Source organism: Scyliorhinus torazame, chromosome 12, assembly GCF_047496885.1.
Source record: "Scyliorhinus torazame isolate Kashiwa2021f chromosome 12, sScyTor2.1, whole genome shotgun sequence".
Classification (NCBI taxonomy): Eukaryota; Metazoa; Chordata; class Chondrichthyes; order Carcharhiniformes; family Scyliorhinidae; genus Scyliorhinus; species Scyliorhinus torazame.
This window is the reverse complement of record NC_092718.1, coordinates 163,128,219-163,200,307: the sequence shown is the minus strand read 5'-3', so window position 1 is coordinate 163,200,307 and position 72,089 is coordinate 163,128,219.

Genomic DNA, 72,089 nt, shown 5'->3' with positions numbered 1-72,089 from the left:
ACGAGGCGCTCCACAAGAAATGGCAGGAGCGGTTCGAGGAGATGGAGAATCGGTTGAGGAGGAAGAATCTGCGTATTCTGGGGCTCCCGGGGGGGCCGGACGTGGGGGCCTATGTGGTCACCATGTTGAACTCGCTGATGGGAGCGGGGTCCTTCCAGGGGCCCCTGGAACTGGAAGGGGCCCATAGAGTGTTGGCATGGAGGCCCAAGGCTAACGAGCCTCCGCGGGCGGTACTGGTGCGGTTCCATCGGTTCGTCGATCGGGAGTGTGCGCTCAGGTGGGCCAAGAAGGAGAGGAGCAGCAGGTGGGAGAACGCGGAGGTTAGGATATATCAGGACTGGAGTGCGGAAGTGGCGAAGAGGAGGGCCGGGTACAATCGAACGAAGGCGATGCTGCACAGGAAGGGGGTGAAGTTTGGCATGTTGCAGCCGGTGCGACTGTGGGTTACCTACAAGGACCGGCACCATTATTTTGAGTCTCCGGAGGAGGCATGGGCCTTTGTTCAGGCCCAGAAGCTGGACACAGACTGAGGGTCGGGATGGGCGATTGGGGACTGCGGTGGATATGTTATGCCTATTTTTGGTTCGGTGGGGGGGGGGGCCTTTGCATTGTTTTGGGTTTCTTTTTCTCTGTGTTTTTCTCTTTCAGGTTGGGGATGATGGATGGGGCGGGTTGGGCACTGTTTTGGTTGGTGGCGGGGCCTGGTAGGTGGAGAGTTTTTTTCCCGCGCCAAAGACTGGGGGGTCGGGGCCGAGGCGGGGAAGCGAGGATTGTTTCCCGTGCTTAGAACGGAGGGGGAAGGGGGAGAGCCTGTGGATGGGGAGCGGGAGAGGAGGGTGTGCCACACAATGGGAGGAGTCGAAGGGGAGGCGGGGGTGGCTGGGGTCAGCAGGAGTCAGCTGACTTGCGGAAGTGCAATGGGGGAGTAAACCAGCTAGGATGGGTCCTAGCCGGGGAGGGGGGGGGAAATCAAGTTGCTGCTGCTAAGGTCAAGGAGGAGCTGGAGCGAGTGGGGGGGGGGGGGGGGAGTCGAGACGGGGGTATGCCGCTGTGGGAAACGGGCCGGGTGTGGGGTGCGGGCGCGTAGCTGGCCGAGGAGGAGTCATGGGTAGTCGGCGGGGGAGGGGGGCGGGTAGCCCCCTGATCCAGCTGATAACCTGGAATGTAAGGGGACTGAATGGGCCGGTTAAGCGGGCCCGGGTGTTCGCGCACCTGAAGGGGCTCAAGGCGGATGTGGTTATGCTCCAGGAGACACACCTGAAGGTGGCAGACCAGGTAAGACTGAGGAAAGGGTGAGTAGGTCAGGTGTTTCACTCGGGGCTCGATGACAAAAATCAATGGGTGGCGACCTTGGTGGGAAAGAAGGTGTCATTCGAGGCGTCGAACATTGTGGCAGATGATGGCGGTAGGTACATAATGGTAAGTGGTAAGTTGCAGGGAGAGAGGGTGGTACTGGTCAATGTGTATGTTCCGAACTGGGACGATGCGGGTTTTATGCGGCGTATGTTGGGTCGGATCCCAGACTTGGAAGTGGGGGGCCTGATAATGGGGGGAGACTTTAACGCGGTGTTGGATCCGGCACTGGATCGCTCCAGGTCTAGGACGGGTAGGAAGCCGGCGGCAGCAAGAGTGTTGAGGGGATTTATGGACCAAATGGGAGGGGTGGACCTTTGGAGATTTGCAAGGCCGGGGGCCAGGGAATTTTCATTCTTCTCACATGTCCATAAGGCTTATTCTCGAATCGACTTTTTCATTTTGAGTAGGGCGCTGATAGCGAGAGTAGAGGATACCGTGTATTTGGCAATAGCCATTTCGGACCACGCCCCGCATTGGGTGGACTTGGAGATGGGGGAGGAGAGGGACCTGCACCCGCTGTGGCGCTTGGAGGTGGGGCTGTTGGCGGACGAGGAGGTGAGTGAGCCGGTCCAAGGAAGTATAGAGAGGTACTTGGAGACCAACGACAACGGGGAGGTCCGAGTGGGGATGGTATGGGAGGCACTGAAGGCGGTGGTGAGGGGAGAGCTGATCTCCATTAGGCCCCACAAGGAGCGGAGGGAGCGGGGTAGAGTGAGAGGCTGGTGGGGGAGATGGTGAGAGTAGACAGGAGGTATGTGGAAGAGCCTGAGGAAAGATTGTTGAGGAAGAGGCGCAGCCTCCAGGCCGAATTCGACCTGGTGACCACCAGGAAGGCGGAGGTGCAGTGGAGGAAGGCCCAGGGGGCGGTCAACGAGTATGGGGAAAAGGCAAGCCGGATGCTGGCGCATCAGCTTCGGAAGCGGGACGCAGCGAGGGAGATCGGGGGAGTTAAGGACAGGGGAGGGAGTGTGGTGCGGAGTGGGGTTGGCATCAATGGGGTCTTTAGGGACTTCTATGAGGAATTGTACCGATCCGAGCCCCCTGGAAGAAGGGAGGGATGGGCCGTTTCCTGGACCAATTGAGGTTTCCAAAGGTGGAGGAGGGACTGGTGGCGGGACTGGGGGCACCGATTGGGCTGGAGGAGCTGATCAAAGGGATAGGAAGCATGCAGGCGGGGAAGGCACTGGGGCCAGACGGTTTCCCGGTCGAGTTCTACAAAAAATATATGGACCTGTTGGGCCCGCTGTTAGTTAGGACCTTTAATGAGGCAAGGGAGGGGGGGGCTTTACCCCCGACGATGTCCCGGGCACTGATCTCCTTGATCCTGAAGCAGGACAAGGATCCCCTGCAATGTGAGTCTTACAGACTAATTTCCTTGCTAAATGTAGATGCCAAGGTGCTGGCGAAGGTCTTAGCCACAAGGATTGAGGATTGTGTGCCACAGATCATCCATGAAGACCAGACGGGGTTTGTGAAGGGGAGACAGTTGAACGCGAATGTGCAGAGGCTTTTGAACGTTATCATGATGCCGGCGAGGGAGGGGGAGGCGGAGATAGTGGTGGCAATGGACGCTGAGAAAGCCTTCGATAGGGTAGAGTGGGGGTACCTGTGGGAGGTGCTGAAGAGGTTTGGGTTTGGGGAGGGGTTTGTCAGGTGGGTTAGGCTGTTGTCTGAGGTCCCGATGGCGAGTGTGGCCACAAATAGGAGGAGGTCCGAGTACTTTTGGTTGCACCGAGGGGCGAGACAGGGGTGTCCCCTGTCCCCCCTGCTCTTTGCACTGGCGATTGAACCCCTGGCTACGGCACTGAGAGAGTCGAGGAACTGGAGGGGGTTGGTGCGGGGTGGGGAGGAGCATAGGGTGTCGCTTTATGCGGACGACCTGCTGCTTTATGTGGCGGACCCGGTGGGAGGAATGCGAGAGGTAATAAGGATCCTTAGGGAATTCGGGGACTTTTCGGGGTACAAGCTCAATATGGGGAAGAGCGAGCTGTTCGTAGTCCCCTGGTACCGCTAGGGGACCAGGAGAGGGGGATTGGCGAGCTCCCACTAAAAAGGGCGGAGAGGAGCTTCAGATATTTGGGGGTCCAGGTGGCCAGGAGCTGGGGGGGCCCTGCATAGGCTTAACTTTACAAGGCTGGTGGAGCAAATGGAGGAGGAGTTCAAGAGGTGGGACGCGTTGCCGCTGTCCTTGGCGGGTAGGGTGCAGTCAATCAAAATGACTGTGCTCCCAAGGATTTTGTTCCTGTTCCAGTGCCTCCCTGTGTTTATCCCGAAGGCTTTTTTCAGGCAGGTTAACAGGAGTATAATGGGGTTTGTGTGGGCGCGAGGGACTCCGAGAGTGAGAAGGGTGTTCCTGGAGCAGAGTAGAGGCGCTGCCCAACCTCTGTGGGTACTACTGGGCCGCCAAGCGACAATGGTGCGCAAGTGGGTGATGGAGGGGGAGGGGGCTGCATGGAAGAGGCTGGAGATGGCGTGCTGTGTGGGTACGAGTCTGGGGGCACTGGCAACGGTGCCGCTGCCGCTCCCTCCAAGGAGGTATACCACAAGCCCGGTGGTGGTGGCGGCCCTCAAAATTTGGGGGCAGTGGAGGCGGCATAGGGGGGAAGTTAGGGCCTCGGCGTGGACCCCATTATGGGGGAACCACCGATTCCCCCCAGGAAGAACAGGTGGAGGGTTTTCGGGGTGGCACAGGGCAGGGATGTGAAAGTTGGGGGACCTGTTTGTGGACGGGACATTCGCGAGCTTGGGTGAGCTGGAGGAGAATTACGGGCTCCCCCGGGGAACACCTTCAGGTACTTACAGTAAGGGCGTTTGCCCGACGGCAGGTGATGGAATTCCCGCGGCTACTGCCACACACAGTACAGGACAGGGTGCTCTCGGGGGGGGTGGATGGGAGTGGGGAAGGTCTCGGAAACTTACCAGGTGATGCAGGAGGAGGAGGAGACCTCGGTGATGGAGTTGAAAGGTAAGTGGGAGGAGGAGTTGGGAGAGGAGATCGAAGAGGGGACGTGGGCAGATGCCCTAGGAGGGTGAATTCTTCCTCTTCGTGCTCGAGGCTCAGCCTCATATAGTTTAAGGTGCTGTACAGGGCACACATGACCGGGACAAGGATGAGCCGGTTCTTTGGGGGTGAGGACAGATGTGTTAGGTGCTCAGGGAGCCCAGCAAATCACACCCATATATTCTGGGCATGCCCAGCACTGGAGGAATTTTGGAAGGGCGTAGCGAGGACGGTGTCGAGGGTGGTAGGATCCAGGGTCAGACCGGGTTGGGGGCTCGCAATATTTGGGGTGGCAGAGGAGCCGGGAGTGCAGGAGGCGAAAGAGGCCGGAATTCTGGCCTTTGCGTCCCTGGTAGCCCGGCGAAGGATCCTCCTTCAGTGGAAAGGTGCGAGGCCCCCAAGCGTGGAATCCTGGATCAGATTCATTAAATTGGAGAAGGTGAAATTCGTCGGTACAAGGGTTCTTTAGGCGGTGGCAACCGTTCTTAGACTTTCTGGCAGAACAATAGACATTGGTCAATGGCAACAGCAGCTCTGGGTGGGGGGTTTACTTTATTTTTGTTTATGTTATGTTTATGTTATTTACACTGGAGGGTTTGCGAGGGTGTATACACCTGCTGTGTTAAGTCGGGGTGTTAATGTTAATTTATTATTTATGTACAGGGGGGAGGGGTTTGGGGGGTTGCTTTTTTAGATTGTGTTTTGTACTTAGCCCTGTTGGGTTCTTTTTTCTTTTTCATTTTGTTATTGATATTTTATGAAAACCTTTAATAAAAATTATTTAAATTTTTTTTTAAAAAATGAAGCAATCAGTCGAGTCGTCCTCTGTGATCATCGGAGCAGATGACACCCGTGGAGGCTCGGGGGTCTGTGGCTCCGGGAGCGTGGCTTTGAGCTCCATGGCAGCTTCGTCACCCCTAGTCGGTGCTGGTGGGAAACACGGCTGACCTGGGAAGGGTGCGCCTGCAAGGGGCGGCGGTGGGTGGGGGGGCCTAGACGGGGGCGGCGGAAGGACCGATCCTCCTGTAAGGTGCTGCGGTGGAGGGGAGGGTGGGACTGGTGGCTGGAATGTGCGTGGGGTTCCGACGGGCGTCAGGTCCCGTAGGGAGACCGTGTCTTGTCGGCCGTCGGGGTACGCCATGTAGGCGTACTGGGGGTTAGCATGGAGCAGGTGGACCCTCTCGACCAACGGGTCCGACTTGTGCGCCTGCACGTGTTTTCGGAGCAGGATGGGTCCGGGATCTGCCAGCCAGGTTGGGAGCGAGGTCGCAGAGGAGGACTTCCTGGGGAAGACAAGGAGACGTTCGTGAGGTGTCTGATTGGTGGTCGTACAAAGCAGTGACCGGATGGAGTGGAGGGCATCCGGGAGGACTGCTTGCCAGCGGGATACTGGGAGGTTCCTGGACCGTAGGGCCAGTAGGACGGTCTTCCAGCTGAGCAGGAATTGACGCAGTTCGTTGCTCATAAAGGAGGACCCCCTATCACTGTGTATGTAAGTGGGGAACCCGAACAGTGCAAAGATGCTATGTTGGGCCTAGATGACGGTGGTTGCGGTCATGTCGGGGCAGGGGATGACAAATAGCAACCGGGAGTACTCGTCAGTCACGTTCAGGAAGTACGTGCTGTGGTCAGTGGAGGGGAGGGGCCTTTGAAGTCCATGCTGAGGCGTTCAAAGGGACGGGAAGCCTTTATCAGGTGCGATTTCTCTGGCCGGTAGAAGTGCGGTTTGCAATCCGCGCAGATTTGGCAGTCCCTGGTGGCTGTCCTGACATTCTCGATGGACTAGGGCAGGTTGCGGGTCTTGATGAAGTGGAAAAATTGAGTGACCCCCGGGTGGCAGAAGCTCTCTTGGAGGGCTCAGAGGCGGTCCACTTGTGCGGTGGCACATGTGCCGCGGGACAGGCCGTCAGGAGGCTCGTTTAGCTTCCCGGGATGATACAAGATCTCGTAGTTGTAGGTGGAGTGTTCGATCCTCCACCGCAAGATCTTATCGTTCTTTATCTTGTCCCGCTGTGCATTATCAAACATGAAAGCCACCGACCATTGGTCAGTGAGGAGAGTGAATCTCCTGCCGGCCAGTTAATGCCTCCAATGTTGCACAGCTTCTACTATGGCCTGGGCCTCCTTTTCGACGGAGGATTGGCGGATTTCGGAAGCATGGAAGGTACGGGAGAAGAAGGCCACGGGTCTGCCCGCTTGGTTGAGGGTGGCCGCCAGATCTACATCGGACGCATCGCTCTCGACCTGGAAGGGGAGGGACTCGTCAATGGCGTGCATCGTGGCCTTTGCAATGTCTGCTTTGATGTGGCTGAAGGCCTGGCGGGCCTCTATCGACAGGGGAAAAACTGTGGATTGGATCAGGGGACGGGCCTTGTCCGCGTAGTTGGGGACCCACTGAGTGTAGTAGCTAAAAAACCCTAGGCAGAGTTTCAGGGCCTTGGAGCAGTGAGGGAGGGGGAACTCCATAAGGGGGCGCATGCTTTCTGGGTCGGGGCCTATAACTGCATTTCGCACTACGTAGCCGAGGATGGCTAGACGTTCGTTGCTAAACACGCATTTATCCTTGTTGTATGTAAGGTAAAGGATTTTAGCGGTCTGGAGAAATTTTTGGAGGTTGGTGTCGTGGTCCTGCTGGTCTTGGCCGCAGATGGTGACATTATCGAGATACGGGAATGTTGCCCGTAAACCGTACCAGTCAACCACTCGGTCCATCTCGCGCTGGAAGGCCGAGAGCCCGTTGGTGACACCGAAGGGAACCCTTAAGAAGTGATAGAACCGCCCATCTGCCTCGAAGGCAGTGTATTTGCGGTCACTAGTACGGATGGGGAGCTGGTGGTAAGCGGACTTGATATCCACCGTGGAGAAGACCTTATAATGCGCAATCCTGATTACCAGGTCGGATAAGCGGGGGAGAGGGTACGCATCCAGCTGCATAAACCTGTTGATGGTCTGACTGTTGTCGATGGCCATCCTATGCTTCTCCCCGGTCTTTAGCACCACTACTTGAGCTCTCCAGGGGCTGTTACTGGCTTCAATGACCCCTTCCCTCAGTAGCCTTTGGACCTCTGACCTAATAAAGATCCGGTCTTGGGCACTGTAGCGTCTGCTCCTGGTGGCGACGGGTTTGCAATCCGGGGTGAGGTTCACAAACAGGGAAGGCGGGTCGACCTTAAGGGTCGCGAGGTCGCAGACAGTAGGAGGGGGTATAGGGCCGACGAATTAGAAGGTCAGACTTTGAAGGTTACACTGGAAGTCTAAACCCAGGAGTGTAGCCGCGCAGAGGTGGGGAAGGACGTAGAGACGGAAGTTTTTGAACTCCCTTCCCTGGACTGTGAGGTTTGCAACACAAAACACCTTTATCTCCACTGAGTGTGAACCGGAGGCCAGGAAGATTTTTTGATTAACAGGGTGGATGAGGAGAGAACAGCGCCTTACCGTGTCGGGGTGTATCAAGCCCTCCGTGCTCCCAGAGTCGATTAGGCAGGATGTCTCGTGCCCGTTGATGAATACGGTCGTCGTAGCGGTTGAGAGCGCTCGAGGCTGAGACTGATCCAGAGTCACCGAGGCTAGTCGCAGCAGTTGAGAGTTCTGTTCGGGCAGTGTGTGGTCAGCCGAGCTGGGGTCCTGGGGGTTCATCCAAGATGGCGTTTCCCATTGGTCGCACATGGCTGGGGGTGCACAAAATGGCGGCGCCCATCCCTCCAACGTGGCGTCCGCAGAACAAGATGGCGGCGCCCGGGGTTCGCACGTGACCCTGGGATATGGAGGTGGCTGCGACTGCTGGCTGCATGGCGCCCGTAGAGAAGTTTGTGGTTGCGGTCCGCATTCGCCACTGGAGACCGCGGCAACCGCCCAAGCCTGGCATACCCCCACAAAATGGCCCTTTTTGCGCATCCCTTGCAGGTGGATGCGCGGGCCGGGCAGCGATGGCAGGGGTGCTTGGCCTGCCCACAAAAGTAGCAGCGGGGCTCCTCGGGGTTGCCAGGCCGCCTTGCAGCGCAGGCCTGTGGGCGAATGAAGGAAATCTCGGGGTCGGCCGCGGAGGGGTTACACGCTGCCCAGGGGGCTGTCGCGCGGTCAGGAACGTAAGCGCGGGCGTTCCTGGAGGCCACATCCAGGGAACCAGCAAGGGTCCGTGCCTCCCTGAGACCAAAGGTGTCCTTTTCTAACAGGCGCTGGCGGATTTGTGACGATAGCATACCTGCTACGAAAGCGTCCCGGACTAAGAGTTCCGTGTGTTCGCTCGCCGAAGCTTGCAGGCAGCCGCAGCTTCTGCCCAACACCAGGAGTGCACAGTAGAATTCCCCCAGCGATTCCCCAGGGGTTTGTCGCCTTGTTGCAAGCAGGTGCCGGGTGTAGACCTGGTTTACCGGGCGAATATAGTGACCTTTTAGTAGCTCTATTGCTGCATCGAAGTCTTCTGCCTACTCAATAAGGGTGTAAATCTCCGGGCTCACCCTTGAGTGCAGGACGTGCAGTTTCTGCTCTCCCGTGGGTGCGTTTTCGGCCGTCTCGGGATACCCTTTAAAGCACGCCAGCCAGTGCCTAAAGATTGCCGCTGAGTTCGCCGCATGGGGGCTAAGTTGCAGACACTCCGGCTTGATTCGGAGCTCCATCCTTTCTTCCTAAAAACTAGCTTATTAAATTGATGCCCGATCAATGACCACTAAAGCGAGGTTGTAGTCCAACTGAAGGCTTTAATAAGCTAGATGTTTCCCCCAGCAGCTCAGGTACAGAATGAGGGCTGCTGGGGCGGCACGGGTTCTTATACCCCGCCTATCAGGGCGGAGCTATCATACACTCTAACCAATAGAAAGCATACAGTTTCCACCAATGGTGCTTTAGCCTATCAGGTACCGTGATACCTATAATACCACACAGATCGGTGCACCATTTTGTCCGGCAGATCCGAACTGCACCCCCCCACCCCTTTCAGGACCTCACCTTCCCAACCGTAGGGAGGCCCCTAGGAGCGCCCCTCATCCCCTCTACTTAGCAAAGCCCTCCCAACCCGACCCCTGGCTTTGTCAACATGGCAATTGGACACCCTGGCATTGTAAGGGCGAGACCTATATTGTGCCGGACGGAGTGACTCGCATGAGATTTCCTGCTGGCGCGGAGCCCGATTTGGGGTTCGCGTGAGATTCACCCGTTGCACCCGGATCTGCGGCAGGCGCAATGGCGTCGCTGAATTGCGTCCAGTGTTCATATTCTTGTTAAAAATGTACTTTTATGTGAAAATATTGGATATAGATCTAAACCTTGCTGTTTGAGAAGATTTATTATTGTCATATTATTAGTATTTACTCCAATGTGCGCATCAAAATCAACCAAAACTAATCAGACCAACCAGTTATTTCCCAGAACTTGCTAATAGTCTGAGGTCTAATTTGCATCCCATAATTTAACATTGGGTGTCACATGTTTTACTGAAAGAAATAAATGGGCCTGGATTCCCCGATTCCAAGCCCAGTGTTTTTTGGTGGCACACCTTTCGCTGGTCGCTGGATTCTCCTTTCCTGCTGCTGTCAATGGGATTTCACATCAAAGCCACCCCATGCTACCAGGAAACCCTTGGGGGGGGGGGTGCGCTGCCAGCGGGATCAGGGGGCAGGATTCTCTGATCCTGGGGCTAAGTGTTGACGCCATCGTAAACGCACAAGTGTTTTACGACAGTGTCATCTGGCCCCTAGGATCAGCGATCCTGCGCCACACAAGGGTCCAGCACAGCACTGGAGAGCCTCACGCTGCTCCAGCTGCCAATCCGGGCAGCAGCACGGGCACCGCGAGTTCGCGCATGCACGTGGGTTGCCTTCTACGAGCCAGCCCCGACGCAACATGGCGGAGAGCTACAGGGGCCCGGCGCGGAGGAACATAGGCCCCCATCGGATAAACCCGCCCGTCGATCGATAGGCCCCGATCGCGGGCCAGGCCACCATGGAGGCACCCACCGGGGTCGGACCCCCCTCCCCCCCACCAGGCTGCCCCCCGCTGCATGAACGCCGAGGTACCGCCGGGTAGGACCACATGAGAAGTACGTCGGCGGGACTCGGCCTAACTCGGCGGGCACTGGGCAATTCCGAGGGGGCCACGTTGAGCGGCCCCCGACTGGCCCTATGCCGACCTCACCGGCACCAATGGCGCCGATTCTCCAGTCGCCGGAGAATCAGCGGACCAGCGTCGGAGCAGCGTCGTGTGACTCCCTGGTGCGGAGTTGGAGAATCCCGCCCGGGATTCCAAAGGCCAGAGAATTCCGGCCATTGTCTCTGTTTCCCAACACTGGTGGTTTATACAGAGTTGATGTCCGATATCACAATACATAAGTGAGCCGATTCTTTTTACAAGAAAGTGATATTTGAGCAAATTCAAGACACCTTAACGTTTACGTCACCAGCTCTCAAAGGAGGAACCCATCAGCCACAGGTTTTCTAGCTCCAATGACCGTCCCCCCAGTCATAATCTTTGTTTGGCCCCTTGTTCCGCACTGTAACCAATCACTGTTTGTCGATGTACCATTTGTCAAATTACTCTGACAATTATTCTTTTTTTGTCTAATATGTACGTACTGTGTATGTTCCCTTGGCTGCAGAAAAACACTTTTCACTGTACTTTGGTACATGTGACTATAAATCAAATCAAATCAAGTAATCAATTATTCCAAAACCCCAGATCCAACAGATGTGCTTCCAAATTCCATCCTATTTAAAAGCTTCAAAGACCCAAAAATGTGAGTGTAGTCAAACCCTAGGTACTTATGAGCCCTAATCCTATTTCCCCCCCATAAAAGTGGTCCTGAATCCCTCCCCCTGCTTCATGTCCTCCAAGGGACCAGTTCCCCCAGTTTCTCCGAACCTTCTGATCCCAGAACTTCCAGGGTCTTGTCCTCTTAAAGTTCTCCCTCCATCCACTGCCTGTCATTCAACAACTGTTTCTAACTTCTAGCCGATCAGCAGGCCCCGATTGTGGGCCAGGCCACCGTGGAGCCCATCCCCCAGGGTCGTTTCCCCCCCCACTAGGCTGCCCCCCGCTGCATGAACGCCGAGGTACCACCAACCACACGAGAAGGACATCGGTGATACTCGGCCTAACTCGCCCACCTTGTGTAATTATAGAACATTACAAAAGATTGATCACACTGGGAAAGGAACGGGTGAGAAATCCATGTCAAGACACTGGGAGACCTGAATGAGAAAGCGTGTGAAAGCCAGGCAGAGAAAGTGAAAACACGGTGGAACAGACAGTAAAAAAATGGATAAAAAGGGAATGATAGGGAGCAAGAGCTAAAGTTTTGCTTTTCATTCAGACACAGGTGATCAATAAACATGATTAAAATCAAGATTTACAGAGTTGTTTAATGAAATGTTAAGTATTCCATTGGCACCCTGAGCTCGAAGGCCCTTAGTTAGTCTGCAGTTAAGCCTTGTGCGTCCGTTAAACTGAAACTTTAATGCCTTCAAATTGCCACGTCTTCAGAGAAATACAATTCAATTTCTGCAATCAAACATCTCTTGAAAAGGGCATGCGAGCTCGATACCTCTATAATGGAAAAAGACTCGATCAATCAAATGCCACAACCCCCTTAGGCTGGAGGTTCAAAAAATTTAAACAAGGAAAATGGAAAGAGAGTGAGGCGTGCAATAAATGGTCTCCACAGCAGCTATTCAGGTAAGGGGCGAGGTACGTAACTGCAGAAATCCCTTAAATAATTAATGAAGCATCAGGGAAGAGTAACAAGAAGGGATCCCAGTCAAAGCAGCTACACACCTGAACTGGCAATCTGAATATTCCACTTTTGGTGACTTGTGGCAATCCTATATCCTTACTAGCTTTTGTGTAAAGTATATTTGCTGGCAGGATTGAATCAGAGGCAAATTTTTCCCTCAAATATTTTATTCTTGGGATAAAGAATGCCAAGGCATTGTCAAAATATGAAAATGGAATCTGATTCATGCAGTTTTCTTCCCACCTCTGGAATCTGAGTTTTTTTTATTCGTTCATGGGAAGTAGGTGTCACTGGCTAGTCCAGCATTTGTTGTCCATCCCTAACTGTCCTTGAGAAGATGACAGCGAGCTGCCTTCTTGAACCGCAACAGTCCAGCTACTGTGCTGTTAGTGTGGGAGGTCCAGGATCCATCGACAGTGAAGGAATAGTGATATAGTTCAAATTCAGGATGGTGTGTGACTTGGACGGTAACTTGCAAGTGATTGTATGCCCCAAACACTGTCTCCATGTCCTTCTAGGTGGTAGAGCACATGGGTTCGGAAGGTGCTGTCAAAGGAGCCTTGTTGAGTTGCTGCAGTGCATCTTGTAGGTGGCACACACTGCTGCTAGTGCCGGTGGTAGAGGGAATGAATGTTTAAGGTTTAAGGTGGAGGGTGGGGTGCCAATGAAATGGATTATTTTGTTCTGGGTGGAGCCACATTTCATGTGTGTTGTTGTAGATGCACGCATCTAGACAAATGGATTGTATTTCTTCCTAATAGAGAGGTGATGGGGAGTCAGAAATTTCGTTACTTGCTGCAGTATTCCGAGCTTTTGACCTACTTTTGTGGTCATAGTATTTATGCAAATGGTACAGGTACATTCACCCAGAATGTTGATGTCGGAAGGTTTTGGGTGGGATTCTCCGGCCCCACAGCCGCATACTTGTCGGCGGTGCGCCTTTCGCTGGCGGCAGGATTCTCTACTCCCGCCACTTGCCAATGGGATTTCCCATGCCACCACGAAATCCATGGCCGGGGGTGTGCTGCCAGCGGGAAATGAGAATCCCAATGGCCTTTATTTCTTTATTCTTTCATGAGATGTGGTTGTCGTCGGTAAGGCCAGCATTTGTTGTCCATCCCTAATTTCCCTTTAACAGAGTCGTTTGGCAGGTCACTGCTTCAGAGAGAAGGTAAGAGTCAACCTCATTGCTATGGGTCTGAAGTCACATGTCGGCCAGACCAGGTAAGGACAGCAGATTTCCTTCTTTAAAGAATATTAGATAACCAGATGAGCGTTGTGACAGGATAGGATGTTTTGCCCACTACTATGACTCTGCTATAGTCCCTGTTATGTTGTTATCATGATAGAAAGGCACAATCGTCCATAAGGGGTTGGATAAACTCGTTGTGGGTTCATTTATTGAGACTAGGCACATGTGAACATATATACATCGATGTTGTAATGATGCATGCTCACAAACATCTTTAGAAACACAAAAGGAATTTATTAATAAGAAAATCTGTACAGAGGCCAGCAGCCCTCCAGCTGCCACCAAGCCTCCCATCCGGTTGCCCTGACCCTACATGTCTTCTACATGTCCTCTGCCTAAGTCCGCACCCCTCAGTCCCAATTGATCCCCCAGCCAGGTGACCCTCTTCTGCTGTGTTACCCTTAAAGGGACAATCACCAAAAATCACCACATCCCTCCCCTCTTTAACTCCTTTATATAATCTTCAATAACTAAGTTACTCAGTCCTAAATTCTAACTGAACATTCTGAAAGTCGTCATAGTTTCAGAGGACCATTGGCTGCTGTTGCCTTCATGAATAACCAAAGCCGATATCGGAATTGAACCCATGCGATCACCGTCACTGCGCATCACAAATAGGCATCCAGCCAACTGAGATAACTGACCCCAGTGCTAACTGAACATTGACAATTATAAATCAAGTCTTTGATGGATTCTTCTGTTTCTTGTAGAGCGGCGTACTTCTGAGATTCTTCCACCAGATCGACATTAACAGGAACTGCAATAATGGGTACCTCTTATGGCATAGGCAGTTGATTGCTACTTGTTTCCAAGGAGACATCAGGGGCGGGATTCTCCGACCCTCCGCCGGGTCGGAGAATCCCCGGGGGGCGGAGCGTGTCCCGCCCATCCGCCGGCTGCCGTATTCTCCGCCGCGGTTTTTGGGCGGGGCGGGGTTCACGCCACGCCGATCGGGGGCCATTGGCAGCGGTCCCCCCGGCAATTCTCCGGGCCCCGATGGGCCGAGCAGCCGTCCGTTTTTGGCCAGTCCCACCGACGTGGGTTAGGCATGGTCCCACATGCGGGACCTGGCAGATAAGTCGGCTAGGGCGGTCCCCGGGGGGAAGTGGGGGGATCCGAGCCTGGGGGAGGCCCCCATGGTGGCCTGTCCCGCGATCGTGGCCCACCGATCTGCGGGCAGGCCTGTGCCATGGGGGCACTCTATCCTTCCGCGCCGGCCCCTGTAGGGCTCCGCCTTGGCCGCCGCGGAGATAGCCCCCTGCGCATGCGCCAGACTACGCTGGCCGATCTGCGCATGCGCAGAACCACGCCGGTGGCTCCACACATGCGTGAGATCACTCCGGCCCTTCGGCGCATGTGCGGACTCGCGCAGTCCCTTCGGCGCCAGTTGAAGCAGCGCCAACCCCTTCGGCGTCCACCTAATCCCGGAAGTGCAGAGAATTCCGCACTTTCAGGGTCTGTTGACGCCGGAGTGGTTGGCGCCAGTTCTCCCGCCAGCGCCAGCTTCAGTTACGTCTATAACAGGTCGATCAGGTACTTTGGTGCTTACAGGTTTGAAAACATTTCTTGATGGCAACATCGACTGATGGGGCATTTCTCTGCTCCTCAAGTAGTCCACATGTTTAGGAATGACCCATCTCTCCACGATGACTACTTGGTATCACAGAGGTCTGGTCTCAGAGACAATAATTCCAGGGATCTAGCTTGGTCCACTATAGTTTCATATCATGACACTATGTCATAGTATGTACTTGATATATGTTTTTTTTTTCATGTTGCAATGGTGATGCCTCATTGATGAGATCTTGAGGCGTGTGTTTCCAAACATAAACACTTTTATTGGTAGGCTTTAACTATGTACAGTTCCACATATGGTCTTGCAGGGAGTTCTTCACAAAGCCTTGCTGCTCACTGAGTTCTCTCCTAGATTGTTCTCTGACCATGTGACTACATACATCACACAGTGGGTGGTGCTATTTCCAGTCACAAGTTAACCCTTGTTCTGTCGAGCAACTGATACATGTAGGTGCATATCATCACAATGCAACACCATCTTATGTCTTCATAGTTCTTTTACAATCTTGTCTGTCACGTGTGATACTCTGTTCTGGTCCTTAGATCATAAAGTTCTCTTTCCAACATTTCACTTCAGCATTTTTTTCATTGACCATTTTATTATATTGGTTCTTGTGTATTTCCATTTGGGTGACCATTTCAGCAATCTTGTTCTCGCACGTAATCTCAATTTCTTTCTCTGTCTGAATTGCTGTCAATTCCAATGCTTTTTTTTAACTTTTTCAGTTAATTTCCCATTGCCAAACTCCCTTCTTCAAGTTATTTGCTTTTTCATATAGTTCAGCTTATTCTACATTGTCCCATTAAGTTCTCCTTCTAAACTTGATCTTGTAAATTTTTGCAACTTATTTTTCAAGTTTCTTGTCAGTCATTTCATCTTTTTATTTAAATGTCTTCTCTCGAGCTTCAATTCATTTTTCTGATTCCTCTTTATGTTTAATAGTTCCTAGTTTCATTTGAAGTCTTTAATTTCTGTGTTTCTTCCAAGGACAATCTCCATCACGTTCTCACTGGACATAAGCATTTCACAAATGGAACCTTCATTTCTATTTGTCTTAACTTCAGCTTGTCACTGTTGCACAGGGCTGTCTCCAAAGAAGTGTTGATTTGTTTCCATTCCGTGATTCTCTCATTGCCCTTTACTTGGTCAATTATTTTGGCACGATCTATCGGCCTCGTCTCGCTCGACTCGGGACGTGGCGAGGCTGGTAAATCTCGCGAGAGGATCGAGTTAGACCTCGCGAGGTGTTTCGATCTGGATCCTACCCATTGAGGTCGGGATACAGATTTGCATATTCAAGCGAGCAGTTAGTCCCACTTGAATGTGTCTACGCCGGATATACCCAGCACCCGGGATCAAACGGCCTCGCCTCGGAGACACTGAGCGGGCACCGTTTAGCACTGGTTTTGACAAATGTGGACCAGGCATACCGGCACTTTGGGGGGGGGCAGGCAATTGGGGGCCCCTGGGTGGTCGGGCTCTGGGAAGGGTGGTACCCTGGCACCCTAATGCCACCCAGGTGCCATGGCACTGCCAGCCTGGCACCCTTGCAGTGCCATCCAGGCACCCTGGCAATGCTTGGGTGGCACGGTGCCCAGGTGGCATCTTGCCCATGCTGGATATCTGGCCCCGATGTGCCCTGCGCTTATGAAATGGGTTGCGGGAGTCGATGACCCCCTGATTGTTGAGTTGTGCCATAGTGGAGTCCAGAGGCTGCAGTGGGGTTCTAGAGATCAGGGCACCATTTACAAATTCCTGCACTGGTAAGTGGAGGTCGTTAGTGCAGGAAATGGGACTAAGCGTGGCCTCGGCCGTGCATTCCTCACTGAGGCCCAGAAATGAAGCAGAGTCCCATTTAAGAGTGGGGTCATTCTCAGTGCTGCAAGCAACGGGAATCACCTGGCTAATTGCGCCCATCACAGGACTTTGTTTCATTTCCGTTAAATCGCACCCATTGTTTTTTGTTGATCTCCTTCTGGGGTCTTTCTGTGCCCTCCTCCAGCGGTCTTTCAGTGCCTTCATTCAGGGGTCTTTCATTTCCGTCTCTCTGGGGTCTTTCCTTACCTCGGAGGTCTTCCATCGCCTCTCCTTTGAGGTCTTCATTGCCAATTCTGAGGTTTTCCTTGCTTATGGACCTTTTTGAGAGTTGACCTCCATCTGAGTGTTCTCCAATTTCCCTGTCCATTACTGCTTCTTGTGGTTGCTACTTTAAGTGCTTTGCCACTTTAAATGCATTCCCGCTGTCAGGGTATTGCAACTTTAAGATTGTGAAGTAATTACTGTGAAGTAATCTTTTTCCCTCACAAGTGGTAGTTGCTCGGATACAGTTGGCTTCCCTTTGTCGGTGTCTTTTGCAACAAAAGCATCAATGCAGGTACAGAGTGTCTCGCTCGGCCTGTTTCTATTGTTTTGACTCTTAAAGCTGCAGCACTGTTTCCAAGTGCTCCTTTTTTAATAATAATAATAACCTTTTACTGTCACAAGTATGAAGTTACTGTGAAAAGCCCCTAGTCGCCACGTTCCGGCACCTGTTCGGGTAAACTGGTACGGGAATTGAACACGCGGCTGCTGGCCTTGTTCTACATCACAAACCAGCTGTCTAGCCCACTGAGCTAAACCAAGGAGCAGCCCACTGAGCTAAACCAAGGAGCAGAATACAAAACTTGGTAGCAGCTCTTTGTCTCTCTTTAACCCAAGTTCCATTTTCCTTCAACTCAAAGTTCAATTCTTGCTTCTGAGGGTTATTTTCTCCTTTATTTTAATATACATTTCTAAACCTTTTACTGTACTGCTTCTGTTTGCTCTGCTTCTGTCCCTCACGGATCACCTCGCCTTGAAGTGTACAATGTGAGTGGGGGTACCCTTCTGCATTTCGCTCACCCTGCTTGTGGACTCTGACCCAGGGATCTTCCTGTGTTCTCTCTGTCGTCCACGCAGCTTGGAACCGTCCACCGTTTCTGATTCTACATTACTCAGGGTCTGGAAATACCTCAACATCTCAAATGGGTATATTCACCCAAATACGGGCATTCGGGTGCCTATTGCTTTTTTTTTGTCAGACTTTGATTGAGCAGGATACTCACAGATGCCAGGCCAGAGGCTGTGTTATCATCGTCCATGTTATCCTCATCGCCAAATGAAGCCAGTAGAGCCCTCCTACGCCATCCCCCCCATCCTCCCCACCCCTCCCCCAGCTGCCATTGAGCAGCCCAATCTGCTTTCCCAGTCCCGACACGTCTTCAACGTGGCTTCTGCTGAAGAAATGGCTCCACCCTCTGGGGTGATTACCCATTGTCAGTCCCAATTGATCCCCAGCCAGGTGACCCTCTTCTGCTGTGTTGCCCTTCAGGGGACAATCATCACAGGTGTTCTGCTGAAAACAAAAGCAGAAGTTTGAAACCCATAGAGGGAAGGTGAATCAGTTTAAATTCTTCATATAGATCTTGATGAGAAGAGATTGACTCAAGGGACAGTGATTGATAAGCTTATTGATAAGCTCTGCAGGTTCCAGAAGGAGGTGAAACGTTTTGTGTTGAAAGAAGTGACCGAGAGACAAAGAGATCGGTTGGACCACCCACCATCCCTGAACTTTGACTATCCACAATAATTTATTGCTCACCCAAAGTATTTTCATTTCCCCTCCCCTCCACCCACCATGCCACTCGCCCCAATGCCGATTTTGATGCTGTCAAATTCTATACAATTCATTGTAAACCAAACAGATTTAACAAGTAATACATAAGCAAATACTGGGGACACTGGAAATCTAAGATAAAAACCAAATAAAAATCTGGCATGTAGTCAGCAGATCTGGCAGCATCTGTGGAGAGGGAAACAGAAGTCAGTTGCTTCAGGGCCAAGTGACCTTTCACCATGACAGATTTACAGGCTCACTGGCAGTCACTTCTAAATCTGGAAAAGTAGATTAGATTTTTCACCATAGATGTTGGATATTTTATGCCGGAGGTGACTGTTTTTCAGTCAGATTTAACGTTTGCTTTCTGACATTTGAGGAAGTTTGTCTAAATCATTAATTTGAGCTTTTCTCATAACCTCTATGGCCTAGCTTTTGTGTAAAAACGCCTCTGGCAAATCACAGCAATAACTTGGCTGTGTGCACCTATATGCCTGTGTGCAGTGGTACACTTGTGCGTTTCTGTATTTGTTCCATGTTATGAGTGTCTGTGGATCTATGTACACCTGCGCTGCATGCGCCATGTTTAGTAATCTGTGAGTGTTAAATCAGAATGAATTACAAATCTAATTTATTGACTCAGGCCTGTAACCCTCAGGACTTAGTCTCTTATGCCTTCTTGTACCAATCAAACCTTCGTTGTTACCCAGGAGTATCAAGAGATGCCCACGTTTAAGTCAAAGTGAATGGCTTAAAATTTCAATTCTTTTGCTTATTTCTCAATGTCCTTCGGCTCCAATAGTTTTCCTGAAGTCTTTTTCTTATCTCTTTTGCCCTGGCTTATCCCGGTCATTAACTAAACGTTATTGGCCGGGATTCTCTGATCCCGCACCGGGTCGGAGAATTTCCGGGGGGCGCGAGAATCGCGCCACGCCGCTCCAACGCTGGGCCGGCGATTTCCGACAACTGGAGAATCGGCGGCAATCGCACCGGTGCAGTCGCCGCCGCACAGGTCGGAGACCATTGACAGCGACCCCCGCAGCGATTTTCCACGCTCGATGGGCTGAGTGCACGCCAAGTTCCGCCGAGTCCCGCCGCCGTGAGTTACGTCAGGTCCCACCCGCGGGACCTCGGAGTTCTGGCTGCGGGGGCCGTCCTGGTGGGAGGGCGGGAAGATCCGACTCCGGTGGGGGGCTCCACGGTGGCCAGGCCCGCGATCGGGGAATGCCGATCGGCGGGCAGGCTAATTCTGGGGGGTCCTATGTTCCTCCGCGCAGGGCCCCTGTAGGGCTCCGCCAGATTGCTCGGGGGCCTGCACGGAGACGGCAACCCACGCACATGCACGGACCCACGCCAGCCATGGCGCGCATGCGCGGACCCGTGCCGCCTCTGGCGCGCCGGCTTTTGAGCGCATAGGACTCCGGCGCCATACTAACACCCAAAGAAGGGTGAATGCCTGCGCCTGAAGGCCAGTTGTCGCCGGTGTCGCTCGCGCCGGTTTTAGAGGCCGGCGTCAACACTTGGCTGGGATTTAGGAGAATCCCGGCAATTATCTCCCTCCACAACGCTCAGGATTCCCAACATACCTGTTGAATTCAAAGCGTAGACTCTGGGTAGAAAACCATTGGATCAAGTTGGGTGAGTGGGGACTCGGGTGGAGTATAAACACCAACGTCGACTGTTCGGCCAAATGGAGAGATAAACCTTTTTTGGTCAAATAGTTGGTGAGACCTCTCTTATTTTTCCCACAACGCCCTGGTGCCACTAAAATACTGGACGCCTAAGCAATGGCTGTTGTGAAATTTGCAATTTGGCAGATATGGTAGTCAACACACATCGACAAGGAGGGCTTGATCTGCTTTTGTGGCTTGAAGTGCTGGTGGAAAAGAATCCACAAATCCCATGAAAGCTTAATATTGGTTTGTAATGACCATTCAGTGCTTGAAGGTCAAAACTTTTGCAAAATACTTTATTTCAAGGGGATGCTATTGAGGTCAAAGGGCTTCACATCGAAGAACGTTAGTCACTAGTGTAGGACTTGACCTCTGGCTCTTACAAGACCCGACAGCTTTTTAATATTTTTACTTAACAAGTAAGGCACCTAAGAGGTCCCCAGAGCTGTTCTGGGAGGTGGTTGCATAGTGATAACGTCACTAGACTAGTAATCCAGTTGACTGGGCTGGGGAAATGGGTTCACATCCCACCTTGGCAGCTGGTAGAGATTAAATTCAATTAATAAATTTAAACTTAGTCTCAGTAATGGTGACCATGAAACTATTAATTAATCCATAGAGTCCTTACATTGCAGAAGGAGGCCATTTGGCACATCATATCTGCGCCGACCCTCCGAAAGAGCATTCTACCTGAACCCACTCCCCTAACTCCGCAGCCCTGTGCATTGATTATGGCCAATCCACATCTTTGGACTATGGGAGGAAACTGGAGAAGCGGAAGAAACTCACACAGACATGGAGAGAAAGTGCAAACTCCACACAGACAGTCACCTGAGGCCGGGATCGAACCTGCAACCCTGGCGCTGTGAGGCAGCAGTGCTAACCACTCTGCCATCGATTGTAAAAACTCATCTGGTTCACTAATGCCCTTTCGGGAAATAAATCTGTCACCCTTATTCAGTCTGGCCCTAATGTGACACCAGAGTCATAGCAATGTGGTTGACTCTTAAATGCCAAGAAAGCCACTCAGCTCAAGAGCAATTAGGGATGGGCAATAAAGGTTGGCCCTTGCCAGCGACACCCACATCCCATGTAAGAATAAAGAAACTTATCTGGTATTCAGTGTACTGAGATACACAAGTTACCAACACGAGCAGTGGACCAGAGGACCCAGTTATGAAATTAACCCATATTGGCCTATCAAATTAGCCCACCCCATGCCTGGGTTTGAAATTAACCCATCTCAGGGACTGGTTATGGTGTCAGCCGAGATATGAAATCACCTTTCCCCAAAGTCTGAGTATGAAACTAACCTGTCTCAGGGCCTAGATATAAAATTACCTGTCTCAGCAATGATCATGAGATGAAGTTAATTGACTGTGATGATAGGTAGTCTATCATCTGAATATGATATGAGTAGTTCATCATTACTGTAAATTCTATGATATATGATCTGCATGTGTATGATAAATTATATGTCTTGCTGTTGTATTTTTACCATCCGACCAGCAGGTGGGGCGGTTTTTGGAGTCCCAGGGCCCAGGATGCTCCATGTGTTCCTGCAGAAGGTGTTTGTAAGGAGTTGATAGCAGTCATAGATTAGAGCAGCTCTGTTGCATCTTAGTGTTAGTTAGTGTTGGACATTTATTTCCAACTGTATTCATCTTAGACATTTTGTTATTTGTTAATGTAGTGTTTGTAATAAATAGCTTTGTTTATAAAACAAAAACTAATGTTCTTTGTTCACATCAGCCCAATCAAAGAACATTACATTGACCAATTATTTTATTTATGGAATAGACTCCTGTTTAAAGTAATCAATCATCAGATGATCTGGAGGTAAAGCCACCACCATTCCTTGGGGATGTTGGCCTCAGCCGGTGGCTGGTGAGGAGGGGAGAGGCACCATCAATGCGCAGCAACCCTTGACACTAGCACCTGGAGAACGCCCCCCACCCCACCATTCATCTTGCATATTTTGGTGGGCGGCGTCATGATTCCTGTGAACCTTTGTGCCATTATTCTCACGGTTTAGGAAAAGTGGAAGCCAATTTGTGTACAGATGGGGCTCACAGACACCATTGTGCCAATGACCAGGTAACCTGGGCTCAATTCTCCAATCCCCGCGCCAAAGTGGCATTTAGCAACGGGGCGGAGAATCCCCGATGATGACAGCACCGGGGGCGGCGCCGCTTTTGCAATGCTCCACCCCCTGAAAAGCAGTATTCTTCAGGAGTACGCTGTCCCCGACCGACCGAGTTCCCCACAGCGTGGGACACGTGTGGTCTCATCCGTCGGGAATTCAGCATGGCGCCACAGTCGGGGGAGTGCCGATCCGCGGGCAGGGGGGGCATTATTCGGGGCTTGGGGCACTGTGGGGGGGGTGGTCCGTGGCGTGCGAGCCGGCCGAAGGGGGGGACTGTTTTTGCAGGCTGGATCCGTGGGCTGCGTTCGCCATGAAGCATGCCGCAGCCACTGCAGGCTGCCGCTGTGCGCATGCGTGGACACGGATCCGGCAATGCTCCGGGCCGTATCGGCAGCTAGAGCTGGGAGCTGAACGCTGCCTGGCTGCTAGCCCCCCCCGCCTCACCCCTCTCCTCCCCCCCTCCCCCCCCCCCCCACCCCCTCACCGGAGCAGGAAATCGGTGGCCATTTTACGCCAATTTTCGTGGCGTAAAACACCACCGTTTTCACGCCTGCATGGGGACTTAGTCTCCCAAACAGAGAATCCAGCCCCCTGTCTTTTACACTTGGGTGATTGTTAAATATTGGTCAGGACAGCGAGAAAACCTCCTGATTGCTCTGAAATAGTGAAATTGGAGCTTTTACATCCTGTTGGGAGAGCAGATCAAGCCTCGGTTTAACATCCCACCTGAAAGACAACACCTCAGACAAGGCGGCACACTCCCTTCTTATAGTTTTGAATGGAGGATCTGACACCCCAGCAGTTCACCCTGGCAAGTTTGACATCAAAATGGAAAATATTGCAAATTACCAGCCAATCAATCACCTGACACCTGAAAGAAAAACAAGGAGAAGAGTCGATTTCTACCCACCCTCGCTTTTGCTATCTCCTCCCTACACTCATGGCTACATTTAATCTGTCTAATCTGACCAGTAAATTAAAAAATTATTAAGTGCTATGAATGACTCTCAGTCTAGAATCGAGTTCATACATTACCTCAAAGGCAAATAGTCAATGAAATAAAATGGATAAAAGGAATTCACATTCAAATCAATACCCGCCCAGCTAAATGCTAAAACTATAAAAGAGATATTAATGTTTATGCATGACCTTTCATGGTGTCGTTTCACTTTAGGATAAATATGGTTGCACGTATTGCAAAATGTTATGCCTCTGTCAGTGATATTTATTTTGAATAGCATCTTATATCATTCAAAAACTTCAATTAAAATGTGATTGAAATGCAGGTGGCAGAATTCAGACGTTTTTCTCTCTGTTCCTCTTGTTCTGCCCCTGTGTGAATGACGGAGTGAATTTGAATTTGCATCGCAGAGATGCAGATTACACAAAGACCCTGCCAATTGTCAAGTCTCAATGAGCCAGACAGCACAAGAGATTATCCAGTGAAGCCAGGTTCTACAGATGGGGACACGCAGACACGGGGAGAACGTGCAGACTCCGCACAGGCAGTGACCCAAGCCGGCAATCGAACCCGGGACCGTGGCGCTGTGAAGCTATAGTGCTAGCCACTGTGCTACCATGCTGCCCTAATAGCAACATCTGCCATCCGTGTGTACAAATATGGAAATCCAAAAGTTGCTGTCACTGATTCCTTGCACATCCCCAAGGTGCATCCATTGAGTCTTCCCAGGTGCAAAGGACTCGGTTATTTAATGGGAAAGAAACAGAGTCCCATTTTGAGCCCGTTTAGCGGGATTTTTGGTGCCAACAACGGCACACATTTCTTTTTGGCCTCGGGGAGGAATCTCCCACATCGAGGCCGCACTTATCTTCATCTCATCAGCGCAGGAAGAGATTTTTAAATGCCGCCCTGGTCTCTCAACCCTCCTCGGACTGAGGCTGTATAAGGCTCTGGTCAGACCCCATTTGGAGTATTGTGAGCAGTTTTGGGCCCCGTACCTAAGTAAGGATGTGCTGGCCTTGGAAAGGGTCCAGAGGAGGTTCACAAGAATGATCCCTGGAATGAAGAGCATGTTATATGAGGAATGGTTGAGGACTCTGGGTCTGTACTCGTTGGAGTTTAGAAGGATGAGGGGGGGTCTTATTGAAACTTACAGGATACTGCGAGACCTGGATAGAGTGGATGTGGAGAGGATGTTTCCACTTGTAGGAAAAACTAGAACCAGAGGACACAATCTCAGACTAAAGGGACGATTCTTTAAAACAGAGATGAAGAGGAATGTTTTCAGGCAGAGGGTGGAGAATCTGTGGAACTCTTTTCAGGAGCCTGTGGAGGCCAAATTACTGAGTTCTTTAAGACAGAGATAGATAGGTTCTTGATTAATCAGGGGATCAGGGGTTATGGGGAGTAGGCAGGAGAATGTGGATGAGAAAGATATCAGCCATGATTGAATGGTGGAGCAAACTTGATGGGCCTAGTGGCCTAATTCTGCTCCTATATAGAACATAGAACATAGAACTGTACAGCACAGTACAGGCCCTTCAGCCCACAATGTTGTGCCGAACTAGTCTGAAACTAAGATCAAATCAACCTACTCCCAATCATTCCTGTGCACTCCATATGCCTATCCAATAACCGCTTGAAAGTTCCTAAAGTGTCCGACTCCACTACCATAGCTGGGAGTGCGTTCCACGCCTCAACCACTCTCTGAGTAAAGAACCTACCTCTGACATCCCTCCTATATCTTCCACCATGAACCTTATAGTTATGCCCCCTTGTAACAGCTACATCCACCCGAGGAAAATGTTGCTGAACGTCCACTCTATCTACCCCTCTCATCATCTTATACACCTCAATTAAGTCACCTCTCATCCTCCTTCGCTCCAATGAGAAAAGCCCTAGCTCCCTCAACCTTTCTTCATAAGACCTACCCTCCAATCCCAAGCAGCATCCTGGTAAATCTCCTTTGCACTCTTTCCAATGCTTCCACATCCTTCCTATAATGAGGTGACCAGAACTGCACACAATACTCCAAATGTAGTCTAACCAAGGTCTTGCACAATTGCAGCATAACCTCACAGCTCTTAAACTCAATCCCCCTGTTAATAAATGCTAACACACTATAGGCTTTCTTCACGGCTCTACCCGCTTGGGTGCAACTTTCAGAGATCTATGGACATGAACTCTGAGATCTCTCTCCTCCACATTCTTCAGAACCCTGTAATCCGCATTCAAATTTGTCCTACCAAAATGAATCGCCTCACACTTATCAGGGTTAAACTCCGTATGCCACTTTTCAGCCCAGCTCTACATCCCATCAATGTCTCTTTGCAGCCTACAACAGCCCTCCACTTTATCCACTACTCCACCAATCTTGGTGTCATCAGCAAATTTACTAACCCAACCTTCAACTCCATCATCCAAGTCATTGATAAAAATCACAAATAGCAGAGGACGCAGCACTGATCCCTGAGGTACACCACTGGTGACTGGGCTCCAGGATGAAAATTTACCATCTACCACCGCCCTCTGTCTTCTATGTGATAGCCAGTTACTGATCTAATCAGCCAAATTTCCCTCTAGGCCTCCTTACTTTCTGCATGAGCCAACCATGGGGCACCTTATCAAACGCCTTACTAAAATCCATGGATACGACATCAACTGCTCGACCTTCATCTATGTACTTAGTTACCTCCTCAAAGAATACAATCAAACTTGTGAGGCAAGACTTACCCCTCACAAATCCTTGCTGACTATCCTGGATTAAGCTGTATCTTTCCAAATGATCATAAATCCTATCCCTCAGGACCCTTTCCAATAATTTGCCGATGACCGAAGTGAGACGAACTGGCCTATAATTCCCAGGGTTATACCTATTCCCTTTCTTGAACAAGGGGACAACATTCGCCTCTCTCCAGTCTCCTGGCACTATTCCTGTGGACAGTGAGGACATAAAGATCAAAGCCAAAGGCTCTGCAATCTCATCCCTCACCTCCCAAAGAATTCTAGGATATATCCCATCAGGCCCAGGGGACTTATCTATCCTCAGGCGTCTCAAAATTTCTAACACATCTTCTTTCCGAATGTTAAGTAATGGGTTAAGAGACATTGCAATTAGTTGTCTCATTTATGTTAAGTATCCATTAATTGACACTGATATGTAAAATAGCTTCAGGTGGCCTCTGTCAGGTGATGTACAGTTAGAGTTTTGTGAAAGGCTGTTGGAATGAAATAAATGTGTGTTTGTGAAAAAGGAACAGAACTTTAGACTCTTCATATCACAGCAACTAAAACGTCTAACAATTGGTAGCAGAGGATGGTTGCTGTGTAAATGTGAAGGGTTGAAAGATACAACTTTTCCAGATCAAACCAAGGTGTGAGTGAGAAAAAAAAGAGGGATATATGGCTGAACCGAGGATAAAGATGGCTGGATATGACTATCCTCCCTTATTTTCTGAAAGGGAATCGTATGACCAATGGAGAAGTGCAGTAGTTATGAGGACTAAGGTAACTACTTTGGGAAAGAGAAAACAAGGTATGGCATTAGCTCTTTCTTTACCATATGGCAGTAAAATCCAAAACAAAGTGCTTTCTGAGCTGGAATTCGAAGAATTAGACTCAGATTTATTACATTATATGGATAAGATTTATAAGAAAGATGACTTGTTAAGTGCGTATGAAGCATGGTCGGATTTTAATAAGTTCCGGAAAATGGAGGATATCTCCATGGAAGACTATATAATGGAATTTGGCAGACTATATAAAAGGCTGCAGAAACACAATCTGGAATTTCCACAGTCTGTGTTGGCCTTTAATTTTCTTGACTATGCTAGAGTGAGCAACATGGATAGGCTCCTGGTTTTGACAGGAGTTCAGTTTACTGATAAGGATACCTTATTCGAACAGTTGACAAAAGCTTCACAAAAGTTTCTGGGGAAACATTCAATTCTGATGGCTCTGATGAACCAAATAGGTCAGCCTGCAATAAGGCAGAATATGGAAGATACACTACTAACAGGATGGTGAAATCGTATGGCTACGAACAGGGCTCAAGACTATAGAAGGAGACCGAGATAAGGAAATTATGAAGACAGAAACCCAGTTAGAACCTACAATAGGAAGATGAACCCCAGAAATGCACGGGGCATGATAAATCGATGTTTTCGATGTGACTCTCAATACCATTATGCTTTCAACTGTCCAACTCGTAATAATAGAGTGTTTGAAGCGACACATGACACAGAAGAGTCAGAAGAGGAAAAAAATAGTGACCAGAAAGAAGGCATTGCCCTATTGACAAGCAGTTTTACGCCGGTAATGAGGGTGTTGGTTGCAGAATCCTTCAATTGTGCTGTATTGGACAGTGGCTGCACATCTACTGTGTGTGGAATTGACTGGTTAAAATGTTACCTGGACTCTTTGAATGCTAAAAATCGTAACAAGGTCAAGGAATTTGAAAGTTCCACAAGTTTCAGGTTTGGGGATGATAATACTCTGAAGTCGCTGAAAAGAGTGGTGATCCCTTGCAATATTGCCGGAGTGAATCATTTCATTAGCACGGATGTTGTATCAAGTGAGATACCTTTGCTTCTGAGCAGACCGTCGATGAAGAAAGCACACATGGAACAGGATAAGGCAACAGTTTTTGGAAAGACGGTGGACTTACAATTTACACAGTCGGGATACTATTGTATTCCATTACTGACAAATAATATTTCAAGTAGAGTGGTTAAGGATGTGTTAATGGCAGTTGAAAATGGGACGTTAGCTGATAAAAAGCTTGTGGTATTAAAACTGCATAGGCAATTTGCACATCCGTCTCCTCGGAGGCTGAAAAATTTATTAAAGGATGCAGGGGTAAGGGATGACGACTATACTAAACTGATAGAACAGGTTAGTGACCGCTGTGAAGTTTGTAGGAAGTACAGAAGGACACCAGCACGACCGATAGTAACCCTACTTTTGGCCAGGGATTTTAACGACATTGAGGCCATGGACCTTCAGATCTGGGATAAAGCAAATAATATATTTATTTTGCATTTTGTAGATTTAGCAACTAGATTTAGTCAATCAACGATTGTACGAAGTAAAGAAAAGAGAGTAATTCTGGATCAAATCGTGGAAAAATGGATAGGGACAGGAATGGGTCCACCGGCAAAATTCCTTACCAACAATGGGGGACAATTTGCTAATGATGAGTTTAGGGATATGTGCGAAAACGTGAATATCAGAGTTATGAATACTGCTGCAGAAAGCCCATTTAGTAATGGTGTCTGTGAAAGAAATCATGCTGTCATCGAAGACATGCTTCGGAAAATTTTGGCAGATCGACCAAATTGCAGGCTAAATTCAGCTTTAGCATGGGCAGTATATGCAAAGAATTCATTGCAGATGGTTGAGGGCTATAGTCCTTATCAATTAATGTTTGGTAGAAATCCTAAAATTCCGTCCATTTTGGATGACCAGCCTCCAGCTTGAGAGGGGACTACAATTAGCTCTGGTTTTTCTGAACATTTAAATGCATTGCATAGCAGTAGAAAAGCTTTTTTGGAAGCAGAAGTCTCTGAAAGAATTCGCAGAGCTTTAAGACATAATGTACGGCCATCAGATGCCGTTTTTCAGCAAGGAGGCATGGTATACTATAAGAGAGACAATTCTAATGAATGGAAAGGCCCATGGAAGCTCATAGGCATAGATGGCAAAACAATTATTTTGCAACATGGTAATCAAACTGTTAGGGTACATTCATCAAGGATAATGGGTACGGATTACAAATTTTCAAATTTAGACAGAGCAGACAGACATGACGAGGAACCAGAGTCATCTGGTATGCATGTGTTACAGAACTATGAGGACCAATTAACTGATATCGACAGGGTTTCTGTGGAGGAATTCAACACTTCTGATGAATTAGAACAGGCCATTTTTCCAAAAGGGCAACTGCCAAAAGTTGGTACAAAAGTGACATACTTGCCTGAAGGGCCTAGTTAATGGAAGGATGCAACTGTTATTAGTAGAGCAGGGAAGGCCACTGGAAAGTATAAACATTGGTTGAATGTACAGCATTCAGGGGAAGGAGTCAAGACAATGAATTGAGAAAACGAAGTTCAAAAATGGAGGGCACAGAAACGCAGTGCCAGTTCAGATAGTACATCAGATAGTGAACAGGTTCGCAGGAAAAGGTCAAGAACTATTGAAAGGACATCCCACAGCAGAAGGGAAAGATCAAGCAGTAGCAGTACAGAACGAGATACCAGGCGGGAGAGGGGACGTAGTTTATCAAAATCTCGGAACATGAGTAAAACTAAGAATACTAATAGGAGTAGAAGCCCACATGCACGTGAGATTTTGGTGGCTTCAAATAAATTAGATGAAAAAGTTATCAAAGAAGCTAAACAGCAAGAATTGCATAGTTGGAATGAATTTGGGGTATACACGGAAGTACCGGATAGGGGACAAAGAGCTCTATCCCACAGGTGGATTTGCACGGGAATGGTTCTTCCGGATGGAACTTATAAGGCAAAGGCCAGGCTTGTGGCAAGGGGATTTGAAGAAAACTTAGAAAGTCAGGATTTAAGGGTAGATTCACCTACAGCAGGAAAGGTTATTTTAAAGATCTTCTTGGTTCTATTAGCCACAAAGGCATGGGAATGCAAATCTATAGATATAAAAGCTGTCTTTTTGCAGGGGCATCAGCTCCAGAGAGACACTTTTCTCCGTCCTCCTAAAGAAGCAGCTAACACAGAAGGGGTACTCTGGAAGTTGAACAAATGTGTATATGGATTAAATGATGCATCTAGAGTCTGGTATTTTTCGGTGAGGTCAGTTAAAGTTAGGCTGTTGCCAGTTGAAAGTAGATCCGGTAATGTTTTACTGGCACTATAAAGGAAATCTTTCTGGCATTTTTATGGTGCATGTCGATGATTTTTGGTGGGGTGGGACTAGTGATTTTGAAGCTATTGTAATCTCTGGTTTGAGGAAAGAATTCAGGGTTGGAAGTCAGGCTTCCGGTGGATTTAAATATATTGGACTGGAAATTGGACAGACTAAGTTAGGGGCAACTTTACGCCAGCAATCTTATTTGGAAAGCATCAGCCCAATAGCAATTAGTCGTGGCCGAGTTTCACAAAAAGACGCAATGGTTTCAAAGATAGAAAAAGAGCAACTGCGAAGTTTAATTGGGCAGCTGAACTGGTTAGGTAGACAGACTAGACCAGATGTGAGTTTTGATGTCTTAGAGTTGAGTACAAAAATGAATGATCCCAAAGTGGAAGACATAATAAGAGCAAATAAAGCGTTGGCCAAACTAAAAATGCAGGAGTGTGTTTTGAAGTTCCCGGTTTTAGGTGACCTTAGGCATTTGAAACTCATAGTTTATAGTGATGTGTCCTACGCAAATTTATGTGATGGGGTTTCAAGCGCAGGAGATTTTATAATTTTCCTTTTGGAGAACAATGGTAAATGTGGCCCGCTTGTGTGGGAAACAAAGAAAATAAGGAGAGTGGTAAAAAGCACTTTGGCTGCTGAGACGTTAAGCCTTGTGGAGGCGGTGGATATGGCCTTTTATATAAGTATGATATTGACAGAAATTCTGGGATTACGGGATTTGGTAATATACCTATTGACTGTCACATTGACAATAAATCCCTGTGGGAAAATATGCACTCTACAAAAAGTGTCAATGAAAAGAGGTTACGGATAGTCATCGCAAGTTTGAAGCAGATGTTGGACAGAGGGGAAATAACAAAAATTCAATGGGTCGACAGGAGCTATCAACTGTCAGACAGTTTTATGAAAAGAGGGGCGAGTTCATAGAAACTTTTGGATATTGTTAATGAAGGGCGCTTGTTTCTGTGACTGTTTTTTTTTCTTTCTTATCAGGAAAAAAAGGGGGGGAAATCATGTGTGTTTTTGAGTTTCTTGAAATTTTGTTTTCACCTAATTATTTTTTTTCTCCAAGGAAGGGGAGACTGTTAAGTAATGGGTTAAGAGACATTGCAATTAGTTGTCTCATTTATGTTAAGTATCCATTAATTGACACTGATATGTAAAGGGGCTTCAGGTGGCCTCTGTCAGGTGATGTATAGTTAGAGTTTTGTGCAAAGGTTGTTGGAATGAAATAAATGTGTGTTTGTGAAAAAGGAACAGAACTTTAGACTCTTCATAGCACAGCAACTAAAACGTCTTACACCGAATATCTACCTCCTCCAGCTTACCAGCCTGTATCACACTATCCTGCTCAACAACATGGCCCCTCTCCTTTGTGAAGACTGAAGAAAAGTATTCATTTAGGGCCTCTCCTATATCTTCAGACTCCATGCACACGTTCCCACTACTGTCCATAACCAGCCCTAACTTCACCTTGGTCATTCTTTTATTCCTCACATAAGTGTAAAAAGCCTTGGGGCTTTCCTTGATCCTACCCGTCAAGGACTTCTCATGCCCCCTCTTAGCTCTCTTAAGCCCTTTCAAGTGCCCTAACTGAACATTGTTTCCTCATCCTTACATAAGCCCCCTTCTTCCTCTTGACAAGACATTCAACCTCTTTTGTAAACCATGGCTCCCTCACTCGACCATTTCCTCCCTGCCTGACAGGGACATACATATCAAGGACACGCAGTATTTTCTCCTTGAACAAGCTCCACATCTCAATTGTGCCTATCCCTGACAGTTCCTGTTTCCATCTTATGCTCCCCAATTCTTGCCTAATCGCATCGTAATTACCCTTCCCCCAGTTATAAACCTTGCCCTGCCACATATTCCTATCCTTCTCCATTGCTATAGTGAAAGTCACCGAATTGTGGTCACTATCTCCAAAGTGCTCTCCCACAACCAAATCTAACCCAGTACCAAATCCAATGTGGCCTGTCTCTTGTCGGCCTATCCACATATTGTGTGAGGAAACCCTCCAGCACACAATGGATAAAAACAGCCCCATCCAAACTATTCGAATTATAGTGGTTCCAATCAATATTTGGAAAGTTAAAGTTACCCATGACAACTACCCTGTGACTACCGCACCTATCCAAAATCTGCATTGCAATCTTTTCCTCCACATCTCTGTTACTGTTTGGGGGCCTATAGAAAATTCCTAACAAAGTGACCACTCCTTTCCTATTTCTAACTTCAGCCCACACTACCTCAGTAGACTGCTTTTCTGCAGCAATTATACTATCCTTGATTAATAATGCTACTCCTACACCTCTTTTACCACCTTCCCTAATCTTACTGAAACATCTAAACCCCGGAAGCTCTAACAACCATTCCTGACCCTGTTTTATCAACGTCTCCGTAATGGCCACAACATCGTAGTCCCAGGTACCAATCCATGCTTTAAGCTCACCAACCTTATTCCTGATGCTCCTCGCATTGAAGTAGTCACACTTCAAACCACCTCCATGCCTGCAGGTCCACTCTTATGACCTTGGTACCTTCCTTAGTACTGCAGTACCCTCAACCTCCTGAACTCCAGCAATGCCATCTCCTGGACTACAAATCAGTTTCCCATCCCCCTGCCAAATTAGTTTAAACCCCCCGAAGAGTTGTAGCAAATTTCCCTCCCAGGATATTGGTGCCCCTCTGGTTCAGGTGTAACCCGTCCTGTTTGTACAGGTCCCACTTTCCCCAGAATGTGCTCCAATTATCCAAGTAACTGAAACACTCCCTCCTACACCATCCTTGTAGCCACGTGTTTAACTGCACTCTCTCCCTGTTCCTCACCTCACTAGCACGTGGCACTGGCAGCAAACCAGAGATGACAACACGGTCTGTCCTGGCTCTCAGCTTCCACCCTAGCTCCATGAATTCCTGTTTTACATCCCCGTCCCTTCTCCTACCTACGTCATTGGTACCGATGTATACCACGACTTGTGGCTGCTCCCCCTTCCCTTTAAGGATCCTGAAAACATGATCAGAGATGTCACAGATCTTGGCACCCTGGAGGCAACATACCAACCATGAGCCTCTATCGTTGCCACAGAACCGCCTATCTGTACCTCTGAACTATAGAGTCTCCAATAACTAATGCTCTCCTGCTCTGCCCCCTTCCCTTCTGAGCCACAGGGACAGACTCAGTGCCAGAAACCGGGTCACCGTGGCTTACCTCAGGTAGGTCCCTCCCTCCAACCGTATCCAAAACAGTATACCTGTTATTGAAGTGAACAACCGCAGGGGATCCCTGCACTGATTGCTTCATCCCCCTCTTTTTAAACATCACCCAGCTACCTTCATTTTTAGGAGCAACTACATCCCTGTAGCTTCTATCTATAACCGACTCTGCCTCCCGAATGATCCTCAGTTCATCCAGCTCCAGCTCCAGTTCCCTAACACAGTCTTTGAGGAGCTGGAGATGGGTGCGCTTCCCGCAGATGAACTCAGCAGGGCCACTGATGGTGTCCCTCACCTCGAACATCTTATGGTCTCACTCTCCACCATGGCCTTTGGACACCCCAATGCCCTAACTGATCTGTTAGGGGGTCCTTGAGCACCCCCCACCCTTACCCTACAAGGGCACGGAACCCCCAGGGCCCAATCCCTGGCACCCAGGCACCTTGGCAGTGCCACCTGGACACCCTGGCAGTGCCAAGGCACTGGCCTGACACCAACCAGGTGCCAGCAAGAGTGCCAGGGCATCACCCTGCCCAGAGCCTGACCACCTGGGGGCCTGCTATAGCCTGGGAGACTCCCATAGAATCAATTACACCTGGTCCAGGCTTGTGTGGACCAGTGCTAAACAGGGTCATGGTAAAGTCTTCTGGGCGCTGACATATTTAAGTGAGCTTAACTGCTCACTTAAATATGTAAATCTGGATCTCGCCTAATGAGGGCGAGATCCAAATCGCAACATCTCGTGAGATCTCATTATATTTCACGAGGTAATCTGAGCTTCGCGAATCTCACGAGAGGCCTCTTGCCAGATTTAACGGCCTTGTTGCTTCACTGAGTCGAGCACAATGAAGCCGTTCGATCATGCACTTTTTTCCACTATTTGTGCTAAGAATGAAAATGTTTTCCTCTGTTCAGGAATGACCGAGTATGCTAAATTACTGTTTTTCCAAAAAAAATTCCGGGGACCCATTTTTACCAACCAGCCAACCTTCGGGACCCTCGCCAGCCAAAGTTCACGGCCCACGCCAGTCAATGTTTGCAACCCACGCCGCCCAAACTTCGTGACCCACCATTTTCACTCACCTTTAATGCGACAGGTGAGCCTGCTTGGTCCTCACGATCTCACTTGCTTTGTCATTCAATGTTACATTTCTGTACAGATTGTTCATCAGAGGTCCTGGAGCTCACGCCACCACTGTTTTGTCCTGTTGTGGACTCGCCTCAACAGCTCACACACACCAACATTTCTTTGTCCTGTTGTGGATTCTCCCGAGCCACTCACTCCAGCAGGTTTATGTGGTGTTGGGTGCTCTGAGGTACAGACGAACCAACACGGTTGCGATTGGTACAATGCAGTTTTATTCCAACTAGTTATTTACACATCTGACTTGGTACTCAGCACGTGGTGACTGTGTGAGTGTCTTGTTAATGAGGTCTTGGCCTTGTCCTGTCTCCAGATGGACTGAAGGTGTCTTGTTTCTTGTCTTATACTGTGTCTACTCTTGTCTGTGATTGGCTGCCGTGTTATGTGTGCTAATTGGTCTGTTGGTCTGTCTATCATGATGTGTGTGTTGTGATGTGTGTTTGAATATCATGACATCCCCCCTTTTTTACAAGATTATGTGCCTACGTGGTTATAAATATAAATGTGTCCTGAGTGCAGCTAAAGGTGTGTGTGCGTGATATTTACAGCATGTACATATGGCGTAATTATATACAAGGGGCGATGTCAGGTGTGACATGCTAACGAGGTTGTACCATAACAAAAGAAGAAGAACGTTGAAATTTGGACCGATCAAATGTGGCCTGGAACGATAAAACAGTGACATGTTACAATACAGTAGTTGCTAAAATTTGACGTGTGAACAGTCTCATAAGTCCAGTCTAGTAGGTGGGCGACAAATTCGGGTTGACCGCCTCAAGGGTGGGTCGAGAATCACCGGCTGAGGTGTGAGCCTGGCCACGGACGGCGATAGAAGGGGCATGGTATATGGCAGCTCCACGAAGTCGCTATCAGGAACCAGTGGAGGACACGGCGTCTGTGCATGGTTCCGTTGCGAGCGTGGAAGTAGGCGAAGGGCTCACCGATTGCACCTACGCACTGATCCATCCGGCATGCGTACCAGGAACGAGCGGGGAGCCACGCGTCGGAGAACTTCGGCAGGTGCTGACCAGCCACCGTCTGGTAGGTGAATGCGGACGTTGTCGCCAGGGGCCAAGGAGGGAAGTGGTAGGTGAATGCGGACGTTGTCGCCAGGGGCCAGGGAGGGAAGATTAGTTGCCCTTGTGTCGTACGATCTCTTCTGGCGATCGCACTGCAGTTGCATCCTATGCAGTACCGGAGCATGGTCTATTGTTGGTGCCAGGATGGAAGGCACAGTGGTTCTGAGGGCGCGACCCATCAGCAGCTGTGCTGGCGAGAGACGCGTGGCTAGTGGGGCCGAGCGATAGGCCAGCAGGGCGAGGTAGAAGTCCGATCCGGCAGCAGCAACCTTGCAGAGGAGCCACTTGGCAATGTGAACGCCCTTCTCCGCCTTTCCACTGGACTGGGGATGCAGAGGGCTGGACGTCACGTGTGTGAAGCCATACGAGGCCGCAAAGGACGACCATTCATGGCTGGCAAAACAGGGCCCATTGTCCGACATGACAGTCATCGGAATGCCGTGGCGAGCAAAGGTGTCTTTGCAGGCCCTGATGACAGCAGACGACGTGAGATCGTGCAGGCGTATGACTTCTGGGTAATTGGAGAAGTAGTCCACTATGATAACATAGTCCATGCCAAGCGCGTGAAATAGGTCAACACCCACCTTCGTCCAGGGGGACGTCACCAGCTCATGGGGCAGAAGCGTCTCAGGAGGTTGCGCCGGCTGAAACCTTTGGCAGGTTGTACAGTTGATCACCATGTTGGCAATATCGTCACTGATGCCCGGCCAGTATACCGCCTCTCGGGCCCTCCGTCTGCACTTCTCGACCCCCAAGTGGCCTTCGTGTATTTGATCGAGAACCAGCTGGCGCATACTGTGCGGAATCACAATCCGATCCAGCTTCAGAAGGATCCCATCAATGATGGCTAGGTCGTCTCATACATTATAGAACTGCGGGCACTGCCCTTTGAGCCATCCTCCCGTCATGTGGCGCATCACACGTTGTAGAAGGGGGTCGGCCGCTGTCTCTCGGCGGATGCGGGCCAGACTGGAGTCGTCAGCCGGCAGATTTGCCGCTGTCAAGGCCACCTGTGCCTCGACCTGACATACGAACCCCTCCGCATCTGGCGGCGTGCTCACTGCTCTGGATAGGGCATCCGCCATGATGAGGTCCTTCCCTGGAGTGTAGACCAGTTGGAAGTCGTACCTCCTGAGTTTAAGTAGGATGCGCTGGAGGCGAGGGGTCATCTCGTTCAGGTCCTTGTTTATTATGCTGACCAGGGGGCGGTGGTCAGTTTCGACCGTGAACCGTGGAAGACCATAGACGTAATCGTGGAACTTGTCTAAACCGGTTAGAAAGCCCAGGCATTCTTTTTCGATTTGCATGTAGCGCTGCTCTGTGGGGGTCATGGCCCGCGACGCATAGGCAACCGGGGCCCATGATGACGTGTCATCCCTCTGCAGGAGCACTGCTCCAATGCCGAATTGGCTGGCATCAGTTGAGATTTTGGTGGGACGAGACGTGTCGAAGAACGCCAACACTGGTGCCGTGGTGAGTTTGCGTTTGAGCTCCTCCCATTCCAGCTGGTGTGTGTGTTGCCACTGGAACTCCGTAGATTTTTTGACGAGGTGGCGCAGCGTCGTTGTGTGGGAGGCAAGGTTGGGAATGAATTTCCCTAGGAAGTTGACCATGCCAAGGAAGCATAGGACAGCCTTCTTGTCGGCCGGCTGCGGCATGGCTGTGATGGCGCTCACCTTGTCTGCATCCGGACGGACCCCTGACCGGGAGATATGGTCCCCCAGGAACTTCAATTCAGTCTGGCCAAAGGCGCACTTGGCTCGGTTGAGGCGCAGGCCGTTTTCCCGTATGCGGGCAAAAACGCGTTGGAGACGATGTATGTGCTCCTGCGGTGTGGTGGACCAGATGATGACATCGTCCACATATACGCGCACCCCTTCGATGCCTTCCATCATCTGCTCCATGATTCTGTGGAAGACCTCGGATGCCGAGATGATGCCAAATGGCATCCGGTTGTAGCAGAATCTGCCGAAAGGGGTGTTGAAGGTACATAGCTTTCGGCTGGACGGGTCCAGTTGGATCTGCCAAAATCCTTTAGAAGCATCCAGTTTTGTGAATACCTTCGCTTGGGCCATTTCACTGGTGATCTCCTCCCGTTTGGGTATGGGATAATGTTCCCGCATAATGTTATTATTGAGGTCTTTGGGGTCTATACAGATGCGGAGCTCGCCAGAGGGCTTCTTGACACACACCGTGGAGCTGACCCATGGCGTGGGCTCCGTGACCCTGGTTAGGACCCCTTGGTCCTGGAGATCCTGCAGCTGCAGCTTGAGGCGGTCTTTAAGTGGCGCAGGAACGCTGCGAGGTGCGTGAACGGCCGGGATGGGGTCCGGTTTGAGGCGAATTCGGTAGGTGTATGGCAGTGTTCCCATGCCTTCGAATGCCTCCTGGTTGTGGGCGAGGAGCGATTGGAGCTGTGCGTTGAACTCTGCATCCGGGAAGTCAGACGTGCCGTCTGGAGAGAGAGAGAGAATTTGTTGCACAAGGTGGAGAGCCTTACATGCCTGTGCGCCCAGCAGGGAGTCCTTCGATGAGCCAATTATCTCGAACGAGAGTGTGGCCGTGTGTGTTTTGTGTGTCACCTGGAGCTGGCAGGATCCCATGGCCGGGATAACGTTCCCGTTGTAGTCGACCATCTTGCACCGGGATGGCTGGATTGGTGGTCTGACCTTCATGGCATAGAAGGCTGACCATGCTATGAGGTTGGCGGAGGTGCCAGTGTCCAGGCGGAAAGTGATCGGCGATCGGTTGACCGTCAGGGTGGCACTCCACTCATCGGCCGGATTGATGGTGTTGACCTGGTTCACATCAATGACCGCAACCCGGAAGGCGTCTTGGTCATCTGTATCGTCGGTTTGGATGTCGTGATGTGGAGGCTGGATGGTCCGCACGTGTCTGCGAGGTTGTCGGAGATGTGGAACATCCACAGGTTGAGCCGCTCGACAGTAGGCAGCGTAGTGGCCCACCTTGCCACAGCGTAGGCATTGTCGGGTTTTTGCAGGACATTGCCCTTTTAAATGTGCAGCTCCACAGTTGCCGCACGTCATGATGTCATGGCGTTGGTTACGCCACTGCGCATGCGCAGTTCGGTCTTGCATCGGGCGCGCCTGCGCAGCACGTCCCTCAGTGTTGCCGTAGGTTTTGGCGCGCACAAACGCGGGAGGCCTCAAAAAGCGCGCGAAACGGCCGCCCTCGTCCGGGCCGCGGGCCGGGAGAAACTCGATTGCCTGGATGCGTTCGGCCTCGTGGGTGGCCTGGCTTGCCGATTCGATCGCTTGGGACCCCCTCCGTGCCGATTCGGTCGCCTGAAATTGGGCATAGCGGCTGGTTGCATTTTCATGCAGGACACAGGCTTCAACTGCAGATGCTAAGGTCAGGCCTTTAATTTTTAGAAGCTGCTGGCGTAGGTCACTGGAGGCAACGCCAAAAACGATCTGGTCCCGGATCATGGACTCTGAGGTGGTGCCGTAACCGTAGGACTGCGCGAGTATGCGGAGGTGCATCAGGAAGGGCTGAAAGAGCTCATCCTTACCTTGTAGGCACTGCTGAAAGATATACCTCTCAAAGCTTTCATTTACCTCAATGTTGAAGTGCTGGTCGAGCTTGAGGAGGACCGTGTCATATTTAGATTTGTTCTCGCCTTCCGCGAACTCCAAGGAGTTGTATACATCGATGGCGTGCTGTCCTGCGGTAGTGAGGAGCATGGCAATCTTTGTTTCGTCCGAGGCGCCCTGTTTTTCGTTGGCTCGCATGAACAGTTCGAATCGCTGCTTGAAGAGCTTCCAATTGGTGCCCAGGTTCCCAGCGACTTGCAACGGCTGCAGTTTGTTGTGGGTGTCCATGGCTCAGGATGGCAGATTTGCCAGTAAGTATCGATTCACTCACTGGTACCATGTGGTGTTGGGTGCTCTGAGGTACAGACAAACCAACACGGTTGCGATTGGTACAACGCAGTTTTATTCCAACTAGTTATTTACACATATGACTTGGTACTCAGCACGTGGTGACTGAGTGAGTGTCTTGTTAATGAGGTCTTGGCCTTGTCCTGTCTCCAGATGGACTGGCCAGCAGGTGTCGTGTTTCTTGTCTTATACTGTGTCTGCTCTTGTCTGTGATTGGCTGTCGTGTTATGTGTGCTAATTGGTCTGTTGGTCTGTCTATCATGATGTGTGTGTTGTGATGTGTGTTTGAATATCATGACAGTGGGCACTTCCATACCTTGGCCGGGATTCTCCCCTACCCGGCGGGGCGGGGGGTCCCGGCGGGGTGGAATGGCCTGAACCATGTGGCACCTTTAGGGGCCAAGCCCTCACCTTGAGGGGATAGGCCTGCGACAGAGTGGTTGGCGTGCCGCTGGCCGGCGGAAAATGCCTTTGGTGCCACGCCAGCCAGGGCCGAAAGGACTTCGCAGGGTGGCGGAAGTCCACGCATGCGCGGGAGCGTCAACGGCTACTGACGTCATCCCCGCGCATGCGCAGAGGGGGTGTCTCTTACACGTCGGCCATGGTGAAAGCTGTGGCCGAGGCGGAGGGAAAAGAGTGCCCCCACGGCACAGGCCCGCCCGTGGATCGGTGAGCCCGAATTGCGGGGCAGGCCACCGCGGGGGCACCCCCCGGGGCCAGATCGTCCCGCGCCCCCCCACAGGACCCCGGAGCCCACCCGCGCCGCCTAGTCCCGCCCGTAAGAGAAGTGGTTTGATTCTCGCCGACGGGACAGGCATGACAGCAGCGGGTGCCAGGGACAGGGATGTCTCGGATCGAGTCTACAGGATTCTTAAGGGGGAGGGGGAGCAACCAGAAGTCATGGTGCACATAGGCACCAACGACATATCTAAGAAAAGGGCTGAGGATCTAAAAAGTGATTTTAGGGAGTTAGGTTGGAAGCTAAAGTGCAGGACAAGCAGAGTAGTAATCTCAGGATTGCCACTGGTGCCACATGCAAGTGAGGCAAGGAACAGAGAGCGAGTGCAGCTGAACGCATGGCTACAGGGCTGGTGCAGGAGAGAAGGCTTCAGATATGTGAACCATTGGGATACCTTCTGGGGAAGGTGGGACCTGTATATGAAGGACGTGTTGCACCTATACTGAAGGAGCACCATTATCCTGGCTGGGAGGTTTGCTAGAGCTCTTCGGGAGGGTTTAAACTAGTATGGCAGGAGGATGAGAACCAGAGCTATGGAAAAGAGGATAGGGTAGCTGTTGAAGAGGCAGAATAGTATGCAGCAAGTCTGTGAGGAAGGATAGACAGTTGATCGGACAACGTTGCATTCAGTGAAATGGGTTAAAGTGTGTCTGTTTCAGTGCAAGGAGTGTCAGGAATGAGGGAGATGAACTTAGAGCATGGATCAGTACTTGGAACAACGATATTGTGGCCATTACGGAGACATGGATTTCACAGGGGCAGGAATGGTTGTTAGATGTTCCGGGGTTTAGATGTTTTAAGAAGAAGAGGGATGGAGGTAAAAGAGGAGGGGAAGTGGCACTGTTAATTAGGGAATGCGTCACAGCTGCAGAAAAGGAGGTAGTCGAGGAGGGTTTGTCTACTGAGTCAGTATGAGTAGAAGTCAGAAGCAAGAAAGGAGCAATCACTTTATTGGGAGTTTTCTACAGACCCCCCAATAGTAGCAGAGAGATGGAGGAACAGATTGGGTGGCAGATCTTGGAACGGTGCAGAAGTAACAGAGTTGTTGTCATGGGTGACTTCAACTTCCCTAATATTGACTGGAACCTCCTTAGTGCAAATTGTTTGGATGGAGCAGATTTTGTCAGGTGTGTACAGGAAGGATTCCTGACTCAAAGCAGGACTCAAGGGCAGCACGGTAGCATTGTGGATAGCACAATTGCTTCACAGCTCCAGGGTCCCAGGTTCGATTCCGGCTTGGGTCACTGTCTGTGTGGAGTCTGCACATCCTCCCCGTGTGTGCGTGGGTTTCCTCCGGGTGCTCCGGTTTCCTCCCAGGTTAGGTGGATTGGCCATGATAAATTGCCCTTTGTGTCCAAAATTGCCCTTAGTATTGTGTGGGGTTACTGGGTTATGGGGATAGGGTGGAGGTGTTGACCTTGGGTAGGGTGCTCTTTCCAAGAGCCAGTGCAGACTTGATGGGCCGAATGGCCTCCTTCTGCACTGTAAATTCTATGATAATCTATGAAAATGTAGATAGACCGACTATGGGAGAGGCCATATTTGATTTGGTGCTTGGCAACGAATCAGGCCAGGTGTCAGATGTCACGGTGGGAGAGCATTTCGGTGACAGTGACCACAACTCCTTGACCTTTACCATAGTCATGGAGAGGGATAGGGACAGACAGTATGGGAAGGTATTTAATTGGGGGAGGGGAAATTATACTGCTATTAGACAGGAGCTGAAGAGCATAAAGTGGGAACAGTTGTTTTGGGGGAAATGCACAACAGTAATGTGGGGGTTGTTTAAGGAGCACTTGCTGCGAGTGCTGGATCATTTTGTCCCACTGAGACGAGGAAGGACTGGTAAAGGTGAAGGAGCCTTGGATGACAAGAGAAGTGGAGCTTCTAGTCAAGAGGGAGAAGGAAGCTTACGTAAGGTTGAGGAAGCAAGGATCTGGCATGGCTCTAGAGGGTTACAAGGTAGCCAGGAAGGAACTCAAAAATGGACTGAGGAGAGCTAGAAGGGGGAATGAAAAAGCCCTGGTGGGAAGGATTAGGGAAAACCTCAAGGCGTTCTACACTTATGTGAGAAATAAGAGGATGATCAGAGTGAGAGTAGGGCTGATCAGGGATAGCGGAGGGAACTTGTGTCTAGAGTCTGAGGAGATAGGGGAGGTCCTAAATGAATATTTTGATTCAATATTCACTAGAGAGAGGGACCTTGTTGCTCTTGAGAACAGCGTGAACCAGGTTACTGGACTCAAACAGGTTGATAGTAAGAAGGAGGATGTGCTGGAAATTTTGAAAAGCATCAGGATAGGCAAGTCCCCAGGGCCTGACGGGGTACAACCAAGGTTACTATGGGAAGCAAGGGAGGAGATTGCTGCACCGTTGTTGATGATCTTTGCGTCCTCACTCTCCACTGGAGTGGTACCCGATGATTGAAGGGAAGTGAATATTGTTCCCCTGTTCAAGAAAGGGAATAGGGAAATCCCTGGGCATTACAGACCCATCAATCTTACATCTGTGGAGAGTAAAATATTGGAAAGGATTCTGAGAGATAGGGTTCATGATTATTTAGAAAAACATAGTTTGCTTAAAGATAGTCAGCATGGCTTTGTGAGGGGCAGGTCATGCCTCACAAGCCTCATTGAATTCTTTGAGGATGTGACGAGACACATTGATGAAGGTCAGGCAGTGGATGGATTTCAGTAAGGCATTTGATAAGGGTCCTCATGGTAGGCTCATTCAGAAAGTTAGGGGGCATGGGATACAGGGAAATTTGGCTGTCCGCATACAGAATTGGCTGGCCAAAAGAAGACAGCGAGTGGTAGTGGATGGAAAGTATTCCGCCTGGAGGTCGGTGACCAGTGGTGTCCCGCAGGGATCTCTTCTGGGACCTCTGCTCTTTGTGGTTTTTATAAATGACTTGGATGAGGAAGCGGAAGGGTGGGTTAGTAAGTTTGCCAATGACACAAAGGTTGTAGATGGTGTCGAGGACTGTTGCAGGTTACAACAGGACATTGACAGGTTGCAGAGCTGGGCTGAGAATTGGCAGATGCAGTTCAACCTAGATAAATGTGAAGTAATTCATTTTGGAAGGTTGAATTTGAATGCTGAATACAGGGTTAAAGGAAGGATTCTTCGGGGAACAGCGGGATCTTGGGGTCCACGTACATAGATCCCTCAAAATTGCCATCCAGGTTGATAGGTTTGTTAAGAAGGCGCGTGATGTGTTGGCTTTCATTAACAGGGGGATTGAGTTTAAGAGCCGCGAGGTTTTGCTGCTGCTTTACAAAACCCTGGTTGGACCACACTTGGAATATTGCGCCCAGTTCTGGTCGCCTCATTATAGGAAGGATGTGGCTGCTTTGGAGAGGATGCAGAGGAGATTTACCAGGATGCTGCCTGGTCTGGAGGGCATGTCTTATGAAGAAAGGTTGAGGTAGCTATGGCTTTTCTCACTGAAGCGAAGAAGGAAGAGAGGTGACTTGATAGAGGTGCACAAGGTGATGAGAGGCATGGATAGAGTGGATAGCCAGAGACTTTTCCCCAGGGTGGAAATGGCTGTCACGAGGGGACATAATTTTAAGATGATTGGAGGAAGGTATTGGCGAGATGTCAGAGGTAGGTTCTTTACACAGAGAGTGGTGGGTGTGTGGAATGCACTGCCAGCGGAGGTGGTGGAGTCAGAGTCATTAGGGACATTTAAGCGACTCTTGGACAGGCACATGGACAGCGGTAAATTTAAGGGGTGTAGGTTAGATTGATCTTAGATTAGGATAAATGGTCGGCACAACACCGTGGACCGAAGGGCCTGTACTGTGCTGTACTGTTCTATGTTCTATGTTCTAGATATTCCAATTATTTCTAATAGCAAATCAGACACCGGAGGACCTAAATGTCGCAACATTCGTTAGGTCAGTTGGGTGAAAAACATTTATGCTGCTACAGAATTTAGATCACCCGCCAAAACCAGGAGATAAGTCTTACACTGAGTTAATGAAAATCTAAGAGGGACATTTCTCTCCTGAACTGTTATTGATTGCAAAAAAGCTTTGGTTCCACTGCCATAGTTAGGAAGAAGGTGAAAGCATTTTACAGTTTGTGGCATCTTTGTTTTAAACATTTTTTTTTGTAAATTTAGAATACCCAATTATTTTTCTTTGGCCAATCCACCGACCCTGCGCATCTTTCGGTTGTGGGGGTGCGACCCACGCAGACACAGGGAGAATGTGCAAACTCCACACGGACAGTAACCCGGGGCCAGGATCGAACGAGGATCATTGGCACCGTGAGACAGCAGTGCTAACTGCAGCGCCACTATGTCATCCCAAGGTTTGTGGCATCTTTAGGAAAATTAGCTAAATATTGCGAATTTGGTGCAACATTTGATGATACTCTTTCTGACCAGCTGATTTGTGGACTCGCAGTGAAGATATTCAGAGGAATCTGCTCACTGTCAGTGATTTAACTCTAAAAGCTGCTGTGGAAGTTACCACAACTCTAGAGCTTGCAACATGAGAAGCTTCACAGTTAAGGGCTGGAGCGAATATCCGCAAAATGAATACCACAAGGAACAAGGTTGCAAAGGTACAACAATGTCACTGTTGTACACAGGCTGGACACTTAGCAGGTGTCTGCTGTAGTAAAATGAATACATACAAGAACTGTGGCATGAAGGGCCATATTGCCAGGCATGTTGGGCTCAGAAAAACTCTCCTACACCAAGAAGGTGAAAGACGAAAAACACAGAAGAAAAACAATATAGTTGTGTCTACCAATTAGTGGGTGAAGCTCAAGATCATTCAAAAGACAGCGTAACTAAGCTACTGCAAGACCTAATGCTCAGTGTTTTATCAATGCAGGGCAATCAACAACGTTTTTGGGCAGATCCAAAACTTGAAGGTCATGAAATTAAAATGGAAGTGAATACGGGCACCGCTGTATCATTAGTACCTGAAACAATTTATCATAAAAAGCTGAAGCATCTGCTTTTAAAACTATCAAATGTGATCCTAAGGATAAACAATGAAGAGGTTGTACCTTTAAAAGGATGCATTATGGTGAAAGTAGAATCAAATGGGCAGATGGCAAAGTTGCCTCTTCATGTTGTCCATGGAAACGTTCCTGCTCTATTTGACAGAGCACAGTTAGCTACGATTAGCCTTAACTGGGAAACAGTTAGTCAATTAATGGATTCAGAGAGAAATTTGCAACTACTTCTGAAGAAGTATGAGATGGTGTTTGAAGATTCACTAGGCTCTGTGACTGGAGTTGAGGTACACCTATAAATCAAGCCAGACAGCACACCCAAATGTCTCAAAGTTAGAACTGTATTCGGCCAAAAGTTGAAGAAGAATTAGAAAGATTAATATGAACAAGCGGAGATTGATCCTGTTGATACAAGTGATTGGGCAACACCAATTGCTCCTGTATTAAAATGAGACGGCTCTGAGAATTTGTGGAGATTTTAAAACAACTATTAACCCAGTACTGCACACAGATTATTATTCACTGCCTCTGATTGACTTGTTTGCTCGACTATCTGTAGAGCAGAAAATCATTGGGCGGGATTCTCCAACCCCTGCCGGGCCGGAAAATCACTGGGGGGTGCGGCGTGAATCCCGCCCCCGCCAGCTGCCGAATTCTCCAGTGCCGAGGTTTTGGTGGGGGCGGGGATTGCGCCGCGCCGGTTGGCGGCCACTGGCAGTGGCCTCCCCTGCCGATTCTCCGGCCTGTGATGGGCAGAGTGGCTGCAAGTATTCGGCCGGTCCCACCGGCGTAAATCAAACCAGGTCCGTACCGACGGGACCTGGCACTACGGGCGGCCTGCAGAGTCCTCGGGGGGGGGGGGGGGGGGCGGCACAGGGGGATCTGGCACGGGGGGTGTCTCCATGGTGGCCTGGCCCGTGATCGGGGCCCACCGGTCCACGGGCGGGCCTGTGCCGTGGGGGCACACTTTCCCTCCACACCGGCTGCTGTCAACCCCCGCGATGGCTGACGCGGAGAAGAACCCCCCTGCGCATGCGCTGGGATGACGCCAGCACACGCTGGTGCTCCCGCGCCAACTCGCGGAGGCCCTTCGGCGCCGGTTGGAGCGGCGCCAACTCCTTCGCCGCCGGCTGGCGTGGCGCCAACCCCGCCGGCGCCGGACTTGCCCCTGAAGGTGCGGAGGATTCCGCACCTTCCGGGCAGCCCGACGCCGGAGTGGTTCACGCCACTCCTCGTCGCCGGTACGGCCCACCCGCCGCTTAAGGGAGAATCCCACCCATTAAAATTGATTTTTCAAAGGAATATCTTCAATTGAATGTGGCTTTTGAATCACAGCCACCACTCACTGTTGAGATGCACACAGGTCTATTTCATTACAGAAGAATCCTTTTGGAATAACATCTGCACCTGCTCTTTTTCATTGATCCATGAATCAAATTCTAAGTGGGTTGAATGGCTGCAATTTTATTTAGATGACATACTCAACACCAGTTCAAGTGGACAAGGGCAATTGGAGAATTTGGAAGCTGCCCTGAAGTGGTTACAGAGCCACAACCTGAGGGTTAAGAAGGAAAGGAGTGACTTTTTAAAGTCATCCATGAATAACATTGGTCATATCAATCGACAAAGAAAGTTTATACAAAGAACTGAACAAAATGTCAGCAATCTTAGAAGCACCATGTCCTCAAAATGGGACACAATCAAGGGCAATTTTAGGATCGATCAATTATTACGGTAAATTTGTGCCAAATCTAGCAACACGATTGACGCCTTTACACACATTGCTGTGTGTGAAACAGGCAGCACTGGTCAGAAGAATGTGAAAATGCTGACAATGAAATGAAAGAATCTTTACAGAAGACAAAACTGTTAGTTCATTATAATCCCAAAGTGAAGTTGTAACGTCTCACCCAGTGGGGTTGGTGCAGTCATCCCGAACATCAGGGGCGGGATTTTCCGACCCCCCCGCCGGATCGGAGAATCGCTGGGGGGCGGCTTGAATCCCACTCCCGGCTGCTGCCGAATTCTCAGGTCCCCCAGGGTGGGGGTGGGGGGGGGTGGGGGGGGTGGTGGGGGGGGCCACAGTGGCCTGGCCCGCGATCGGGGTCTACCGATCGGCAGGAGGGCTGGTTCCGTGGGAGCCTACTTTACTCCACGCGGGGCCCCTGTAGGACTCCACGCGGGGCCCCTGTAGGGCTCCGCCATATTGCCCGGGGGCCGGCGCGGAAATACACCAGCCGTTCCACGCATGCGCGAGCTCGCACGGTCCGTTCTGCGCCGGCTGGAGCTGCGGGGACCACTCCGGCGGCAACCAAGCCCCCAAGAAAGAGGAGAATTCCTCACTTTCCGGAGTCGTTGGCACCGCTTTTCACACTGGCATGGGGGACATAGCCCCATTATTAGAGAATCCTGCCCCATGTGTATTCTTTGACAAGGCTGTGCCAGCCATTCCCACGGATGTAATGGTTCTAATGGTGGTGTGTTCCTTAGTTTTGCACGAGATTGGCATTGCCAACATTTTCTTCAATTTGAGCGTTGAATCCTGGCCAACAAAACTAACTGCATGTTAATTCCTACATCCTGAAGACACCAGGATGTCTCTCATGCAGCTGGATTCTCTGTCCCGCCGCACCACATTTTGGCCCTGACCCGCCGGCGGGATTCTCGTTACGCCGGCCGGTCAATGGGGTTTCCCATTGTGGGACCGTCGGGAACTCCCAGGCACCGGCAAAACGGAGAATGCCGCCGGCGGAGAATCCCGCCCTACATCTTGATTGTATGAGCAACACCTTTCATAAACCTCTCGTTGTGTTTTACAAGAATCCAGAGTGTGTGTACCTCCATACCTTTTTTGTTTGTGGCAACAAGGAAATATAACAGATTGGCTGATCAGTCTACCTGTTGCCTAACCTGATGCTTGATGTTAGAGTGCCAATTTAAAGTGACATTCGAACAGAGGATATCTATTCTCTAGAGCCCATTAAATCTTTGTGAACAGCATTTCTTGAGGTCAGTCCCCACATGACTAATCACAAAATTCAGGCTAAACGTTCTGAAAACCCCCAGGTCACCAAACATTTCCAACCATCTTCATGATCTTGGCCAACTTAGCACATTAAATATATTGGTGATTAAACCAGTCTGGAGCCTCAAAGCATAATAATGATAATTTTGCTAAGTGACCAGAATCCAAACTGAGGACTTGATTTTCGGCCAGGAAATGAATATCGGGATTCTGGAATTTTTCCGACCGCGCAATTTTGTTTCTGTCCTTGAGGAGCCCATATGCTCTATTTTCATGTTGGGTAATGGGTTTGAGTTGGAGCCACAAGGTGGCAACAAAGGTGGATGAATGTCAAGGTTTGCAGGATAGAATACCTGCCTCTACTCACAACTGGGACATCAGCCCATTTGTATTCCTGGCTGTTGGGTCACTAACCCTCAATCCTCACTTCCACCCACTCCCATGCCCTATATGTCCCCTCCATGACCCCTCATAAATTCCATGCCCCCTGTTTACCCCCATACACCCTCCATGTCCATTCATTCAATATCCACAGGATTCAAAGCATTTGTCATTCCTGGAGCTCAACCAATCATTCTTAATAAGACTATCTGGAAACTGTATCAACAGAATCTGCTTTGCCAAATGGCCTCATTATGAATTCTTGGCTGAGCTAGAAGATTGACTAATGTAGTGAGCCCTGGGGGCTGGGCGGTGAGTGAGGAGGGGGCTATTTACACAGCTGCAAAGGGGACTGCTACTTTGATTGATTGACAGTTTTATTACCTTATAATAACGTGATCTTTCTTTAAAGTGGTTTTCAATGCCTTCAATGTGTTTGATTGGACAGGATCAAAGGTGTCTTCATTGGGACTTACACTGACTGTGTTTGATTGACAGTATTATGAGAAGGCAAGAGGGGGATTTTTAAAATTCTTTCACAGGATGTGGATGTCAGTAACTAGGCAAGCATTTGTTGCCCATCCTAAATGACCTTGAGAGGGTGGTGGAGAGCTGCCTTCTTGAACTGCTGCAGTTCATATGGTGTAGGTACACCCACAGTGCTGTTAGGAAGTGAGTTCCAGGATTTTTATCCAACATCGGTGAAGGAATTACAATATAGTTCCAAGTCAAGATGGTGAGTGGTTGAGAGGAACTTGGAGGTGGTGGTGTTCCACTGCATCTGCTACTTTGCCCTTGTGTGCATTAGAGGCTGTGAGTTTGGAAGGCGCTGTCATAGGAGCCTTGGTGAGTTGCAGCAGGACACGGTACACATTGCTGCCACTTTGCATGGGTGGTGGAAGGGAATGAATATTGAAGGTCATGGATTGGTGCCGATCAAGCAGGCGGCTATTTCCTGATTGGCATCAAGTTTCTTGAGTTTGATAGTGCTGCACACATCCAGACAAGTGGGGAGTATTCCAGCTCTCTCCTGACTTGTGCCTTGTGGATGGTAGACAGGCTTTAGGAAGTCAAGAAGCGAATTATTGCTAAAGAATTACCTGCTCTTGTAGCCACAGTGTCTATACAGCTAGTCCAGTTCAGTTTCTAGTCAATGGCAACCCCAGGATGTTGATTGTGGGGGACTCGACGATGGTAATGCCATTAAATGTTAAGGGGAAATGGTTAGATTCTCTCTTGTTGGAGATGGTCATTGTCTGGCACTTATGTGGCGCAAATGTTACTTGCCACATTGGATATTGTTCAGATTTACTTCATTAAGACATGGGGCGCGATTTAACCAGAAAAAAACAATGTTGGGTTTTGGAGTGTTTAGCAGGGTGTTTCCTGGTGGCTGCGAGCCCAGCAGGAAAGGTTCTTTGCAGATTAGAGTGCTCCGATCTCACCCCCCCCCCCCCACCTTTCAGCCCCCCACCCACACCCGTTTCCGACCCCCTACTCACCACCCCCCAACCCTGGGGAAGTGCCTGGGAAGAGGAAGACCAGCTCAATCCTCCTCCACCTGGTATGCCCCCCCCCCCACCCAGCCCAATCACTGGCAGTGCCAAACTGGCACCCAGGCACCCTGGCACTTCCACCCTGGCAGTGTCCCTGCCAGCCTTGCAGCGCCACCCATGGCACTGCCGGGTTGCCAAGCAGAGGAAGTGCCAGGATATCACCCTCCCCTGCCCGCGAACACCCAGTGGCTTGGGAGAACCCACAGATGCCATAATGACTGGTCCAAGTTTGTGGAAACCAGTACTAATTGGTGCCCTGGCGACGTCTCCCAGGCACGGCTGTTAGGTCCCGGGCACTAGGAGAATCCCGCAAACACATATTCAAAGGAGCCTAATGGCCCCTTTGAATATGCTGATCTGAATCGCGCCCAGTGAGGGTGAGATCCTGATCACAACGTTTTGCCAGACTTGGTTAAATCTAGCGAGGCGTTTTGAGCAGCGCAATCCCGCGAGAGGCCTCTCGCAAGATTCAACAGCCACCTCCAGACACTGAGTCAGTCGCGACAAGGCGGTTAAGTTGCACCCACGGACTGTTTCAATATGTGAGGAGTGACAAATGGTGCCGAACATTGTGCAAACATCAGCGAGCATCCCCATGCTGACATTATGATGGCGTGAAGGTCATTGATGAAACAGATGAAGATAGTTGGGCCTAGGGCACTACCCTGAGGAACTCCTTTGGAATCTTTGAATGTCGAATTGTTTTTGGTTCCCGACTGCAGACTAGGCCTTCCCTCTGGTTCACAACTCTTCTGTGGAGCCGGGAAAAACGTCTCCTACGAAAACTGGCTCGACACCATCAAAATTGCAAGAGCTCTAAAATGTCCACCCCTGTAATGGAGCTGGCAATGCTGGACAGGTCCGTGCAGGCTCTCTACTTCTGGTTCCCCATTTCGTATGGACAAAAAATTACTGGACATGGGGATGGGGACAGGAATTCTGGAATTGGATCTGGCCCGTCATTTCTAAAGCACTTCCACCTCTGTTCCAACCCAGACGGAAGCCTGATCAACTCAGATCAGGTCGGTGGTATCATTTAGTTGGCTGCCCAAAAAGTATTTTTTTGAAAGTGGCCATAGTTCAGCAAATAATCACAAAGGGTTGTGTGCTGCACTTCATAATCTCCACAGGTGCTCATGTTTAAAATGAAGAAGCAGGCAGTTCAAAGGAGTAGAATTTCAGTGCTGTGGGTTCCAGCACATTACCAGTATCTCTGAATTGATAGCTTGGCAGATCTCCTCTCACCCTGGAGGGCGAATAATCCCCTTGAACAGCCTGCCCACAGGGCCAGTGCAGTTGTGGCAGATACTGTAGCTCGGATTGATGTTGACTAAAAGAAACTTGCAGGAAACAATGACTCGAATATACAGATTGAAGGTAATTCATAAAAGAACTGAAGGTGACATGAGGAAACAAGCTGTCATGATTTGTAATGCATTGCCTAAAAGGCTGGAGGAAGTAGAGTCGACAGTAATGTTCTACAGGATATATACATGAAGGGGAAATATTAGTGAGGCTATGGGGAAAGAGCAGGTGAGTGTGCTTATATTGAATTGCTCTACTGACATTCTAGCACAGGCATGATGGGCTGACTAGTCTCCTGCAATGCTGCATCATTCAATGAATCCACATTAGGTTTGCGCCCTGAAAATATTTCACGTGTGATTTTGTGTGATTGATATAGGGCAGGTTTCAGCTCCGTCTCTGCTCCGTCAGACTTGAGACCTTATTATGTTCCATTTACTATTCAAAACTCCTCATTATAAAATGAAACATAGTTCTTCACCAAGGGTAACATTATAACGAGAGTGCAGCACACTTTTGCAGAAAGCTCTATTAACTCCCATTATATTCCCTGGGGCGCAACAACAGTTGCAGTCAGACCATCCTCATGCCTCAGGGGTTTCCTTGAATATTAACAACAGAGTGAGAGGAGGGATCGCTCTGTTCATGCGGGAAGGTGGAAAAACTGCAGGGTGGGGACCAGACGACAGGCTTGTGAAGTTAGGGTATTAAATTCGGGCAGAGATATGCATTTACCCTCAATTTCCCTGTTGAGGAAGTCCATGAGTTTCTCACATTTGGTGCCAGAAGTGAGGATGAAAGGAGGAGAAGTGAAATCAGTTTGAGGTGAAGAGTGGATTGGTATCATCCTTACCTTCCTGGATGACCCGACAATTATGAGACATGGAGAGGCGCTGTGATGAACGGTTACTGTAACACTGTACCCTTGTCATCATGTAAGGTGATGTCCCCTTTAAGCCCGGGCTTGGAACCCTGGGGAACTCTGGCTCCGGCTCCGCCCATCTGGGAGCCATATATAAGGGGCCGTCTTGTGGGCAGTGCAGCAGTTAGCACACGTCTCGGCTCTAGTCTCGTTCTTAGTTTATTAAAGCCTTCTTTACAGTTTACACTCTAAGCATCGTTATTGAGGGTACCACAATTTAATAAACTAAACTACATCAGGATGGACGCAGGCCTAAAACCCGAGAAGCTCAACCTTGAAGCACAGACACCGGAGGCAAAGGAAATTTTTTAATACTGGCTCAGATGCTTCGAGGCCTACCTGGACTCCTCAGAGACTCCCATCCTGGGGCCACGCAAGCTGCGCCTACTCCACGCCCGGGTGAGTCACAGAATCTCCGCCACGCTCGAGAAGGCGACGACTTATGAAGAGGCGGTCGAGCTACTCCGCAAGCGATTCGTCAAGCCTATCAACGAGGTGCATGCCAGGCATCTGCTCTCTACCTGCTGGCAGCGCTCGGGGGAATCGCTGGACGAATTTGTCGAGAAACTCACCGCGCTTGCCAGGGACTGTGACCACCAGGATGTGACAGGGGAACACATATGAACCTGCACATCAGAGACGCTTTTGTGTCCGGCATCCGCTCGACCTACATCCGGCAGCGACTGCTCGAAAACGGGGCAAAAGACCTCCAGGACACGCTAACACTCGCCTCCTCGCTGGAGGTGGCCCGACATAACTTGGTTACATACCCCGCAGACTCTGCGAGCCCCCCCTGGACTTCCTCAGACTCAGCCATATTACAGGCCTGCGCCACGCGGCGACGTGCTCATCATGGGGGCACACCGTGCTACTTCTGCGGGCAGGGCCAGCACCCACGCCCATGCTGCCCAGCCCGCGCCGCGATCTGCAGGAAGAAGGGGCATTTTGCGAGGGTCTGCCTGGCCAGACCCAGGGGCCAGAAGAACAAAGAACAGCCGGCCCGAAAATCAGGCTCTCAGGCCCGCAGGCTTCGCAATGCGATGCGCACCGACCCGACATGCCCCCTTCTGACGCGTCATCAGCCTCGTGCGAATCATGGGAGGGGCCATCTTCCCGACCCGACACGCGCAGCCGGCGGCGGCCATTTTACGAGTCCGACTCGGCTGAGGACTCCGACTACCCGCGAGTGGATGCGATCACCCTCGACCAAACTCGGCCAAAACACCTGCAGAACTCTATGATGCAGGTCAACGGGCGTGACACTGCATGCCTCTTCGGCTCCGGGAGCATGGAGAGCTTTATCCATCATGAAACGATAAGGCGCTGCTCCCTGCGCACCCATCCCGCATCCCAAACCATAGCCCTCACATCCGGGGCCCACTCGGTACAAATCAAGGGGTACTGTATTGCGGATCTCTCGATCTAGGGCGCCAAGTACACCCGTTTCAAATTTTATATCCTTCCCCACCTCTGTGCCCCCCTGCTGCTCGGACTGGATTTCCAGTGCAGCCACCGAAGCCTGACACTGAAGTTCGGCGGCCCCTTGCCCCCCCTCACGGTATGCTGCCTTGTGACACTGAAAGTCGCACCCCGCTCGCTATTCGCGAACCTCACTCCTGACTGTAAGCCAGTCGCCACCAGGAGCCGGCGCTACAGTGCCCAAGATATGACTTTTATCAAGTCAGAGGTCCAGCGTTTACTGGGAGAGGGGGGGTCATCGAGGCTAGCAACAGCCCTTAGAGAGCACAAGTGGTGGTAGTCCGGTCCGGGGATAAGAAACAGATGGTCGTGGATTATAGCCAGACCATGAACCGATTCACGCAGCTTGATGCGTACCCCCTTCCTCGCATTGCGGAAATGGTAAATCGGATCGCCCAATACCGAGTATTTTCCACGGTCGACCTCAAATCCGCCTACCACCAGCTCCCCTTCCGACCAAAAGACCGTCCCCATACTGCCTTTGAAGCAGCCGGCCGGCTCTTCCACTTCCTCAGGGTCTCCTTCGGAGTCACAAATGGGTTCTCCGTCTTTCAAAGGGCGATGGATCAAATGGTGGACCAGTACGGTTTTCGACTACATACCCGTACTTGGACAATGTTACCATCTGCGGCCATGACCAGCAGGACCATGACGCTAACCTCGAAAAGTTCCTCCAGACCGTCCGAGCCCTTAACCTGACCTATAATGAGAAAAAATGCGTTTTCCACACAACCCGGCTAGCCATCCTCGGCTATGTCGTGGAAGACGGGGTCCTAGGTCCCGACCCCGACCGCATGCGCCCCCTTAAGGAACTCCCCCTGTCTATTGGCCCGGCATCAGCCAGGACATCACAAACATGGTCCTGAACTGTGCGACCTGTCAGCGGTTCCAGCCAACGCAGAGTAAGGGGACACTACAACAGCATGACATAGTGACCTCTCTGTGGTCCAAGGTTGGCATCGACCTCTTTCATGCAAATAGTCGCGACTACGTATTGATCATAGACTATTTCTCGAATTACCCTGAGGTGCTGAAGCTCCCGGACCTCACCTCTCGGACCGACATCAAAGCCTGTAAGGAGACGTTCTCACGGCATGACATCCTAATCACTGCCATGAGCGACAATGGCCCGTGCTTTACCAGTCGAGAATGGTCCACGTTTGCCAGGTTATACAATTTCCAGCATGTCACCCCCAGTCCGCACTATCCGCAGTCCAAAGGAAAAGTCGAGAAAGGGGTGCACATTGTGTAACAGCTCATCTGCAAGGCCGCGTACTCTGCTTCCGACATACACCTTGCACTGCTCGCGTACAGGGTGACTCCATTGTCCACTGGCACGACGCTTCCAGCCATACACCTGCCCAACCTGGATTACCTCCCGGTGCTGCCGAAGATGCAGCAGCTCAGAAACCGGCAAAATCAGGGCTATGATGCCCATGCCACCGATCAGGCCATGCTTTCCCCGGTAGACACTGTCAGGATCAAGATACCAATGGTGGGTGGTCTGCCCCGGCTGTCATTGTTCGACAGGCCACGCCCCGCTCTTATGTTGTACGTATGGCTGATGGCTCCATCGTGTGAAGGAATCGACGGGCACTGTGCAAAGCTGCCTGCCCGCAACCACTTTCTCCTCCATTTCCATGTGTTGAATTGCCACCTCCTGATACCTCGCAACAGGAGGCCACCAGTCGGGCTTCCATCCCGCCTGTCAAGGCACCGTCATCCCCTCCACCACCTCTCCGGCGGTCGACCAGGATCTGACGCAACCTCAGAGACTGGACTTGTGAACATTTGTTTTGTTTGCTCTGTTCTGTTGTCCTCCGTCAGTCATGTTAGACAGACTCATTCACATGTAAATACATTCACATATGCCAACAAAACATTACAAAAAGGGGGGATGTCATGATATGCAAACATGCAGCTAAAGAACACATAGGATAGGCATGACCAATGAGCAGTCAGGACACTCAGGGGTGGTATCTCACTATAAAAGGGATGAGGCACTCACACCCTGCCTCTTTCCACAGACCAACATCTACAGAGTGAGACAGGGTGTATCCTCAACATCACACCCCAGCATGTGGCTTAGAGCAAGACTGGTTCAGTTGGACTGAGTTACTACATTTACATTACCAGAGAGTCGAACTCATTGTGAACTGTACTAATAGTTCAATAAAACACATTGATCTCACTTCAAAGTCTGGAGCATCTTTTACTCAAAACTGCATCAAGTGGCAGCTTGTGTTATTCCAAATTACATAACACAACACGGGTTACAGTGGAAAGCCCCAGTTAGGGTTACAGTGGAGAGCCACAGTGTGGGTTACAGTGGAGAGCCCCAGTGTGGGTTACAGTGGAGAGCCCCAGTGTGAGTTACAGTGGAGAGCCCCAGTGTGGGTTACAGTGGAGAGCCCCAGTGTGGGTTACAGTGGACAGCCCCAGTGTGAGTTACAGTGGAGTGCCCCAGTTAGGGTTACAGTGGAGAGCCCCAGTTAGGGTTACGGTGGAGAGTCCCAGTTAGGATTACAGTGGAGAGCCCCAGTGTGGGTTACAGTGGAGAACCCCAGTGCGGGTTACAGTGGAGAGCCCCAGTGTGGGTTACAGTGGAGAGCCCCAGTGTGGGTTACAGTGGAGAGCCCGTTAGGTTTATGGTGGAGAGCCCCAGTGTGGGTTACAGTGGAGAGCCCCAGTGTGGGTTACAATGGAAAGCCCCAGTGTGGGTTACAGTTGAAAGCCCCAGTTTGGGTTACAGTGGAGAGCCCCAGTGTGGGTTAAAGTGGAAAGCCCCAGTGTGGGTTACAGTGGAGAGCCCCAGTTAGGTTTATGGTGGAGAGCCCCAGTGTGGGTTACAGTGGAGAGCCCCAGTGTGGGTTACAGTGGAGAGCCCCAGTGTGGGTTACAGTGGAGGGCCCCAGTTAGGTTTATGGTGGAAAGCCCCAGTGTGGGTTACAGTGGAGAGCCCCAGTGTGGGTTACAGTGGAAAGCCCCAGTGTGGGTTACAGTTGAAAGCCCCAGTTTGGGTTACAGTGGAGAGCCCCAGTTAGGTTTATGGTGGAGAGCCCCAGTGCGGGTTACAGTGGAGGGCCCCAGTTAGGTTTATGGTGGAGAGCCCCAGTGTGCATTACAGTGGAGCGCCCCAGTGTGGGTTACAGTGGAGGGCCCCAGTTAGGGTTACAGTGGAGCGCCCCAGTGTGGGTTACAGTGGAGGGCCCCAGTGAGGTTTATGGTGGAGAGCCCCAGTGTGGGTTACAGTGGAGGGCCCCAGTTAGGTTTATGGTGGAGAGCCCCAGTGTGGGTTACAGTGGAAATCCCCAGTGTGGGTTACAGTGGAGAGCCCCAGTGTGGGTTACAGTGGAGATCCCCAGTGTGGGTTAAAGTGGAAAGCCCCAGTGTGGGTTACAGTGGAGGGCCCCAGTTAGGTTTATGGTGGAAAGCCCCAGTGTGGGTTACAGTGGAAATCCCCAGTGTGGGTTACAGTGGAGAGCCCCAGTGTGGGTTACAGTGGAGATCCCCAGTGTGGGTTAAAGTGGAAAGCCCCAGTGTGGGTTACAGTGGAGAGCCCCAGTGTGGGTTAAAGTGGAAAGCCCCAGTGTGGGTTAAAGTGGAAAGCCCCAGTGTGGGTTAAAGTGGAAAGCCCCAGTGTGGGTTACAGTGGAGATCCCCAGTGTGGGTTAAAGTGGAGAGCCCCAGTGTGGGTTAAAGTGGAAAGCCCCAGTGTGGGTTAAAGTGGAAAGCCCCAGTGTGGGTTAAAGTGGAAAGCCCCAGTGTGGGTTACAGTGGAGAGCCCCAGTGTGGGTTACAGTGGAGATCCCCAGTGTGGGTTAAAGTGGAAAGCCCCAGTGTGGGTTACAGTGGAGATCCCCAGTGTGGGTTAAAGTGGAGAGCCCCAGTGTGGGTTACAGTGGAAAGCCCCAATGTGGGTTACAGTGGAAAGCCCCAGTGTGGGTTACAGTTGAAAGCCCCAGTTTGGGTTACAGTGGAGAGCCCCAGTTAGGTTTATGGTGGAGAGCCCCAGTGCGGGTTACAGTGGAGGGCCCCAGTTAGGTTTATGGTGGAGAGCCCCAGTGTGCATTACAGTGGAGCGCCCCAGTGTGGGTTACAGTGGAGGGCCCCAGTTAGGGTTACAGTGGAGTGCCCCAGTGTGGGTTACAGTGGAGGGCCCCAGTGAGGTTTACGGTGGAGAGCCCCAGTGTGGGTTACAGTGGAGGGCCCCAGTTAGGTTTATGGTGGAGAGCCCCAGTGTGGGTTACAGTGGAAATCCCCAGTGTGGGTTACAGTGGAGAGCCCCAGTGTGGGTTACAGTGGAGATCCCCAGTGTGGGTTAAAGTGGAAAGCCCCAGTGTGGGTTACCGTGGAGGGCCCCAGTTAGGTTTATGGTGGAAAGCCCCAGTGTGGGTTACAGTGGAAATCCCCAGTGTGGGTTACAGTGGAGAGCCCCAGTGTGGGTTACAGTGGAGATCCCCAGTGTGGGTTAAAGTGGAAAGCCCCAGTGTGGGTTACAGTGGAGAGCCCCAGTGTGGGTTAAAGTGGAAAGCCCCAGTGTGGGTTAAAGTGGAAAGCCCCAGTGTGGGTTAAAGTGGAAAGCCCCAGTGTGGGTTACAGTGGAGAGCCCCAGTGTGGGTTACAAAGGGAGCCCCAGTTAGGGTTACAAAGGGAGCCCCAGTGTGGGTTATGGTGGAGAGCCCCAGTGTGGGTTACAAAGGCAGCCCCAGTGTGGGTTATGGTGGAGAGTCTCAGCTGAAGAGCTGGCACCATCTAACATTTCTGCAATTCAATTAATCTCAGCAAAAAGGGTGAAGCCGCACAGTCACAGAAGGAGTCAGAAACAAAAATAGTTGTAATTTCTAATTACCTCTTGAAACATCTGAAAATGAATGCCCATCTTCTTTTGATATTTGTAGGTGATGAGTTGCAGGGCTCTGGGTCACCAAATGGGCCCTTCCCTCTGTGGTGAATGTATGGCATAGTAATTCACCAGTATCATGTTCTGCCATTGTGTTACAGCTATGTTATGTTGTTGACCTTGTGGGCCCCACCTATGGGCCGTTGTGTGGCTTCACCCACAGGGGGATATGTTGGGGCATGTGTGGGCTCCGCCCATGGCTCCTCCCCTTGAAAGGAAGTATAAAGAGCAGTTGACCTGCAGGCGGTTCACAGTATTGAACTAGTCGCAGGCAGGCACTGTTCTAAGCTGATTAAAACCACGATTTACTTCTACTTGTGTCTTTGGGTGAATTGATGGTCGCATCAATTTAATCAGCTTAAACACAACTATGGAATCAGCCCTCAAACCTGATCGACTGGAACTCGATCCGCAGGCTGCAGAGGCGAAATAAATTTTTTCGCACTGTCTTCGACGCTTCAAGGCCTATCTCGCTGCCTCGTCCACGCCTTCCGTCACCGATGAACAGAAGCTGAGCCTCCTCCATGCACGGGTGAGCCATCGCATTTCTGTTCAGCTCAACTAAGCCTCCACCTATGGAGATGCCCTCGCGATGCTCGAATGCCTATACGTACGGCCCGTGAACGAGGTCTACGCGCGACACATCTTCACCACTCGCCGCCAACGCCCGGGAAGTCGCTAGATGACTACCTATGCGACCTCAAAGCCCTTGCACGCAAATGTAATTACCAGGCCATTACGGCCACTCAGCACATGGAACTCGCCGACCGAGACGTCTACGTGGCGGGAGTCCGGTCAAATTATGTGAGACAGCACCTGCTCGAAAAGGGGGCTCAGGATCTGGATGACACGGTATAGTTAGCCACCTCTCTGGAGGTTGCGTTTCAGAGCCTTTCTGCGTTCCCGGCCGACCATGCGATCCCCTCGTGGACCCCTGACCAGAGACTACCCCAGGCCTGTGCCGTGCGGCCGCCCGCCCATCATGGGGGGCTACCCTGCTATTTTTGCGGCCAGTCTCAACACCCCCGGCAGCACTGCCCAGCCCACAACATGAACTGCAGCAGCTGCGGGCGAAAAGGACACTTCGCCAAGGTCTGCCTGGCCAGGTCTATGAACTCTAACTCACAGACCTGATCCTCAGACTCACAGGCCCGCAGACCCCGCAATGTGGCAGCGTGTCTGCCGACTCCGCCCCCTCACAACACGTGCGACTCACGGGGGCCGCCATCTTGGCCATCCTCCCCCACGCGGCCGGCCACGTGCGATGCATGGGAGCCGCCATCTTGAACTCCATCTTCCTCACCGCCCGCCACGCTCGACCAACGGGGTCCGCCATCTTGGCCGCCATCGCGGGGCCGCCCCAGCACCTCCGATCACGCCGCCGGCTACCCGCAACTCAGCGCGGTCACCCTGGACCAGTCGCAACCCAAGCACCTCCAGAGCTCCATGATGGCCGTCCGGGTTAACGGGCACAAGACTCCCTGCCTTTCCAATTCCGGGAGCACAGAGAGCTTCATTCACCCGGACATGGTAAGACGCTGCTCGCTCCCAATTTTCCCAACGTCAACAAACCATCTCCCTCGCCTCTGGGTCGCACTCGGTGCAAATCCAAGGGTGCACTACTGCAACCCTAGCAATACAGGGCGCTGAGTATGCTAATTTTAAACTATATGTGCTCCCAGACCTCTGCGCTCCTCTCCTATTGGGACTCGACTTCGGCGGAAAAGCATGCAGGACAGGACGTTCATTAGGTCCGAGGTCCAGCGTCTCTTGCGGGAGGGAGTCATCGAGGCCAGCAATAGCCCCTGGAGAGCTCAGGTGGTGGTCAGCAAGACCGGGGAAAAGTTCCGGATGGTAATTGATTACAGCCAAACCATTAACCGGTACACGCAACTCGATGCGTACCCCCTTCCCCGGATTGCAGACATGGTAAATCAGATCGCACACTACCGCGTGTTCTCCATGGTGGATCTGAAGTCTGCGTACCACCAGCTCCCAATCCACCTGGAGGGCCGCCACTCCTCGGCTTTTGAGGCAGGCGGCCGCCTTTTCCATTTCCTTTGGGTCCCCTTTGGCGTCACGAATGGGGTTTCGGTGTTCCAAAGAGCAATGAACCGAATGGTGGACCAGTACGGCTGCGGGCCACATTTCCGGACTTGGACAATGTCATAATCTGCGGCCATGATCAGCAGGACCACGATACCAATCTCCACCGATTTCTCCAAACCGCCCAAAAACGCAACCTCACCTAGAAATGCGTTTTCCGCACAACCAGACTAGCCATCCTCGGCTACGTCGTGGAGAACGGGGTCCTAGGGCCCGACGCTGATCGTATGTGCCCCGTCCTGCAACTCCCCCTCCCCCACTGCCCCAAGGCCCTGAAGAGGTGCCTTGGATTCTTCTCCTATTACACCCGGTGGGTCCCCTAGTATGCGGACAAAGCCAGCCCACTAATTAAGGCCACCATTTTTCCACTGGCAACTGAGGCCCGCCAGGCCTTCAGCTGCATTAAGGCACACATCGCCAAAGCCGCGATGCGCGCAATGGACGGGTCCGTCCCCTTCCAGGTGGAGAGCGACGCCTCAGAGGTCGCTCTCGCCACCACCCTCAACCAATCAAGCAGACCGGTAGCGTTCTTTTCACGCACCCTCACCACCTCTGAAATTCGATACTCCTCAGTCGAAAAAGAAGCCCAAGCCATCGTGGAAGCCGTGCGGCACTGGAGGCACTACCTCGCTGGTAGGAGATTTACCCTCGTCACCGACCAACGATCAGTAGCCTTCATGTTCGACAATACGCAGCGGGGCAAAATCAAGAACGGTAAGATCTTGAGGTGGAAAATCAAACTCTCCACCTATAACTACGATATAGTATATCGCCCTGGGAAGCTCAACGAGCCCCCAGATGCCCTGTTCCGCGGCACATGCGCCAGCGCGCAAGGTGACCGACTACGGGCTATCCACGATGACCTCTGCCACCCGGGGGTCACCCGGCCCGCCCATTATATCAAGGCCCGCAACCTGCCCTACTCCACCGAGGAGGTCAGAGCCATGACCAGGGACTGCCAAATCTGTGCGGAGTGTAAGCCGCACTTCTATCGACCGGATAAGGCACCCTGGTGAAGGCATCCCGGCCCTTTGAATGCCTCAGTATCGATTTCAAAGGGCCCCTCCCCTCCAATAACTGCAATACATACTTTCTCAACATCATAGATGAGTTCTCCCGCTTCCCATTTGCCATCCCCTGCCCCGATATAACCAACCCCACTGTCATTAATGCCTTGGTTAGTGTCTTCACCCTGTTTGGTTTCCCCAGTTATGTCCACAGTGTCCGGGGCTCGTCGTTCATGAGCGCAGAACTGCGTCAGTACCTGCTCAGTAAGGGCATCGCCTCGAGCAGGGCGACCAGTTATAACCCCAGGGGAAATGGGCAGGTGGAGAGGGAGAATGTGACGGTCTGGAAGACCGTCCTACTGACCCTGCGGTCCAGGAACCTCCCAGTTTCTCACTGGCAGGAGGTCCTCCCCGATGCGCTCCACTCTATTAGGTCCCTCCTTTGCACGGCTACAAACCAGACCGCTCATGACCGATTGTTTGTTTTCCCTCGGGGAGCTACCTCAGGGGCCTCGCTTCTGTCCTGGCTGAAGACACCGGGACCAGACCTCCTCCGAAAACATGTTCGGAGCCATAAGACCAACCCCCTGGTAGAGAGGGTCCAGCTCCTACACCCCAACCCACAATATGCTTATGTCGAACACCCCGATGGCCGACAAGATATCGTCTCACTCCGGGACCTGGCGCCCGCAGGCTCCACCATCACTACCTCCACCACCGCAGACCCCACACTATATCCCGTCCAACCTACCATGTCCAGCGCCCCCACCCCTATATGGTTCCCGCGCTCCCTCCCGCCCGCCACACCGGTCCACAGGAATGAAGCTCCAGTAGAGCCGCTCCCGGAGTCCACGCCTGTGCCTGCACCAGACCCACTTCCACAGCCACCCGGGCCGGCTGCAGCACCAGTGCTTCGGCGATCGCAGTGCACGATCCGTGCGCCGGACCGGCTGAACCTATGAGCCCATCACCCCCGCCGGACTTCATTTTTTTAACAGGGGCTGAATGTGGTGAATGTATAGTGCTAATAATTCACCAGTGCATTTGTATCATGTTCTGTTGTTGTGTTATGTTGTTAACCCTGGGGGCTCCACCTATGGGCCATTGTGTGGCTTCACCCACAGGGGGATATGTTGGGGCATGTCTCAAAATAAAAGTCTTTGGCATTATATGTTACTCTCAACTTCGCCGGGTACACCATACCAAATCGCACCCCCTTCTTGTACAAAGCTGCCTTCACTCGCCCAAACGCTGCTCATCTTTTTGCCAACTCCACCGTCAAGTCCTGGTAGATCCGAACCGCAAAACCATCCCACAGCACCTCACACTCCTGCTTCGCTCAGCTTAATACCTTCTCCTTCATGCAAAACTTATGGAAGCAAATAATTACTGCCCTTGGCGGCTCGTTCACTTTGGGCTTTGGCCTTACTGACCGATGAGCTCGGTCTAGCTCGTACAGGGTGGGGCTCTCACCCTCCCCCATCAGCTCCGCCAACTTCTTAGTCCCCGGGGTCGGACCCCCCTCCCCCCCCCCAACCAGGCCGCCCCCGAATGCATGCATGCCGAGGTCCCGCCGGGTAAGAGCAGGTGTGAACGGCGCCGGCGAGACTCGGATTTTTTGCGTGGCTGCTCGCCCCATCCTGGGCGGAGAATCGCCGGGGGGGAGGCCGTGTGTAGTGGACCCTGACAGGGACCGCGCCGGCGCTAATGGCACCCATTCTCCACTCACCGGAGAATCGCCGGACCGGCGTCAGGGCGGCATCGCGCAATTCGTGCCTGTCCCGGCGATTCTCCGGCCCGGCCTGGGCTGAGAGAATCCCACCGAGTTTTCTGAGGAAGACGAAATAGTTAAGAGAAGATGGAAGTACTAAAGTAAAGTGAATAATCAAATGAAGAGAATGGATTGAGTTGGAGTTTGGTTGGCTGTTTTCTCTGATATTTTTGTGCTGTTGTGGTTGGCTTCCTCGGAGAATTGGAATTTTTCGTTATATTAAAATTTGCATAAATTCAATAAAAATGAGTTCTGTCCTTTACTTTACATCTGGGACTAACTTTCAGTGTGTTAGCATAAATCAAATTGAACTATAATTGCATCAGTAGAGAATCTTGGTATTAATAATCAGTCACATCACTCTGAAGTGCTTTGACAATCCAATAACTTCAACCAATCATTGTTAATCGCAACCAATTTTGGAAAACAAAGTCCAATTCATGTTGAATATCCAAAGTCACCACAAAGTTTTTTTAAATTTGTTCATGGGTCTTGGGCGTCGCTGGCTCTTCCAGCATTTATTGCCCATCCCTAATTGCCCTTGAGGGGGCAGTTAACAGTCAACCACATTGCTTTTGGTCTGGAGTCACATGTAGGCCAGACCAGGGAAGGATGGCAGATTTCCTTCACTAAAAGACATAGTGAACCAGATGGATTCTTACGGCAATTGACAATGGTTCACGGTCATCATTAGAGGGCAGCACGGTAGCACAAGTGGATAGCACTGTGGCTTCACAGCGCCAGGGTCCCAGGTTCGATTCCCCGCTGGGTCACTGTCTGTGCGGAGTCTGCACGTTCTCCCCGTGTCTGCGTGGGTTTCCTCCGGGTGCTCCGGTTTCCTCCCACAGTCCAAAGACGTGCAGGTTAGGTGGATTGGCCATGCTAAAAAAAAAATTGCCCGTAGTGTCCATAAGGGTTGGGAGGGGTTATTGGGTTGCGGGGATAGGGTGGAAGTGAGGGATTAATGTGGGTCGGTGCAGACTCGATGGGCCGAATGGCCTCCTTCTGCACTGTATGTTCTATGTAATCTATGTAGACTTTTAATTCCAGAGTATTTTTTTGAATTCAAATTTCACTACCTGCAGTGGCGGGATTCGAACCGGAATCTTCAGAGCACTATTCTGGGTTTCTGGTTTACCAGTCCAGTAACAATACCACTATACCACCACTATGCTTCCACAACCCCTTCCAGATCATAACGGTGCCCTGTGTAATTTATTTTCCTCATTTCAACTCTGGCTATTTTGACAATTACATTATATCGATGTCCTCTGGAATCGATACTTTCTCCTTATTTACTTATTTAAAACCTTTCGCGATTGTGAACACCTCTATCAAATCTTCCCTGAACGTCCTCTGCTATGAGGAAAACAACCCCAGTTTCCCTAGTCTCTCTGTGTCACTGAAATCTTTCATTCCTGCTGCCATCCTGGTGAATCTTTCCTGCGCCGTCTTCAAGGCCTTGACATTCTACCTGAGGTTGTGTGCCCCAAAATGACCACAACATTGCAGCTGAGCCTGACTGGTGCTTTCAAAAGATTTAACACAACTTCCCGGCTTTTACACTCTGAGCCTCCAATTGATAAAAGGCAAGAGTCCGTGTGAATTTTGTTCAATTTATTATGCTACCTTGAAGAATTTGTGTAACTACACTCCCAGGTCTGTTTGTTTCTGCACCCTCTTTAAATTTATATCATTTTGTTTATATTGCATCTCCTCATTCTTCTTAACAAAATGAATTACCCTACATCAACTTTTATCAGCCGTGTGTCTGCCCATTTCACCACTCTATGTCCTCTCTTTTTTAATTGGTTTATGGGAAATGGATGTCGCTGGCAAGGCCAGCATATATTGTCCATCTCTAATTGCCCTTGAGAAAGTGGCAGTGAGATGTCAACTTGAATCAATATAGTTAACGTGGTGTGGGTACACCCACAGTGCTGTCAAGGAGAGAGTTCCAGGTTTCTGACCTTGCCACAGGTAAGGAACGGCGATATATTTCCAAGTCAGGATGGTGTGTGGCTTAGAGGGGAACTTGCAAGTGGTGGTGCTCCAATGTGTCTGCAGCCTTTGACTTTCTGGATGGTAGAAATAGCGGGTTCGGATGATGCTGTCGAAGGTCGATGGTACACTCTGTTGCCACAGTGCGTCAATGGTGCAGAGAATGAACTCAGGCGATTTGTGCACTCATTTGTAACAGAAGTGTTTACCAAAAGTGTTTAATTGTCAACCACTTGCTTGTACTGTAGTATCACCGTATCATTTTAGTGCCAGTGAAATAAAGCATATTTATTGTCAAAGCTGGGTGGGCTGGGTGATGTCACTTCCTGCTCAGTGAGGTGCTCAGATTCTTATGTAAAAACTGATTGCACGGCTCATGTTCCAAAGAATAATTGACAGTCAATTACATGGAACTCTTCCCAGTGCAGGTGATGATTGATTCATTAACTGTATCCCAGTGTTGTAGTGATTCTATGATTGCATCCTTTCTTTCTAAACTGTCAACTCGACTCTTCTATGATCTCTCCTTCTCAATTTTCTCTCTTCTCCTTCCTCTCCTCCCTGCCATTTATCTGAAGAGTAATTATTCTCTCACTTTTCTACATTATAAAACTGCACAGTCTGCAATGTGTGACTACACCCTGTTCTGGTCAGACCTCCAGAGACAGGGCAGGGAGAAACCCACTCTCCCAGCCTGATAGTGGGCAGCACGGTGGCACAGTGGTTAGCACTGCTGCTTCACAGCACCAGGGGCGTCATTCTCCGACCCCCCGCCGGGTCGGAGAATGGCCGTTGGCCGCCGTGAATCCCGCCCCCGCCCCCGCCGAAGTCTCCGCTCCCGGAGATTGGGCGGGGGCGGGAATCCAGCCGCGCCGGTTGGCGGGACCCCCCGCTGGATTCTCCGGCCCGGATGGGCCGAAGTCCCGCCCAGAAACTGCCTGTCCCGCCGACGTAAATCAAACCTGGTATTTACCGGCGGGACCAGGCAGCGTGGGCGGGCTCCGGGGTCCTGGGGGGGGGCGCGGGGCGATCTGACCCCGGGGGGTGCCCCCACGGTGGCCTGGCCCGCGATCGGGGCCCACCGATCCGCGGGCGGGCCTGTGCCGTGGGGGCACTCTTTCCCTTCCGCCTCCGCTACGGCCTCCACCATGGCGGAGGCGGAAGAGACTCTCCCCACTGCGCATGCGCGGGAAACTTTCGGCGGCCGCTGACGCTCCCGCGCATGCGCGGGGAAACTGACAGCGGCCGCTGACGCTCCCGCGCATGCGCCGCATTTCCGCGCCAGCTGGCGGGGCAACAAACGCCATTTCCGCCAGCTGGCGGGGCGGAAATCCCTCCGGCGTCGGCCTAGCCCCTCAATGTTGGGGCTAGGCCGCCAAAGATGCGGAGACTTCCGCACCTTTTTGCCGGCGCGATGCCCGTCTGATTTGCGCCGGCTTTGGCGCCAGTCGGCGGGCATCCCGCCGTTGGGGGAGAATTTCGCCCCAGGTATCTGGGTTGAATTACGGCCTCGGGTGACCGTTTGTAAGGAGTTCGCTTTGTGTCCGCGTGGGTTTCCTCTGGGTGCTCCGGTTTCCATCCACAGTCCAAAGATGTGTAGGTTAGGTGGGGTGACAGGGATAGGACGGGGAAGTGGTCCTAGGTAGGGTGATCTTTAAGAGGGCAGAGGGTTGGGCTGAATGGCCTTCTTCTGCACTGTATGGATTCTATGGAAAAGGTAACATTTATATGGTGCTGTCATAATGGGGGTTGGTTGGGTGGCACAGCAGTTAGCACTGTTGCTTCACAGTGCTAGGGACCCAGGTTCAATTCCCGGCTTGGGTCACTGTCTGCGCGGAGTCTGCATGTTCTCCATATGTCTGTGTGGGTTTCCTCCAGGTGCTCCGGTTTCCCCCCATAAGTCGCGAAAGACGTGCTGTTAGGTGAATTGGATATTCTGAATTCTCCCTCAATGTACCCGAACAGGCACTGGAGTGTGGCGACTAGGGAATTTTCAGTTACTTCAGTGCAGTGTTAATGTAAGCTTACTTGTGACATGTGGGCAGCACGGTAGCACGGGTGGGCAGCACGGTAGCACGGGTGGGCAGCACGGTGGCATGGTGGTTAGCACAATTGCTTCACAGCTCCAGGGTCCCAAGTTCGATTCCCGCTTGGGTCACTGTCTGTGCGGAGTCTGCACGTTCTCCCCGTGTGTGCGTGGGTTTCCTCCCTCAGTCCAAAGATGTGCAGGTTAGGTGGGTTGGCCATGCCAAATTGCCCTTAGTGTCCAAAATTGCCCTTAGTGTTGGGTGGGGTTACTGGGTTATGGGGATAGGGTTGGGTAGGGTGCGCTTTCCAAGAGCCGGTGCAGACTCGATGGGCCGAATGGCCTCTTTCTGCACTGTAAATTCTATGAATAAAGATTATTATTTTTCTCCCCGCGTCTGTGTGGGTTTCCACCGGGTGCTTCGGTTTCGTCCCACAGTCCAAAAATGTGCCAATAAGGTGGATTGGCCAAGTTAAATTGCCCCTTAGTGTCCAGGGATATGCAGATTAGGTGGGGAACGGGGTTTCAGGACAGGATGATGCCAGCAACAAACCTAACAATCCAGACAACAGGGGCTGCAGAACATCAGTAAATTTTATAATACCAACTCTCATTTAAATTCTCTCAGCAGCATACATATCAAATAAGGCAAGCATCTCTCAGGAATCAGGATGAGAGAGGAGCTTTCTGTTTTCAAGAAGCAACTCCAACTTTAAACATGGGATTGAAGGACTGCTGAGAAGAGGAACATTTAGTCATGCTGCAGGTGTGTTGCACAGTGTTATGTTACAGAACAAAGTGAAATCAGGATCCTATTTGAGGAAAGTTGTCACATCCGGACTTTAAACAGAGAAAATTACCATAGGAATCCTTTAAAAAAAGATCAGAATCCCAGCACCTGCAGGATTAAAAAAATACCAAAATAGGAAGATGCAGCTGAACTGAAGCCTTGCAAGTGGGTCATTTCTTGAGTCTCGTACTTTCGACTGCATTCCAACACCAGCAACTATCTCTTTTTTTTACACGAATGTGACTGTTTTGAGAATAGTGCAACATCGGGAAGGAGTGCATTATTATTCAAACTTGTAGAGAACATTTGAGCAAACGTTCCTGATGTAAAGTATTTTGGGAAGAGGATTAAAGCAGAACCTAAAATATTGTTGCAGATATATTTGGGTCTGGATTCTCCGCAGCCCCGCGCCAAAATCGGGCCCTGCGCCGGTCTGGCAGTTCTCCGGGACCCAAGAATCGGCGTGTTCACGGAGTAGCTGGGAGGCTATTGCCAGAGGCCCGCCCAGCGATCCTCTGTTCCCGACCGGCCGATATCCCGACGGTGTGGTTCTAACCACCTAACGCCATTCAGGAAGCTCGTGTGGCGGCTGTGGACTCAGTCCATGGCCGCCCTGGTGGGGGGCAGGGGGGATCGGGCACCGGGGGGAAGGGTGGCCTTATGGGCGGCCGGGGGACAGATCGGGCCAGACGGATCTACGGGCGCGCGGCCGATCAGGGGGACCTACATTTTGCAGATGCCTCCGCGGCCCGGGTCCGTCATGGCGCTCGGCACCGCCTCTGGAGGCCGCCTCCGTGCGCATGTGCGGACTCGCAACCGGAAGTGCGGGGGCCTGTATCTGCAGCCAAAGCAGCGTGAATCACTCTGGGTCCATGCTAGCCCCCTGCAGGTGAGTGAATTGGATGTCCTTTTTTATCGGAAACTCGGGAGTGAAATGCCAGCGTTTTTACGCCGGCATGGGGACATAGTCCCATTTTGAGAGAATCCAGCCCTTGTTCTTCGACATAAAACCCCAGACCTGTACTGGTAACCCAAAGGTAGAAAAGGCCAGTCCCATCATGTTGCATGCGATGACTTATTTATTGGTAAACAAATGTAATATAAGAGAGCATATTCTTCGTATCGCATTGATCAAAGTGATTATTTCTCAGGAACCAAACAAATACACTTCATCATTTCTGCAAGGTTTTCTTGCAAACTTCCTTCTGAACTCTTTCACTGATAATGTATGCTCCTCTCCATTACTTCAATCTTATCTGTAGACCCGCTCCCCACTCCTTTGCAGAAGGAGAAGTTCCATCCCAGTGCGACACGGTGGTTTAGTGATTAGCACTGCTGCCTCACAGTGCCAGAATCCTTGGTTTGATTTTGACCTTGGGTGACTGTGTGGAGTTTGTACATTCTTCCTGTGTCTGTGTGGGTTTCCTGCGGGTTCTCCGGTTTCCTCCCACAGTCCAAAAATATACAGGTTAGGTGGATTGGCCATGCTAAATTGCCCCTATGTGGGGTTATGGGTATAGGGTGGGGGATTGTGTCTCAGTAGGGTGCTCCTTCAGAGGGTCGGTGCAGGCGCAATGGGCCAAGTGGCCTCCTTGTGCACTGTAGGGATTCTATGAATTTGCATCACACAGGAGGTCAGCTAAGTGGACCATGAAATTGAAATATTGCAGCCTTTTTCTGTCATTTTCTGGAGTTTAGGCATTGATCATTGAAAACTCTAAACCCAAAACCTGGGCTGGAAGATATCCCGAAGCTGAAATAAATATGAACACTTATTCTCTGTAAGAGCTCTCCCATTCATCCGCAGTAGAATTAATAGAAAAGCCAGCGAAACCTCTGGAAAGTGGCATAAACAGCACCTATCCTTGTGGCTCGGCAGCTCCTACCAATCAACAAGACCAAGCGGTCCTTGTTAACCTTTCTGAAAACTTTCAAATTAACAGTCAGAGAGAGAAAGAATAAGATTCAATGGGCGGCACGGTGACACTGTGGTTAGCACTGCAGCCTCACAGCGCCAGTGACCCGGGTTCAATTCCGGCCTTGGGTTACTGCCTCTGTGGAGTTTGTACATTCTCCTCATGTCTGTGTGGATTACCTCTCAGTTTCCTCTCAAAGTCTAAAGATGCGCAGGTTAGGTGGATCAGCCATGCTAAATTGCCCTTTCGTATCCAAAGATATGCAGGTTAGGTGGGGTTGCAAGGGAGTGAGCCATGGTAGGGTACTCTTTCAGATGGTAGGTGTATTCATAAAGCATCCTTAATGTAATAAAATGTCTCAAGATTCTTCACAGGACCATTACTGAACAGGATTTGAGATGCACAGTCACCCGAGGAGATACTAGGATTTGGGGACCGAAAGTTTGGTCGAAAAGGTAGGTTCTAAGTTCAGAGGTAGAGGTGTGGGAAGGTTTTTGGAGGAAATCAACAATCATTCCTGTTACGTGTCATTGTGAAGCTATGATGGGCCTCAATTGTCCCTCTTTCAACCCTTCAGCATTTTGAGATTATAGTCCACTTCATTATTTTTTCCTGTTCTTTTCCTCACCCGAGCCTTAACAATGAGAATCTCATGTATTGCCTGAAGCCTGATATCTCTTATCAGCTTCACAGCATTGAGTTCTGGGTACAGAGGTCAATTTTGATTTGTTAAAATTGATGGCCTACCACTCCAGACTGCAGCAAAGGGAGGCATTGTGTACAGGAGGAATTACTGGAGTGTAGAACAATGACACTTTACAGTAGCAAGATATCTTTGTAAATTATTGCTGTTGTTCTTTGGTTGCAATGCAGTGCAAAAGGTTCCATGTATACGTCAGATATAGGGCAGCTTGTGGTTGGAAGTCAGCATTCTGTAACAATTGATTCTGGAGGAAGATTTCAGCAACGGGCTTTTATGTCCCAGTGCTTTTAAGTTGTGCCACAAGAGTTCTGGAGATTCCTCATTTTGGGTGGGGTTTATGGGGAGCCAGTGATGCACAACTAATCCATAAGACTCAGGGCAATGTTCTGGAGATCTGGGGCGAAATTCTCCCCCAACGGCGCGATGTCCGCCGACTGGCGCCAAAAACGGCGCCAATCAGCCGGGCATCGCGCCGGCCCAAAGGTGCGGAATGCTCCGCATCTTTGGGGGCCGAGCCCCAACATTGAGGGGCTAGGCCGGCGCCGGAGGGATTTCCGCCCCACCAGCTGGCGGAAATGGCGTTTGTTGCCCCGCCAGCTGGCGGAAATGGCGTTTGTTGCCCCGCCAGTTGGCGCGGAAATGCGGCGCATGCGCGGGAGCGTCAGCGGCCGCCGACAGTTTCCCGCGCATGCGCAGTGGGGAGAATCACTTCCTCCTCCGCCATGGTGGAGGCCGTGGCGGAGGCGGAAGGGAAAGAGTGCAGGGAAACAGCACAGGCCTGCCTGCGGATCGGTGGGCCCCGATCGCGGGCCAGGCCACCATGGGGGCACCCCCCGGGGCCAGATCGCCCCGCTCTCCCCCCCGGACCCCGGAGCCCGCCCACGCCGCCTGGTCCCGCCGGTAAATACCAGCTTTGATTTACGCCGGC